This window comes from Cnephaeus nilssonii, assembly GCF_951640355.1.
Source record: "Cnephaeus nilssonii genome assembly, chromosome: 7".
Lineage (NCBI taxonomy): Eukaryota > Metazoa > Chordata > Mammalia > Chiroptera > Vespertilionidae > Cnephaeus > Cnephaeus nilssonii.
In genome coordinates this window covers 99,585,622-99,654,890 of record NC_137078.1, presented here as the reverse complement: position 1 = coordinate 99,654,890, position 69,269 = coordinate 99,585,622, and the positions used below count along the sequence as shown (strand labels likewise).

The window sequence follows — 69,269 nt, the reverse complement described above, 5'->3', positions numbered from 1 at the left end:
AGTGGCTATGGTCTGTAAAATGAAACAAAAACTTTATTTCACTATAAGAGTACTTTATTTTAAATGTTCTTTAGAAGAACATTTTGCTAAAGCATGACTAAACTGCAAAAAATAAAAAAAAGAGCTACTGTATTTAGACTTAGGAGAAAAGGCAGAGTAACATTACTTAAAAAAGGATATGTTTACATTTAATTTTGGCTATCAGGAGTTTATTTTATTTTATTTAAAAAAAAGAATTTGCCAATGGTGCCAAGTAATGTGAATGCTAATATTGCTTAAGAAAATTAAGTTCCTTTTGCTAAACAGATAATCGTAAGATGAATCCGTAAACAGCTTACTACCATCCACTCGCTCCAACAAAGAATACTTAGGACGACCAAACCCTGACAAAAGAAATAGTACGAAAGGTAGAAAAATGTCTCACGTTTTCATATCTCCTGCTGGAAATCAGAAAATGTAATAAAAAAAAGTGCACACAAAAGAAATAACTAAAACTATGAAAGATGCAGACTGGTCTTGTAGGGATGTCACGGCATTTGACTATTTTCACAGAATGAGGAGCCAAAGAAATCTGATGCTTTTAAACATTCAACTACTAACGTCAAATCGAGGAGAATCAAGTTCGCATCTGCTGATGCCAGTTTAAAAATTCCCAGGTTACGTTTCAGGACCAGTTGGTGTAAAGCTGAAATAATCGTGTGTTGTTGTTTTTTGTGTTTGTTTGTTTTTGTTTTTTTTTTCTTGGTTCTGGCTGCCAACTGTAAGTTAAAACTCAAGGCTCGTTGTGAAGCCTAAAAATATTCACAAATAAGCTTTTAAACTGGTGTCTTTTCGGAAGGAAGGTAGACACAACAGGATCGAGGTAAAAACTGGGGTCAGTGCTCTTGGTGCCTTTTCTATAATTGTACTTGTTTTTTAATTACTTCCTTTCACTGCCAACCTCAAATTACTGTACAGTATACGTCTTACTGCTTGTGATCAGCTTCGACCACGGTGACAGCCCCACAGCTAGTAGCCATCTGTACATTTGTAAACTGAGCTGACTCAGCCTTGTTATTTTAAATGTGTGGGTTATGTTACAGCTGTTGCAGTCCCCCCCACCCCACCCCACCCCACCCCTACGACCCCTTTTATTTTACACAGTTTAACCTACAGGAGGACACAGTCATTTACACACACACACACACGCACACCTGCATTCCTAAGTGGGAATAGAACGTGAAAGCCAGCTCTCTCAGAATATCCTACCTTAATGCCGACTTTAGATGTCTATTCCATTTATTCTGGTACAGATAACTGATCTTTTGACAAGAGTAATGACCTCAGTGGGTTTGCTTTAACCCTCACACTCATTTTATTTTGTTGATGTTCCACATGCTACATTACTCGCTGAGTGAGTCAGACAGTTCGGGAAGAGAAGGACGGGTGGAGCATGAGGAGGGTCCTCGTGGAGGGGACGGGAAGCCGCAGGACAACTGTGAATCCCAGGGGCGGTGCCACGGCACTCGCGCCGACACGAAGCACTTCGGACCCCTTTTCCTTGGTTACGAATCTTCATTTTGAATATAAGATGATAGATAAGCGCAGCTTTCTTGGATAATCTGAATTCCCAAGTGCCAGGAGTAGGATTTCACTATAAGAAATTAATAGCTAATCTTATTCTGTCTCCTGAAGATCTCATTGCTATTCTTGTTCCCCATTTGAAATCAGCTGTACTGTGTGAATGAAATAAAGACACTAACTCGAACCCCTTTCTGGCTGCACGGTCGCTTATGGCAGTTCCACACAGTAGTTGGCGCCCAACGGGGGGTCCCTGAGACTTGCATGTAAAACTAGTCTAGATGTCTTCTTTTTTGTAAGTTTTATTTTTGTAATTGTGCATGTAAAGCATCATTGAATCAATGGATCTGTTGAAGAACTCAGCTGCTGGAAACCATGCAAAATGTTTTGAATTGCCCTTAAAATATGGAAAATGTTTTCTGAATGCTTTATATTCTTTCTGCTGTAAATTAAAAATGAAGAAAATTTCCCCATATTATGTGTGTTGTGTTGCTTTAACTTGACCTGGTACTACCATCCAAGTTGGATGGGCCTGTTTCAAACCATACGAAATAACTGCAATTACTTCCTTAGATCCAGATGTGACGTTTTGACATGGAATGTTCTATGGTTTCAAATATGTCCACGATGGGAAAAATTTCTTAGTAAATTCACTGTTTCTAGAACACTTTCAGCCATCTTCTCAGGCACCTCTCCATGCATCATTTGCCTTATTTGAGTGATAAAGACACCAGTCTAAATTTACCTTTTCAGGCCTGACCTATGAACCAGGAGGTCAGGGTTCAATTCCCGGTCAGGGCACATGCCCGGGTTTCGGGCTCCAATCTCCAGTGTGGGGCAGGAGGCAGCTGACGAATGATTCCCATCGTTGATGTTTCCATCTCTCCCTCTCCCTCTCTGAAATCAATAAAAATATAAAGATAGGTAAATAAATTCACCTTTTCCGTTAAAACCCTCTGACGTGTGTTAAAAGGCACTGTCCAGCTGACTCCTGTCCCAGAGCCTCACCTCCCGGGTGGTCCCTCCCCATCTCATCCGTCTCAACGCCACTGCCAGACAGACTGCACGCTCTGCCTGAGGCCTCAATGGTTTCTGCAGCCCACTGCATTTAAAGGACATTTTCCGTGTCTGGCCAGTCTTCATTCCATCTTATTTTCACCTGTGCCCCAACCTGGTTGGTCTGTGCCATTTCCACTGTTTTCTTGGTTCGTGGCCTTTGTTCATCCTTTGCCTGGAAAGTCTCAAATCCCACCTCCTCTGTGACACCATCTTGTTTACTCTAATGTATACTGACATTTCACTTTTCAAATTGTTCCATTTACAGTTGGAAAAGACAGGTTAGTGTTTCTTTTCCGTGTCTCATCTAACTTGCCAGATGACCTATTAGTGTTCTGTCTGTTTTTAAGGAAGGAGTTGCCTCTGTTGGTAGGAATACTTTGATACAACTTGAAAACCCTGCAAAGTAACCCTGTGCATGCAGCGATGTGCCTCCGCCTCCACAGGATCAGCAGCTGGAGACCTACTCTGTGCTAGGGGCCCAGGAATGTGCAAGTGCAGAAACTACAGCCCCTTCTGTGCAATGACAAATACTTATTCGTGTCACGAATACGAAGACAGCGAACCCAAACCAATCAATGTCTGGTAAATGCCCCAAATGGAATGCATATCTCATTTTAACAGGTTTGTTGGGGAAATGTGGGGTCTGCGGGCTACTAGGTTCGTGTGGGGAGTTGAGCAGGAACACACAGATGTCTCCAGTGTAGTCACCGCCCGAGAAACGGCCCGCCTGGTTGACCTGCAGTCCCTCTCCGGTGCGGAATGCACCACGTCCCCAGGGTCCGCGCGGGCGGCGGGCGGCTGGGACAGGAGCGGTCGCTAACCGACCCGCCCTCTGTGGCCAGACGCCGGCCCGCAGCGCCAACCCAGCGCCTGGTGTGGCCCCGCCCCCGGCGCTCCGCCCCGACACGCCCACCGCGGCCTGCGCTCCCGTCCGCCCATCCGGCCCCGCCCCCGACACGCCCACCGCGGCCTGCGCGCCCATCCGGCCCCGCCCCCTCCGACACGCCCACCGCGGCCTGCGTGCCCCGCCCGCCCCTCCGGCCCCGCCCCCTCCGACACGCCCACCGCGGCCTGCGCTCCCGTCCGCCCATCCGGCCCCGCCCCCGACACGCCCACCGCGGCCTGCGCGCCCATCCGGCCCCGCCCCCTCCGACACGCCCACCGCGGCCTGCGCGCCCCGTCCGCCCATCCGGCCCCGCCCTGTGACGTCATCGGGCCCCGCGCCGCCACCGCTCCGCCCAGGTCCCGGCCTCCGGTCCAGCTCCGCCGCTCCGTCGACACTCGCCCGCCGCCACCGCCGCCAAAATGTGAGTGACGCCTTGCGAGCTGGACGGCTTCGGGCCCCGAGGGGCGGCGGCCCGCGACGGGGAGCCCCGCCCGGCCCGGTTCCCGGTGGCAGCCTTTCGGACTCGGGCCGAGGCCGTGCGAGCCTGTGCGGGGCTTCCGAGGCCTGGGTGGGGCGGCGGCCCGGGAGTGCGGGCTGCAGGCGGGCGGAACGACCCCGCGGCGCCGCCGACCGCCCCGGAGGGCCCAGCGGCTTTGGGGGTGGGGGGGACCCGGAAGGGACCAGGGCGGGGCCGGGGGCTCTCCGGATTAGGAGTGCCCACCCCGCCCCGCCTCCGTCCCCGCCCCCTCCCCGTGCCCCCCTCTCACGCCCCCCCCACACCCCCACTGCCGGGGTCCCCAAAGGGGCGGTGGTCTCTGCCGGGGCTGGGGCTGGGCTGGGCGCCGGAAGTCGCCGGGGAAAGGCTCGGTCCCTTCTCGAGGCGCCCGCGGCCGGAGTGCGCTCGGGAAGGCGGCTCTGGGACTTGCTCCTGTCGCGGTCCCTGCCCGGGGGGCTTTCCCGGGGCCACATTCAGCCGCTGTGGAGCGTCACCGAACCCCCGCCCCTCTGCAGCCTGCTCCCGGCTCCCCGAGAGAGGAGAGGGGAACGCGTTCTCTCCCGGGTTCCTTCTAGGAACTGGGGACCCCGCTCTGGAGTGTGGCTGCCGAGGCCGCGGGGCCAGCAGATCCCGTGGTTAAGATCTGGGTCCGTGGAATTCCACAGCACCAGGTCTAAACACCACAGCCAGCCGTGCTGACTGCCCACACCTCACCTTACTCGTCTATAAAATGGGTCAACAGTAGTGTTCCCCTCAACGAGTTATGAGGACTCAAGGAGAAAATGCACCAGTGCGTGCCCCTCCACAAATGCCTGTCAGACACTGACTCTGCGGAGGCAGCGTGGGGTCTGCTGCCGCTTTGACACCTGGGAGAGCACTGCCTGTGGGCTCAGTGCATCCGTGGCTGACATGTGCAGGACACCTGCTGGGTGCTGTCTTAGGAATAGGGAGGGCCTCTCCAGGCCCGGGCCTGTGATCTGTTAGGATCCATTTTTACATATATCCAATCTAATCAGGGGCTGCCAACAAAGTAATGGGAACAGTAAGGTCTTCCAGCCCAGAGTGGTCAAGCAAGATCGGCGCCTGGGGAGAAATAAGGCATTTGATGAAACGGTTAAGAGAGGGAGCATTGTTTTCCTGTTTCTGTAAAGGCCTGTATTTACCATCCTGGAAAAAAGGCATTCTGTAACTATCAGAGGGATACAGGGATACTGAGTGCTTTTAAGTAGATGTGAGGCTTGAAAAAAGTCGTTAGAAAATTGGAAAGTAGAGTTTATCTATCTTAGGATCAGGTTCTTCAGTGATACAAAGTAGATTCTATTAAACCTCTGCTTAGACCCTGGTCACTGTTAACGTGTGGATGAATGTTGGACATTCCAGAGGAGTTAGAAGAAATGTTGTTAGAACCGTTGTTCATTATTCATTTTCTGCTTTCGTTCCGAAATTACTGGAATGACTTGGTACTTACAAAAATGTATGTGGAATGCTCCGTGGCTGACGCACATGCCTTTCCGTGTTTCAGGTCTACAGGTGCGCCTGCAGGTCCCACTGCCTCTGGCAGTAACCGGAGACTTCAGCAGACACAGAACCAAGTGGACGAGGTACTGCTCTGAAATGCTGAAAAGATGAGTTTTAAATCAACATGGGAACACTCTGGAAATAATTTTAAATCAACATGGGGATCACACTTTAGGAAGAGTGTCATAGAAGTGTGAATGTAAAGTGAATTTTGACTGTATCATAAAAGTAACAAAATGTTGACCCCTACTATTCTGGAAGCCCTGGTCTAAGCAGAAGTCAGATTCTCCTGGTTCATGCTTGTTTTTCTGTGGCCAAGTCACATACATGAAACACAAATACCCCTCCCTGAGGGCATTCCTCTGAGAACTGCTTTATAATGTATATTTTGCCACAAAAAAATATTGGAAAAAAAGATAACTACTTTATAAAACAGGGTAATCGAATATTCAGAATTAGATCTATAGGTTGTTCAAGCCAAGACCAACCCTTCTGACCAGATTTTCGTCAAAATACTGTTCCAATAGCCTCACTTCCTATTACTCAGCCTGAGCAGGCCTCTAGAATTAACTCCAGTTGTTGCCCATTGACATACAGAAAGCAGATGCTGGCAAGTTGCTCTAGCCCAGTGGTCGGCAAACTCATTAATCAACAGAGCCAAATATCAACAGTACGACGATTGAAATTTCTTTTGAGAGCCAAATTTTTTAAACTTAAACTTCTTCTAATGCCACTTCTTCAAAATAGACTCACCCAGGCCGTGGTATTTGTGGAAGAGCCACACTCAAGGGGCCAAAGAGCCGCATGTGGCTCGCGAGCCACAGTTTGCCGACCACGGCTCTGCCCAACAAATCTGCATTAGTGGAATTCTTGAGTTAGAGGGTGCTCACAGCATCTTCGTTCTGCCCTGTTTGCAGACCCACAATGGAAGATTGGCAAATTCAAACTACTATTTCCATGTCCCTAAAAGCCATCATTGTCCAACAAGGGTATCTTGGTCTTTCTGCATGTAGCTGCCTTAGAAAGCAGTGTTCAACTTCTGTTAAACCAGGGTTACATACATGGTGATGGAAGATGTGGTGGGCATGCAGTGCAACATACAGATCATGTATCATAGAAATGTACACTTGAAACTTACATGATCTTATTAACCAATTCACCCCAATAAATGTAAGAAAAATATAAAAGTAAAACTTCTGTTAAACTAGGTTTAACAGTGGATTACTAAAGCATATGGTAATATTTTTATACTAGAGGCCCAATGCACGAAGCTTCATGCAAGAATGTTCCTTCCTTCCCCTGGCTGCCAGCAGCGCCTTCGCTCTGGCCAGAGTCGCCTTTCCACCTTCCCACGCTGCCCAGAGGTCCGGAGTGGCTGGGGCGGTGCCGAATGCATGGTCGTCGCCATGGTGGCGACCAAGCGTCCCGCCCGCCCCGGCTGCTCAGCACCTGTTTATGCAAATTAACCTGCCACCTTTGTTGGGTTAATTTGCATACTCCTGATTGGCTGGTGGGCATTGCGAAGGTACGGTCAATTAGCATATTACTCTTTTATTAGGTACATTATGGCTTTATGAACTTCTGAAAATTTTATATTTTCATGCTAAGAAACCCATTCTAATTGCATCTTGCATGAAACTTTTGTTTACTTACAAAATCAAATTGGGTCCTTTTTCTTAACCAAAGGAATTTTAAGGAGAGTTGTTTGTTTTTTTAATTCAGGTGAAATTCACACAACATAATTAACCATTTTAAAGCGTACAGCTCAGTGGTTCTTTGTTATAGTCCCAGTGTTATGCAACCATTACTTCTGTCTAGTTTCACAATTTTGTCATCACCACAGAACACCTTGTACACATTTAGTAATTACTCCCGTCCCCTCTTTCTACTGTTTTCTCCCACTCTAACTGGCTTTCTGTTTCTATGAATTTCTCCTTTTGTATATATCGTATAAAAGGAATCATACACTGTGTGGCCTCTTGTGTCTGGCTTCTTTCACTTAGTATGATATTTTTGGTGCTAATCCAAATTGTAAGAACTATCAGCACCTTGCTCCTTTTTGTGGCTGAGTAATACTCCATTGCATGTGTGTACCTTGTTTATCCATTCATTTAGTTGTTCACCTTTTGGCTTTACCAATAATGCTGCTATAGACATTTGCATACAAGTTTCTCTGTGTGCATATGTTTTCATTTCTCTTGGGTATGTACCTCAGAATGGAGTTGCTGGGTCATATGGTAGTTCTATGTTTAGCTTTGAGGAACCAGCAAACTTCCACAGTAGCGGCACCATTTCACATGCACACTAGCAATACCCAAGGGTCCCTGTTTCTCCACATCCTCACCAACACTTGTTATTTGCCTTTTTTTGTTGTTATAGACATCCTAGTGAGTATAAAATAGTATCTCCTTATGGCTTTGATTTGCATTTCCTTAATGACCAGTGATGTTGAACTTTTCATGTGTTTGTTGACAATCTGTATGTATTCTTTGTAGAAATGTCTATTTCAGTCCATTGCCTTTTTATTACATTTATTGGTTTTTAGAGAGAAAAGGTAAGGGAGGGAGAGAGAGTGAGAGAGAAATACATCAACTGGTCATTCTACTTGTCCATGCATTCATTGTTTCCTGTATGTACCTTGACCGGGGATCAAACCCACAACCTTGGTGTATCTGGATCATGCTCTAACCAACTGAGCTGCCTAGCCAGGGCCAAGACCATTGAAATTTTGATAGAGATTGTGATGACTCTGCACATAAGTACATCATTTTGGCAAGTACTGTCCTCCTAACAATATTAAGTCTTCCAGTCTGTGAACGTGGGCTGTCTTCCCACTTAATTAGGTCTTCAGCATTTTTCAGCAGTGTTTTGTAGTTTTCAGTCCAAGTTTTTGCCTGCTTGGCTCAGCTTATCCATGAGTATTTTATTCTTTTGGATGCTATTGTATACAGAATTGTTTTTACTAATTTCCTTTTGATTGTTAGTATATGGAAACACTGATTTATGGATGCTGATATTGTACCCTGAAACTTTACTGCATTTGTTTATTAATAACCCTATTGTGGATTCTTTGGGATTTTCTACATATGGGATCATCTGTAAATATGGATCATGTATTTCTTCCTTTTTAATTTGGAGGCCTTTGGTTTCTTTTTCTTGCCCAGTTGCTCTGGCCAGAACTCCCAGTACAGTGTTGAACAGCAGGAGAGAATGTGGGCCTCCTTGTCTTGTTCCCTGATCTTAGGGGGAAAGCTTTGTTTTTTGTTTGTTTGTTTGCTTTATCCTCACCCCAAGATACGTTTATTGACCTGAGAGAGAGAGGAAGGGAGACAGACAGAGAAACATCTATGTGAGAGGGAAACATTGACTGATGGCCTCCCGTACATGCCCGAACAGGATAGAACCAGGAGCCTTGTAGTGTGTGGGACAGGACGACACTCCAGTCCGCTGAGCCAGCCGCCAGGGCAGCTCTTGGTTTTTGCCATTGAGCATGGATGTTAGTCGTGGGGGTTTTCCCATGAATACCCTTTATCATGGTGAGGAAGTTCCCTTCTAGTCCTAGTTTACTAAGTGCTTATTTCATGGGATGGTGAGGCCTGGCCCCCTTTTCAATGAAAGTTTGGCTCAAAATAGCAAAGTGCTGACCTTTTGTTCTTCCATTTCTTTTGTGTGACTTGATGGGGTCACGTGCGTCCAGGTGGTGGACATCATGCGCGTGAACGTGGACAAGGTGCTGGAGCGAGACCAGAAGCTCTCCGAGTTAGACGACCGCGCAGACGCACTGCAGGCCGGAGCTTCCCAGTTTGAAACAAGTGCCGCGAAGCTGAAGAGGAAGTACTGGTGGAAGAACTGCAAGGTAACGCTCTCCAGCCCGTCCTCACGTTACGTCCCCCTGCATTCTCGGGCTGACAGAGCCCACAAACACTGGGCTTGCCTAAATCTTGGGGTGAGTTTGACTCCCCATGGAAATGTGGGTTGACTGAATCTAAAACACTGACTGTACACCCTTTTCCACGTTCTGTGGCTGACCTTAGGAAGCATGTAGACAATAAAAATAAAGTTTTAAAAAAAAAGCAGCAGCATGTAGGAATGCCCAAAATCCGTCACAGACATGAGCCCTTCCAGCCCCGCCCCCAGCGGAGCCCTGCTCACAGGCTGCCGGGAGGGGGCTGGCGGTGGTGGTGCGCCTGCGTGGGGTGCTGTGAGCGGCTCCAGGGCCACGGGAAAGAGCTTCTCCGGGGCCGCAGTGTGCTGGGCAGAAGAGCCGAGAGCAGCGCTCCCCAGGAGCAGTGCCCCTGCGGGTCTTACGTGACTATCAAAGACATGCGCGGCCACCAGATCCCTCTATGTCTGCCGCACCCCCCCCCCCCCCCCCCCGTCTTAGAAGTGACACTTTCCCATACGTTCTGTGCCCAGTAGCCCCTCCCGACATGGGCAACTCATATACACAGACAAGTGCTACTGAGGGTCCACAGACCATTTGAAGAGCTTACAAAAAGCAGATAAGTAGCCTGCAGATCTGATTGAGAGCATTACATTGAGGCTTTAAAAACTGCACTCTCTCAGATTGGGGTGCACCTGACCGGCCTTTCAGTGGCTGGGGTGGTAGATGACACTCTTCAGTCAGGTCCTCTTTCTTTCGGAATGTGACCTGGACATGTTTCGTTGCAGATGTGGGCCATAGGGATCGGCGTTGTGGTCATCGTCATCATCATCATCATCGGTGAGTTCTGTCCTCAGCTCAGCGGAACTGCTGGCTTCATGTACATGCTAGTTTAGTCCAGAGAGTCTCGTTCTCTTCAGTAAACGTTTTGAACACGAGTGTTGTATGATTCAAGTCTGAGGTTTTTTATGTAAACATCAATACTTTGAAACTCGAGAAAATGTATTTCTTTATTCCCACTGGCCTATCAGTTTTCTCTCTGAGTATATTTCCGTCAGGTTTCCTTCTGTGGGAAGCAGTGTAGTCCAGCAGTTAAAAGCACGGGCCGTCCTAGCTCCACCGCCATCCACCTGCGTGGCTTTGGCAAGTGTTTTCATCTCTCTGAGCTGGAGTTTCCTCATTTGTAAAATGGGGATAATAAGGGTACCTACCTTATATGTTTGTTATGAGGCCAAAACTGCTTAATATATAAAAAGTGCTTAGGGTGTTACCTGGCACATGATAATAATAATAGTTTCATAAATAAGTAAATACACTCTCCCATCATTACTGTTACCGCTAATGAGACCAGATACAGTTTGGAACACCCATGGCCATTTTAGCCCAGTACAAACACATCTTGGAGCCTTCCTTTGGACAGTCTGGTCTGGCCCTCCACAAAATGCAGCTCAGCCACTGGGGGGAGCAGGCAGGTGCCCTCCGCTCACCTGGGGACTGGAGTGCGAGGTTCGTTCTGGATGCGCGGGAAGCCTAACCGCGTCTCCTTGCTCTCTCCACCTCCCTGCTGCTCAGTGTGGAGTGTGTCTTCGTGAAGAACCAGGGAGCCTCCCGCCTGCTCTTCTGGAAGCCTCGTCGAGACGTGGACTTAGAGCCTGCTCTCCTATCAAGCTTACAAACTGTCATATGTACAATGATTATTCTCTGCTCGTTAATGTCAAGTTTGATTCTTAGGAAATGTGCCTTTTTTTTTTTTTAACGTGCACTCCAAACTAGAAGCGTGGTCAGCCCAGCCCGCATTTTGCACAGTGCCTTTACCACTTTACACTTTACACACGGGCTGATGAGAGACTTCTGGATTGCAGAGTGCATAACCTAGCAGTAGCGTTATCTGAGTAATCGCCTTTAATTCCAGTTAGGGAACTTTCTTCCAAGTTAGCTATCCTCGTCACGTGACCTTATCTTCAGAACCACATTTAAACCTTTGGGTAATCAGATCCCCGTCTGTGCCTTCCAGAGAGAACACTACGGTCTCACTCAAATCTGTGACCACGACAGGTTGTGCCTTATTTTGCTCCTGTTCTGGTTCCTTAGGAGAGAACCCTCTACTGTCTATAAGCACTACTGACGCTTTCGCTGTGTTTAAAATAAGATGCTGGTCAAAAATTTTTGTTCTTACATTAGAAACGAAGATGTTTACTTTCTTGTTATTGTTTTGTATCATATTTTAAAAATATTTTAATCAGAAATAACCTCTTTAAAACATTTTGATAGAACTATGGCTATGACCAAAGTTCCTATTTTGCCAAAAAGTTAAATCCCAGTAAAATGCCCTTGAGTCTGCTCCTGACAGATAAATTCCAACAGGTGACAGATGGAACTCCAGGTGCGCTTCAGAATTCAAGTTGTAACATTGCTTCTGAAGCTTCTACATCCTGACAGGCCTTTCTTGCCTTAAAACCCTGCAGGTGTTACAACGCCCCTTCCTAGTTAGCTTGTGTCCTGGGGTTAGAGAAGGTTCCAGCTAGACCCTGACCATTTCCCACCTAGAAACAGATTGCAGAATACAGCCGTGGGCTCCCGTGTGTTTCTGAGAATTATGTGAGCAACAATGTTGTCGCCTTCAAGGAAGACCATCTGTGAACTGGTCATTATTTGGCCCAGGCCTCACAGACTGTAGATTTTTGGAGTTTGTTTCTGTTTTTATTCGTATTCCACTTCCTAACTCGGTCTCCTGCATTCTGCTTTCAGTTAGCATTGGTCAGGGTGCTGACTTCTCCCAGATGGCTGACGGAGACAGTCTTTCTTCACTGTCATAGGCTTAGACTGTCTGCACAGGACGCTGCTCTGGAATAGCTGTTGTCATCTGAGAGGGTTTTGTTGAGACTCAGCATCAGGCTGTGTGGCTCAGGGCGGGAAGTCAGGGATGAATGAAGACAGGCAGGAGGCCCGGAGCGGGAAGCAGAGGTTTACACTCCGCCTCTGTCCTGGGAGCTCGCGTGCTAGCACGTGACTTACGGAGCAGCAGCAGTTGAGTCCACCAGGACACGGGTCCATTCCTGTGGCGTCTGTTCCCGACGGCACAGAAATGGTTGAACACACCCAGCCGTGAGAAGGAAGCAGCCCTCAGTGTAGGGACGTTAGCCCCCTCGGCTCCGGGTCTCTGGCCGCGTCTGACATTGAAACTTTGGTGCTCTCTCCTTGGCCTTATGCTCAGTCCCATGTAACCCACCGGCTCCTGCATTAATCCAGGAATACCTCGCTCGTATCTGCATTTAGCTGGGAACTTGCCCACTGTAATGACATCAATAAAGTGTTTATAAACATAATCTGGTCCCTGTGTTGCTTTTAGAGGAGTAGCTGTGCCTGGTCAAAGTCCTAAAAATGGCATTCCTTGCTGTGCCCCTGCCTCTCCCTATAAACCCCTACACACCAACCCTCCCTGAGTTCTCTAACTTCCTGCTACCCAGCAGATCCCCATCCACTAGTTAGCAGACGCAAACTACCTCTCTGTGCAAAGTGCTTTTCAATATAGGAGATGAGTGGGGAACTGGCTTTCTCATGAATACCAAATCCTTCAGCATTTGGCTTTTTGAATTTCTTAAGTAAATGGTCTCCCAAGGTGCTGTGCAGAGCTGGCCTTGCATGTGGCACAACAGATCGCTGCCTTCGTGGGACGGGGGGTATCATTTGGGTGGTGAGGGACATTTCTCATTCTGCTTATCTTTCCCCTGGAACATAGTCTCTTACTCAACAGCCCCAGGGAACAATGTAACATGGGTGGAAGTAGACTTAGGTTCACCATAAAAGGTCAGTTCCTATGAAATCCTATTGGGAGAGAAGAGGTTGACTTTTTCCATTGCCTTGGACAGGTAGGCACTACTTTCCTTGTCTGACATACTATTGTCCTGGAAAAGAATTGTGCCTTTTCTTCAGGTCCTTTTTATAATGAAATCTGTATGAACTTTTGGTGCCATTTTCAAGATTTTGAAGGAAAATCTACCATGTATGGGCTCCCCTTTCTCTGTCCCTCCCTTAAATGTCAGGGTTCCTTGGGGCAGGGTCCTCAGCCAACTTGTCTTTCCATTCTACTTACTCTCCAGTCATCTATTCCCATATTTCTACTCATTAATCTACTGATTCCTGGCCTGTTAGACATAGGCCTCCCAAACTCAATATGCACCAAACAGCATTAAGTATTTCCCCTGCCTCCTACTCCTCTTCTTTTATCTATCTATAAAAAGAGCCAGGGTCTGTAATGTCCAAAATGATTGCAGGCTCGACTGAACACCGAAAGTCAGTTCTGCAGTCAGTGCTGGGTCGCCATGGCAACCCAGCACTGACTGCCAAGGGGGTTGAGATCAGGCCTAGACAGAGGCCCTGAGAGAAAAGCAGGGTCTGATCGCAGCCCCCGGGGCAGTCAGTGCTGGGTCGGCGTGGCGGAAGTCAGTCCTGCAGTCAGTGAACATAGGGTCAGTTAATATCTTTGAGAGGAGTTGAGGATATAAAGTACAGTGTAGAGCAATTACTTATATTATTTCACATAAAACTCTTTTCAACTAAGGTATTTCCCTTTATTTAAAATGTATATTGTTGAAAGTATTACAGATGTCCCTTTGTTTTAGTTTTTTTCCCCCCATTGACCTCCTCCACCCTGCACCCGCCCCTTCCAGGGCTTCGCCAGACTATTGTCTGTGTCCATGGGCTATTCCTATCTAATACATAAAAATCTAGAAAGACTTAGAGAAAATAAAATAAAAGATATGCCAGGTAAATATTGAACAGAAGAGCTGAAGTTGCTGCATGAATACTGGATACAGGCTTGAAGCCAAAACACAACTCGTGAGATAAAGTTAGTCATTGTAACATAACAAAAGGTTCCTTTCACTAAAGAGATAAGATGGTTCCCAATACTTATACACATAATAGGACAGTGTGGGGGTTCAGAATGAGCCTCACCAGGATGTGTCTCAGTGGTACGCAGATTTTTGAGCTAAGGGCAATTTTAGCTTCAGGCTCAAGTGAAAATTCTGCCCCTCCCTTTAACTACCTAAAAAAAAAAATTGAATTAGAGGCCTTGCCCATAAGACATTATCCTATATAATAAAAGGCTAATATGCAAATCGATCAAACAGCAGAACAACAGGTCACTATGACATGCACTGACCACCAGGAGGCAGACGCTCAATGCAGGAGCTGTCCCCTGGTGGTCAGTGTGCTCCCACAGGGGGAGCGCCGCTCAGCCAGAAGCCGGGCTCATGGCTGGCTAGCGCAGCAGCGGTGGTGGGAGCCTCTCCCGCATCCACAGCAGTGCTAAGGATATCCGACTGATGGCTCCCGGACTGCGAGAGAGTGCAGTCCGGGCTGAGGGACCCCTCCCCTCCGAGTGCACGAATTTCGTGCACCGGGCCTCTAGTATATATATAAAAGCCAAGTGACCAGAACGCCAGAACAACCGGTTGCTTTGACGTGCACTGCGGCCCTGATCAGCCCCACCCCACCCTGATTGGGGCAGGGCCGGCCAGTTGACCTCCCGTGCTCCTCCTCCCCCCGCCAGCCCGGCCCTAATCGGAATGAGCCAGCCAGACCTCACCTGTGCACGAATTCGTGCACCAGGCCTCTAGTCAATAATAATGTCCATCCCAGAGAATGGCTGAGAAATCCAATGGCCTACCTCAGTGGTCAGCAAACTCATTAGTCAACAGAGCCAAATATCAACAGTACAACGATTGAAATTTCTTTTGAGAGCCAAATTTTTTAAACTTCTTCTAACGCCACTTCTTCAAAATAGACTCGCCCAGGCCGTGGTATTTTGCGGAAGAGTCACACTCAAGGGGCCAAAGAGCCGCATGTGGCTCGCGAGCCGCGGTTTGCCGACCACGGGCCTACCTGACAACTCTACTTGGAAGTGTAATGCACATCTCAAACATAACGTGAAAACGTAACTCTCAGTCTTCCCTCCATCAACAATTACCATCCAGGACTTGCCCCTCTAAGCCAGTGGTCGGCAAACCACGGCTCGCGAGCCACATGCGGCTCTTTGGCCCCTTGAGTGTGGCTCTTCCACAAAATACCCCGGCCTGGGCGAGTCTATTTTGAAGAAGTGGCGTTAGAAGAAGTTTAAGTTTAAAAAATTTGGCTCTCCAAAGAAATGTCAATCGTTGTACTGTTGATATTTGGCTCTGTTGACTAATGAGTTTGCCGACCACTGCTCTAAGCTGATGTCCCATCACACACGGCTCTGCTTAAACCAGACTCGGGAGTCACCTTGATGCTCTCTTCTCATTCCATCCGCAAGGCTCTGTGCCCCCAAATGTATCTTCTACCTTCTAATCAAGGCGTCCTAACTTTTAACTATTTCCTGTGCCGCAGTCTGAGACTAATCCCTATCTTGCTTAAAACCCGCCCCTTTCCACTACCATGAGAAAGAAATCCAAGTTTCCCCGATGATAAGGCCCACTGTAGTCTGGCCTTCCTAACCTCTGACCCCAACTGGCACCACCCTCCCCTCCCTGCTCTCCAGGCAAAGTATCCTGCCTTTGGTTTCTCACCAGCAAAGCTGCTCTATGGCAGGGCCCTCCCCACCCCCTTCACACACCCAGGTTTCAGTTTCACCTCCGAGAGGCCGCAGGGATCCCCTGGCTAATGTGCCTCTTGCCTCCTTCACCCCCAGGCCTGTCCTAGCGACACCTTATCCCATTAGCTTTTCATGTTCTGCACAGCACTTGCCACCTTCTGAACTTGATGGAGTTGTTCACATGCTTTATGTCAATAAAATGTGGGCTCCCTGAGTGGCCCCAGCTCTCTCCCCACCCAGGGGCCACACTCACCCCTACCCAGCTATGCATTCAACAAATATTTGAATGAATGCAGTTTGACGAAAGAGCTTCAGAGGCGCGGGAGATCTGCCATCGTTTGGGAAAAGAAGAGGGTTTATCCAGCCCATGACATGAACAGCTGGCACAGGTCCCTTCCTATGCAATGCCTTCCATTCACCCAACAAGCACGGAAGATTTCTGATGGCCAGGCCCTGGCAAGGGGTGCAGGTCTGCACGGTGCCCTCCATTTCGGAGGAGCTGGTGCTCACTCTAAAAAGAGCCTCCGGTGCTTTAAAGCGGGCTTCCCCACCGCCTTTGCTGGAAGAGAGCCCTTTACCTGCACTTGTCTCCCTCCGGGAGGGGGGGCCCTCCGCCCGCGGCTGACCCGCCAGCCCGTCGGGATTGGCCAGCCTTGCGCCCAACCGCGTTACGTAAGGCGCTCTGGGGCCTTCGCCCCCGCCCACTCGCCTCGGGTTACGTAACCCGGGCGCCCCAGTCCAGGCCCCGCCCCTGGACCAATGGGGGCCCGCAGAGCCCGCAGCGGCGGCCAATCGCGCAGTCAGGGGGCGGGGCTTCATCACGTGGCGCGCGGGGGGCGCGGCGCCTGGGGCTCACTGCACGCGGCGGGCCTCGGGACTGCACTGCCCCGCGCGCGGCCCCGCAGGCGGCGGCGGGTGAGTGCGGGGGTCCGGCCGCAGGTTGTCCCGATCCTGCCCTCAGGCTGGGACCGCGGTCGGGCAGCGCCGCCCGGGAACCTGGGGTCCCCGGAACTGTGTACTTCAAGTCGCCCGCCTCGCCGGGGTCCCCTTCCCGGTGCGCGCAGGGCTTCGCAGGGCTGCGGTGGGCGAGCGGGTGACCCCGAGCCAGGCTTTGCGGCCGCCGGGGCCGAGGGTCCCCTCCGGGGCTCCCAGCCGGCGAGCCACAGCCCGGTCTCCCGCGTCCAGTCGCCCGTTTCACGTAACATTTGTCACTTTTCTCCCCCCGCCCCCCAACACTCCCCCCCAGGCTGGACCCCCGGGAGCGGAGACGTCCACGACTGTACGGAACCCCCGGAGAGAACTGTGCCTCCCGGCGGCCGGGGAGCGTTTTCTCCAGTGCGGGCGCACGGACCGCAGTGAGCAGTGCATTTCTGTCGCTGGTTCCAAACCGGGAAAGAAGCGGGCCACGGGTTCGGGCCGCCGAGCGGAAGGTGGACGCTGGCGAAGACCCAAACATGTCCAGCCGTGAACCGCCGGGCTCCGGGGGGCCTGCACCTGAGCGCCTTGGGGGACCCCGGGCCAGCGGCCCCCAGGCCCTGGGGAGAGACTCGGGGGAGAGGTGGAGCCAGAAATCCCAGCTTCAGAGCAAATACCTGGAGAGCAGCCACAGGTGATCCTTGCACCCTGCTTGGTGGGTGTTTCCTGGCCGGCGTGTGGGAACAGGGACTGGAGGGTTTAAGTCCTTTTCCTTGGTTTGTAAGCAAGCCCTAGGAGCAAGGTCAGGGGGCAACTCAGGCATCCTCCAATGAAATGCTCTGGGAAGCAAGTGGAGGCTGGGGTGGGAAGGAGCTGGGGAATGTGCGGCGGGGGCTCCCAGGTTCTGTGGCTGGCATTGCCCCACCCGTAAAACAGAGACAAACCTGTGAGCTCGGACTGGATCCTTGCTAAGCGCTTAGAAGGATGCTTGGCGCGGAATAGGCTGTTCAATAAACGTTTGGCTGTTACCGAAATGGAAAGCGTTGAGTTTATTTTGATCTTAACAGTGAACAGCAAGACCCAAACAGAGTCTCTGAAGAACTGATCGTGGTTGTCCAAGAAATGAAAAAATACCTGCCGTCGGGGAGAGACAATAAACCGAGCACCCTGGATGCCCTCCGCTATGCCCTCCGCTGTGTGCACAGCGTTCAAGGTAAAGGAGCCGCAGAGGAAGGGCGGCCCAGGGACACACACACACACACACACACACACACACACACACACACCATCCCCCACCCCCGGAGGAGCTGTCAGTGCGGTGTCGTCACAGGAGCGTTTTGAGGTTTTCATGGTGTTCTAGGGGAGATGAGCGATTCCAGGAGGGTCTTCGTTTTTCATACTGGGAGACCCCGATTTGTGAATAGTTGGGTGCAGTATTGTGCTGGCCTCTCCCAGGAGTGGAGTTTGGCGTGAGCACATTGCGAAGGCTCACTTTGTGAAGGAGCATCGTCTCCCGCGGATATTAAGGGGAAATACATTTAGCTAAGGACAAGTTTTACTCTTTCCCTGCCTTACACATCCTTTTAAAATGCACTTCCGGTGTGCCAGGGATTTGCCAAACTACCAAGGAGCAATTATAAACGCTTTTTCCTTTCGATCCCTGACGTTCCTTCTCGAGGGATTTCGTAAAGTACACGATCTCTAGGCCAACCTCAGGGGCGTCATACATGACACGGGGCTTCACATGTGACTCGTGGCTCCGAGGGCCGGAGTAATGCTTCTCTCGTGGCAGCGCCCTGTGTGTGCATTTGGAATGTTGGGGTTCAGTCCCCTCTTTAGGACCGTCAGTGTTCTGTTCCTTGCGATCTAGAACATGCAGGATTCCTAACACTCAAGATCTTAAGTTTGCACAGCGATCAGTATTTCAGGTGAATTTCGAGGAAAACACGGAGGTGTCCTCTTGAGAAACAAGCCCGCTTTACTAGTCATAAGAGTGGTTTCCTGGAGATGCTGTTTTCACTGGACTACCTATTTATTTTCCTGTGTTTCTTAGCAAGCAGTGAGTTTTTCCAGATTCTCAGTCAAAATGGAGCACCTCAAGCAGATGTGACCATGTACAGTCTTGAGGAGCTGGCCTCCATGGCTTCAGAGCACACTTCCAAAAACACAGTAAGAATCCACGCATTTTGCCATCTCAGCCTGGGTGATTTTTCCTCACAACCTGGTCTAGGTACAATTTAAACAAAGAATAACCGAGTCTCAGTAACCACAGCTGGAGGTAAACAGGAGGAGAAAACTGCCCCAGCGGCCCCGTGTCGCTTCCCCGGCCCTCGCGGGGGGACGGGTCTGCGGGCAGGAGCAGCGCAGGCGCACGTAGCTTCGCTTCGGTCCTGAGGTGCCTCTGTCTCCTCAGCATCCCCGAGTCTCTCCAAGACATAGCACTGCAGAGGAGCGTCCTGCGTCGTGTTCTAATCTCCGAATTGTTCATTTCTATTTATATCATTCTTAGTTCCAATACCTACTCCTTCAAGTTGTAACAACTGGATTTCACAGGTGAGTCAAGAGGGTGCTGTCATTTTTTATAAAATGTTGGAAGAGACGTTTAGTATATCTTTTGAATCTCTGTCGACAGAATAATGTTACCTCGTGCTTTGTTGATATGATGGAGGCTACTTGCCTTTATGTTTAGATCTCAACACAGTTGTAACGAAAAGATTTTCTAATATCGGGGCCTGAGCTGTCCCTAATGTCACCGTAGCGCTTCTGTTACTGACTGGTGTGTTCATAGCACACAGTAGGTGCTGTTGAGATTTAAGAAAAGGGAGTGTAAGAACACATTTCCTCTTGCGGGTCTTTAAAATTAAGCGAGGGGGGAAACAGAGGCCGGGCCAGCAGCAGCGGGAGATTAAGCTAAGTTAGACGCCTGTCTGTCGTCACACATTCGAGAACAGTTCTTAGGTGAGGAGGCTGGTTAAAGGCGACATCTTGGAGGTGACTCTCGAGCCTGGTCTGGAAGCCTGGACTGCTTTGGTGAGGAGGAGACAGCCTCCAGGGGTAGGCACAGAGTGCAGAGGAGGAGGACTCGCAGTCGGTGTAGACACAGTGGAGGCGTGCTGCGTCCATGGAGAGGGAGCTGCCGTGTTTCCTGGCCCAGAGACCAGACCTTCAGAAGGCTTTGCGGTGACGGGTAAAACGTACATGTCGGAGCTCTGTCGCCTTGGCAGGAAGTGTGTGTCCTAAGCTCCTGATCCTGGTAGAAATCTAGGGGAGGAACCTTTTGGGGGCGCATTGCTAGTAAGCGTCTCAATGTTTGCCTTTACTGTCCCTGTTCCCACAGGACACCTTCGCGGCCGTGTTCTCGCTGGTGTCGGGGCGGGTGGTGCACGTCTCGGAGCAGGCGCCGTCTGTCCTGGGCTGTCGGAGGGAGTCCTTGGAGTCCTCTCACTTCGCCGAACTGCTCGCCCCGCAAGATGTGAGGATGTTCTACACACGCACTGCCCACGCTCAGCTTCCCGCCTGGAGCAGCTGGACCCAAGGAGGTAACGGGCCCGTATGTTCATAACCCCCCCATCACCCCCCCACCATCTCCTCAAGCTCACGTTCCTGCTCCCCGAGGCAATGCAGAAACCGCCGCATCATTCAGGACAGGCAGACGGAACGGCCTTTCTTATTTCTTTATTTTAAAAAGCAGCGTGTGATGAAAATAACACTTTAAATGCTTCTAAAAACATAAAGACTCAGTCGATTCGCTTTCACGTAGTCCAGTTGGTTTCGTAGCGTGTAAGTCATGACAGTTTGATTGGCACATGCTGCATAGCAGGTGACGTGCTGTAAAGGCTCTGTTTCTGCGAAGGGAATAGAATTGAATGTTCTTCCTCTGACGTTGGCTTCATTATGTGTGAGCTTTGCTCGGAGACAAGCTTCTGATGGTTAGCTTTCTCCCGTTTTCTTGTCCGTAAAAGTTCCTGGATCTCATTACTTTTCCTTCTGACCTGGGAGGCCTGTTTACCGTGTAATGTGAATCGGTCCTGTGTGGTCTGTAACCCATCGTTTCTGCTTTCCTCTCCCTTCCACTCGCGCTCTGTGAAGGGTCTCCTAGAGCTCAGTCTAGATCGTCCTTCTCTGTGATTCCAGCTTCTTGTTGTAGAAAAACACATGGACAGAGCTGCCCGCGTTACCCCTCGGCCACGGCGTGGTGCTCGGCACGCTCACGCTGCTGCGAGTGAAGCTCGTGTCCTTCCTGGTGTGAACCCAGAGCTCGGCCCAGGGCAGAAGCCGCCTGGCTTCTCTTTCCAGGCCCAGGCCGTCGCCCCGTCTTTTAGGCACAAACTGTATGAGCGCTAGAACGCACGCCTGTCGTCCTGGCTCCCTCTGCTGTTGCCGTCACACAACATCGATTTCCTTCCTCTTCCTCTGCCCTGCACGCACGTGTTCGCCTTTCGTTGTCCTAGGGCTTCTCTGCATTTATGAGTCTCCGTTCCTCCCGTAGACATCCGCCCGCCTCCCTGTGGGCCGGGCACCCCCAGGTGCTGCAGTAGAGGCGGGCGCAGAGCGGACGGGCAGTGTCTGCGCTCACGGTGCCCGTGTGTTCCTTCCTCTTCGCCCGTGAGTCTGTCTTCTCTCTCCAACCTTCTCGTCTTCGCTGAGCGTCTTGCCACGGGTTTCCCTTCTGTGACAGCAGACTGCGGCCTGAAATTGTCGTCTTGCAGCCCTAACCCTTTGCTTCCTCATGAGAGGCCCTCCGCCGAGTGTGCTCCCGCCCTGCACTTCTGCCCGCGAACCTCGAGCCCGGCCTCCCGAGCGCAGCCGTCGAGGCCCCCAGCTCGGGGTCTGTGCCCGCGCTCCTCCGCCCGTCCCTTCCTTGGAGCTCACAGGACATCCCGAGGCCGTGGGAAGCCACCCCCCGCTGCCGTCAGCTCGGCCTCTGTAGAGCCTGGTTCCGCTTCCCCCTGGTCCACCTCTGCCGAGGAGCCGGCCGCGGTTTCTGTAAGTGCACCCCAAAAGGAGAGGTGACACCCACGCCGAGGCGCACCGGTGCCTGCGGCCCATCCGTGTCACCACCCGGTCGGCGCTCTGTGTCACCACCCGGTCGGCGCTCTGTGTCACCACCCGGTCGGCGCTCTGTGTCACCAGACTCCAGGGAGTGGCTGTAAGCGGCGCAGGGAGTCCGCCTGCAGTCCAGGTGCGGGGTCTGCTCCGTGCGGAGAGTCTTAGCTGGGAACTGACGGCACTTTTTTTTTTTTTTTTAATATATTTTATTGATTTTTTACAGAGAGGAAGAGAGAGGGATAGAGAGTTAGAAACATCGACGAGAGAGAATCATCGATCAGCTGCCTCTTGCACACCCCCTACTGGGGATGTGCCCGCAACCAAGGTACATGCCCTTGACCGGAATCGAACCTGGGACCCTTCAGTCTGCAGGCTGACGCTCTATCCACTGAGCCAAACCGGTTTTGGCCTGACGGCGCTTTAAACTGAGTCTGTCCCGTGGTGAGCCCGGAGGCCACGGCTTCTCGGTGTACGGTGGTTTCTGACCAGCCCGGCCCAGGGTCGCTGTGAGGGTCCCAGCGAGGGGTCGGGAGAGCTGCGGCGCTTTGGAGCATCGCACAGCATCAGGGTCGTCTAACTGCTGCTCTGTGACGGGGACTGTTTGCCAGGGGCTCTGCTTAATGTTTTAGGGGATTTAATCTTGTGAGGCATGGACACCCTCAGCGTCCCCCGCTGACAGGTGAGGTCGCTGTTCGCTGGGGTCGGCCGAGAAGCAAATGCCAAGATGGGGTTAGCTGTGCAAGAGCCTTAGGGAGAGGGGCCCCCACCCCAGTGCAGGGCTGTCCCTGGGGAAGGAGACTGGGAGGAGCGGGCCCGGCCCCCAGCACAGCTCAGAGCAGCTGGCGTGGCCAGGCAGCCACAGGGAGGGCCAGGCCACAGGCACGCACAGAGGAGTCTGCCTCCCCGGGTGGCCGGCCCAGTCCCCGCTGTGCACGGGCGGTGGCTGGGAGCGGCCTGTGCCCTGCAGCCAGGAGCCGTGCCCTTGCTCAGCCCCCCAGTCACTGAGCACAGAGCAGGTGCCTCACCAAGGTCACGCTGCCAATACGTGCGGAGCCCGGCTTCACCGTGGCCTGTGAGCCCGGAGCCCAGCTCTTACCCACTGCCCCTGCCCACGGCTGCCGTGACTTACTTACCGGAGAGCCGTGAGCAAACAAGCATGCGTTTGACAGTGGCTCCAAGGCGGTGGGCTCCTGCCTGTAAAAATCATCTCGGAACTTGGAGGGTGTGGTTTTTTAAAATTTTATTTTATTGTTTAAAGTATTACAAATAGTAGTGCATATGTCTCCTTTTTGTCCCCATTGACCTTCCCTTGGCACCCCCCCCCCTCCCCCCAGTGTCTTGCGTCCATTGGTTTGCTTATATGCATGCATACAAGTCCTTTGGTTGATCTCTTACCTCCCCCCACCCCCAACCCTCCCCAGCCTTCCCGCTGTAGTTTGACAGTCTGTTCGATGCTTCTCTGCCTGTGTATCTATCTTTTTGTTCATCAGGTTATAATGAGTGAGATCATATGGTATTTTTCTTTCTCTGACTGGCTTATTTCACTTAGCATAATGCTCTCCAGTTCCATCCATGCTGTTGCAAATGGTAAGAATTCCTTTTTTATAGCAGCGTAGTATTCCATTGTGTAGATGTACCATAGTTTTCTAATCCACTCATCTGCTGATGGGCATTTAGGCTGTTTCCAAATCTTAGCTATGGTGAGTTGTGCTGCTATGAACATAGGGGTGCATATATCCTTTCTGATTCGTGTTTCTGGTTTCTCGGGATATAGTCCTAGAAGTGGTATTACTGGGTCAAATGGCATTTCCATTTTTAACTTTTTGAGGAAACTCCATACTGTTTACACAGTGGCTGCACCAGTCTGCATTCCCACCAGCAGTGCACGAGGGTTCCCTTTTCTCCACATCCTCGCCAGCACTTGTCGTTTGTTGATTTGTTGATGATAGTCATTCTGACAGGTGTGAGGTGGTACCTTGTTGTTTTGATTTGCATCTCTCGGATGATTAGTGACTTTGAGCATGTTTTCATATGTCTTTCAACCTTCTGTATGTCCTCTTTCGAAAAGTGTCTATTTAGGTCCAAGCCCATTTTTTAATTGGATTGTTTATCTTCCTTTTGTTAAGTTGTATGAGTTCCCTGTAAATGTTGGAGGTTAAACCCTTATCGGAGATAACATTGGCAAATATGTTCTCCCATGCAGTGGGCTTTCTTGTTGTTTTTTGACGGTTTCTTTAGCTGTGCAGAAGCTTTTTATTTTGATGTAGTCCCATTTGTTTAGTTTCTCCTTAGTTTCCATTGCTCTAGGAGCTGTATTGTTAAATATATTGCTACGACAAATGTCTGCTATTTTGCTGCCTATGGCTTCTTCTAAGATTTTTATGGTTTCCCATCTTACGTTTAAGTCCTTTATCCATTTTGAGTTTGTTTTTGTGTATGGTGTAAGTTGGTGATCTAGTTTCATTTTTTTGCAAGTATCTGTCCAGTTTTCCCAACACCATTTATTGAAGAGACTGTCTTGACTCCATTGTATGTTCTTGCCTCCTTTGTCAAATATTAATTGAGCATAATGGCTTGTGTTGATTTCTGGGTTCTCTGTTCTGTTCCACTGGCCTATATGTCTGTTCTTGTGTCAGTACCAGGCAGTTTTGAGGACAACGGCTTTGTAGTATAGCTTGATATATGGTATTGTGATTCGCCAACTTTGTTCTTCTTTCTCATGATTGCTGCGGCTATTTGGGGTCTTTTTTTATTCCAGATGAATTTTTGGAGACTTTGTTCTGGGTCTTTGAAGTATGCTGTTGGTATTTTAATGGGGATTGCATTGAATTTATAGATTGCTTTGGGTAGTATGGACATTTTAATGATGTTGATTCTGCCAATCCATGAACATGGTAAATTCTTCCATTTGTTCATGTCTTCCTCAATCTCTTTTTTTAGCGTCTTGAAATTTTCTGAGTACAGGTCCTTTATCTCCTTGGTTAAGTTTATTCCTAGGTATCTTAATTTTTTTTGTTGCAATGGTAAATGGGATTGCTTTTTTAATTTCTCTTTCTGTGAGTTCATTATTGGTGTATAGAAAAGCCATAGATTACTGGGTGTTAATTTTGTATCCTGCTACATTGCCGAATTCATTTATTAAGTCTAATAATTTTTTGATGGAGTCTTTAGGGTTTTCTATGTACAATATCATGTCATCTGCGAATAAGGACAGTTTTACTTCTTCTTTTCCAATTTGGATGCCTTTTATTTCTTCTTGTCTGATCACAATGGCTAGTACTTCCAGTACTATGTCGAACAGGAGTGGTGAGAGTGGGCATCCCTGTCTTGTTCCTGTTCTTAGGGGAAATGGTTTTAGTTTTTGTCCATTGAGTATGATGTTGGCTGTGGGTTTGTCATATAAGGCTTTTATTATATTGAGGTATAATCCTTCTGTTCCCACCTTGTTGAGAGTTTTTATCAGGAAAGGGTATTGGATTTTGTCAAATGCCTTTTCTGCATCAATTGATAAGATTATGTGATTTTTGTCTCAGTTTGTTTATGTGATGTATCATGTTTATTGATTTGCGGTTATTGTACCAGCCTTGCACCCCTGGAATACATCCCACTTGGTCATGGTGTATTATCTTTCTAATGAAATGCTGGATTCGATTTGCTAGAATTTTGTTGAGAATTTTGGTGTCTATGTTTTTTATATTGGCCTGTAATTCTCTTTCTTTGTATTGTCTGTATCTGGTTTTGGGATTAGGGTAATGCTGACTTCATAGAAAAAGCTTGGAAGTGCTCCTTCCTCTTGAATTTTTTGGAATAGTCTGAGGAAGATAGGTTTTAGTTCTTCCTTGAATGTTTGATAAAACTCCCCTGTGAAGCCATCCAGTCCAGGGCTTTTGTTTGCTGGAAGTTTTTTGATGACTGCTTCAATTTCCTCCATCGTTATCGGCCTATTCAGATTTTTTTATTCCTCCTGGTTGAGTTTTAGAAGGTCGTATTTTTCTAGGAATATGTCCATTTCTTCTAGGTTGACCAGTTTGTTGGAGTACAGTTGCTCATAGTATTTTTTTTTTTTTTTTACGATCTTCTTATTTCTGTGGGGTCTGTTCTTATTTCACCTCTTTCGTTTCTGATTTTGTTTATTTGGGTCCTCTCTCTTTGCTTCTTGGTGAGCCTGGCTAGAGGTTCATCAATCTTGTTTATCCTTTCAAAGAACCAGCTCTTGGTTTCATTGATCTTTTGTATTATTTTTTGTTCTCTATGTCATTTATTTCCGCTCTGATCTTTATTATCTCCTTCCTTCTGCTCACACTGGGCTTTTCTTGTTGCTCTCTAATTCTTCAAGTTGCAGAGTTAGATGGTTTATTACCATTTTTTCTTGTTTTGTGAGGTAGGCCTGTAATGCTATGAACTTCCCTCTCAGGACTGCTTTCACTGTGTCCCAAAGATTTTGGATTGTTGTGCTTTCATTGTCGTTTGTTTCTAGTATGTGTTTTATTTATTCTTTGATCTCTTTGGTAACCCAATCATTGTTTAATAACATGCTACTCAGCCTCCAAGTGTTTGAATTTTTGTGATTGTTTTACTGTAGTTGATTTCTAATGTAATGCCATTGTGATCTGAGAAGATGCTTGATATGATTTCAATCCTCTTGAATTTGGAGAGACTTTGCCTGTGTCTCAATATGTGGTCTATCTTTGAAAATGTCCCATGTGCACTTGAAAAGAATGTGTATTCTGTAGTTTTACGGTGGAATGTTCTGAAGATGTCGAATAACTCCATTTGATCTAGTGAGTCATTAAGGATTGAAGTTCCTTTGCTAATTTTTGCTAATAACTGTCTAAAGGATTTATCCAGTTATTTCAGTGGGTTATTCAAGTCCCCTACTATGATTGTGTTGCTGTCAATCTCTTCCCTGATATCTTCTAGAAGTTTTTTATGTATTTGGGTGCTCCTGCCTTGGGTGCATATATGTTTACCAGAGTTATAGCTCTTGTTGTATCGATCCCTTTAGTATTATGAAGTGGCCTTCCTTGTCTCTTGTTATGGTCTTCACTTGGAGGTCTATTTTGTCAGATATAAGTATTGCTACCCCCGCTTTTGTTTCATTTCCATTTGCCTGATAAATATTTTTCTATTTTTTCACTTTCAGTCTGTGTGAGTCCCTTGTTCTGAGGTGAGTCTCCTGTAGACAGCATATATATAGGTCCTATTTTCTTATCCATTCAGTCACTCGATGTCTTTTGATTGGAGCACTTAATCCATTTACATTGAATGTTATTATTGATAGGTACTTGTTTGTAGCCATTACTGTACTTTATGCCTTCCTCCCTTTCTATTTCTTCTTTTTACAGGATTCCCTTTAGTATTTCTTGCATTGCTGGTTTGGTGGTGATAAACTCCCTGAGCCTTTTTTTGTCTGCGAAGCTCCTGATTTCCCCTTCAATTTTGATTGATAGTCTTGCTGGATAGGGTATTCTTGGATTCAGACCTTTGCTTTGCATCACTTTGTTTACCTCATTCCATTCCCTTCTAGCTTGATGTGTTTCTGTTGAGAAATCATATAACAATCTAATGGGGGATCCTTTGTAAGTAACTCTTTGTCTCTCTGTTGCAGCCTTTAAGATTCTCTCTTTGTTGTGAACATTTGCCATTGTAATTATTACCTGTCTTGCTGTGGGTCTTTTGGAATTCATCTTGCTTGGGACTCTCTACTTGTGTAACTTTTTTCTTCCCTATACAGGGAAGTTTTCTGTCATTATTTCTTCAAATAGATTTTCTAATCCTTGCTGCTCTTCTTGTCCTTCTGGCACCCCTATTATATGTGTGTTACTTCGTTTCGAGTTGTCCCAAAGCTCCCTCAGGGTCTCCTCCTGATTTTTAATTTTTTTCTCCAGTTGCTGTTCAGATTGGGCTTGTTTCTCTACCTTATCTTCTAACTCACTAATTCGGTCCTCTGCTGTTTCTAGTCTACTGTTGAAACCTTTCATGGTGTTTTTTATTGTGGCTATATCACTTTTCATTTCTTCCTGATTTTTGCATAGGTTGTTGATTTTCTTGTCCATCCGGTTTATGAACTGTACGACCATTACTCTGAATTCTTTTTCTGTCATGTTGCATGCCTCAGTTTCACTTATTTCCTTTCTTGGCAATTTCTCTTTTTCTTTCCTCTGGGGATTGTTTTGTTGTCTCCCCATTCTAACTATCACCAGAAGGTCCAATCACCGAGTTGTGGTGGCCAGGGCCGTGTGCTATGGGAGCTTCACGCCTGAGTGTCACTGAAGAGCTCTGACACATAGACGTGTGGCTGCCATGGGTCTGTGGGAGCCCTGCTTGCCCAGGCTCAGAGTCACTGGCGCTCAGTGCAGCCTCATGCGTACACCTAGAATCAGGGACCCCGCCTCCGCCATGCTGAAAAAGAGACCCCGCTGGCGTGTGCTGAAAATCAGGGTCCCCTAGCATATGCCAGGAGTCAGTGTCTCCCTGTGCCCGTGCCAGGAATCGAGTATTTGAGTCTCTGTCACTTGGTGCGGCCTCACACTGAGAATCAGGTCCCTGTGTGCGCATGTGCCGAGTATTGGAGTCACTGGGTCTTAGTGTGCATGTACTCGGAATCAGGGATCCCGTGCACGGGCAATGAAAACAGAATCAAGTCACTGGCGCTCAGTGCTGCCTCTCGCGTGCAGAATGAGGGTCCTCGGTCTGCTTGGGGGATCGGGTTGCACAGCTGCCCTGCTCTGCGGGAGACAGACTTCGTGTGCCCTCACCCAGAATCAGAATCAGGCGGCACAGCTGCCCTGAGTGGGCCTGGGGGTCTGTTCCCAGGAGTGCGCACTGCAGGTAACAAACTCCCCGTGTCTGTGTGCCCAGGATCAAACCCAGCGCAGCCTCCCTGTGTGGGCAGGGCCTGCCCACGCGGAGAGGGTCCAGCAGTTCCTGTGCCGCTATAGCCGGCCGGCGGGAGGGGGATGGGCTCTGTGACTCACAGAAATCCGCGGCCGGGTGCCTGGGGTCTCGGTGTCCCTGGGTCTGCAGCTATGGTCACAGGTCTTTTACCCGAGTGGCTGCAGGGTCCCGGTTTGCGTCTGAGACCAGTTTGGGTGGTGGCAAGGATGGGATCCTAGTCTCAAACAGCTGTTTTTCAAGATGGTGTGGTCTCTGTGCCGGCGGTGTCCTCCCCGGATTGTTTGCGGTGGCAGCTGGGTTTTGCCATCCAGGCCTGCCTGGTTTGGCAGCCCCTGGAAGACCCACAGGATCTGACTGTCCCTATCTCTCTCTCTCTCTCTCTCTCTCTCTCTCTCTCTCTCTCTCTCACACACACACACACACACACACACACACGCACGCACCACACACGTCCACACACTCCTCTATCGCTCCCTCACTCTCTCACAACCCTCCCTACCTCCTTGCCGGTCGCCATCTTTTTTCCTGGAGGGTGTTTGGATCCTTACCCACCGTCCCCTCCGTGAGCTTGTCCACGCCTCAGCAGTTTCTGCGTTGAGCCGGCAGCACAGCCGCACGTTGCGGACTCGGCTGATGGTGGGGTTCTTTCACTGGGTCCCCAGCCGCCCTGTGAGAACCGTCCTCTGCCGTCGGGACTCGGCTCCGACTCCAGTTGCCTGCAGTTTGGCAGTGCGATCCCTGGCCCTGGACTCTTACACGGGAGTCTTTCTGCTCACGTACATCGTCCTGGTCGCTCAGAGCCCGTTTTCTGGCGCCTCCTGCGATCCTTTCCGTGGAAGTGTGAAGACCTGGACTGTAGTCAGGACTCGGTTCTTCAGAATTCCGTTGTTTGTGCTCCTTCGGTGCATATTTTTAACCTTCTCCTTGGTTCCTAAACTCAGGACTTTCCCTCCAGTGAACACATGCCCAAAAGACATATCAGGGAGTTCTGACCGGAGGAAACCAGTCAGCAAACACCTGGGAAAAGGCCGGCCCCCAGGCCACCCTGAGGAAGGCACATGTAAACATTTCCGAGTCACCACGTCACAGAGCAATAACGTCGGTGCAGAAATCAGCACAATGGATGCACACCATTGCCGTGAGGAGAGTGATAAATGTGGTTAGCGACATTGCCCGTGGGTCCCATCCAGGCGTCAGTTTGCCAACACCCGAGTCATAAAACGATCACGTCATCGAACCGAGGAACACAGCTTTGGGGACTGTGTCCAAGGAAAGAACGGGGAAGGGGGTTTGTGTATCATCTCTGTCCGGCGATGGCAGTGGAATCGAATGTTACCACCCAACAGTGGTGTCAGGATGACTGCACTGACATCGAGGGGATGCGTTCGGCAGTGATGGGAATACAGGGGGGCCTGTGGGAGGAGTCGGGGAGACTGAGCCGGACGCTCACGCCTTACCCGGGGCTCCTGTTGGAATAGGGACGCCCTTGGAAAACCCCGGGTGCGACTGCATCTCGGAGTGCAGGAGAGGCCCGTCTTCATCGTGTCTCCGTCTTAAAGATAGTTTCTCGTTTGTGTGTGACATGAGCACGGGCGGCTGCGGTCGCTCTGCGGGTGCGTGACGGTCTGTCTTTGTCTCCAGCAGCGTCGGAGTGCGACCTTGCTCCCGTGAAGTCCTTTTTCTGCAGGATCCGGTGAGTGAGGCCTGCGGGGCCACGCGCCTGGGCTCTGGTTGGACTTAGCTCTGCTCTGGTCCTTTCGTGTTCGCCGGGCCTGTTGTGGAAGCTAAAGTCAAGACTTGTGTTTGCCACAGGAGTTGGTCTTCTGATTGAGGGAAGAAGCAGCCTCATGAGGAAAGTGGATGATAATCAGCAGGAGGAGAGAGGAGAACGGTCATGGTGAGCCTGGGGGCGTAAGAGCCCCTGGTGGTTCCGGACACTTTTTTTTTCTTTTTTTCTTTTATTGATTTCAGAGAGGAAGGGAGAGGGAGAGAGAGATAGAAATATCAATGATGAGAGAGAGTCATTGATAGGCTGCCTCCTGCACGCCCCACACAGGGATCGAGCCCGCAACCTGGGCATGTGCCCTGACCGGGAATGGAACCGTGACCTCCTGGTTCATAGTTCGACGCTCAACCACTGAGCCACACTGGCTGGGCCAGTACACTTTCAAATGACCACTGTTTGGGCTCTTTTGTGTGCTTTTTGTTGTTTCATCACATTTAAAATTAACTTTTGACATTTTGAATAACTTGAAAGAAAGCAAGATGATAGGTATATTTATAACAAGGATTTATAAGGTCCAAAGATATTAAACTAGAGGAAAATAGACCAAAATTGTAGTCGTTGATTTCTCATAGGAATTTTAGTGAATTTATTTTTCTCTGAATTTACCGATATGTCAGTGTTCCATCATGTTACTGTTACTTTCACAATAAAATGCAATGATGTCGATGAGGCACTGGCTGGCACTCGGGGGAGGAACCCGGGCTGGAGACGGCTGTCGGGCCGTCCGCACGTAGCTGGCATGGAGAGCCCTCGCCCCACAGCGGTCGCAGGAAGTCCGGCTGGAGTTTAGGTGCGGAGGTCCGGGGGAGAGGCATGCAGTGCCTGGTGCCAGTGCCACACTCGCGGGATCCGAGCCAGCTCTCCACAGACCTCCTGCGTGTGCATAGCGTGTGGCTAGACTTGCCCTTGGGGAGTGACATCTTAAACGAACATTTTTCCTGTTTGGAAAATAAATGTATTTAAATGTGTTAGATTGGGCTGTGTCTCTCTCGGAAACGACAGGAGGCATTTCCCAGCCGTTGCACACGCTGAACCATTCCTGCTCTTGCAGCGGAGGCGGCGGGCGAGGGCAGCGTCACGCCCCGTTCCGGGTGATTCCCTATTTGATTCACGTGCGGCGCTCCGCGAGGCCGCAGTTGGAGCCGGAGCCGGAGCCGGAGCCGGAGCCCTGCTGCCTCATGCTGGCCGAGAAGATGCACTCTGGCTACGAAGGTGAGTCGGGGGAGGGGTGCTGTCGGGGGTCCTGGGCATGCCCGTTCACCTTCGGCTGGGCCTGCACTCTGCACTCTGCAGCCGGTTCACCGCCCTGGACATCTGGGCGGTGCTCCTCTCCCCGGACGGCACGGCCGAGGCCCACAGGGACTGGCCCTCTCCTCCTCGGCTGCTGGCAGTCCGGTGGCCCTTTGCTTCTGTCTTGGTGAAATAGGAGCATTGGCATTATTGCACAGTGCGGTCACAGGAATGGCTCTATGCTTTTAAAGTGTTTGAAACCCGTGATGTTTGCCGTGTGTAAATATAAGCTCTTTAGTGTAGCTTATATGTCCTCATGGCAGAGCTGCATTCTTACATTCCGTGTGAGTACAGTCAGCTCCGTTACAGTCAGTCCTGCTGAACCAGGGCACCTGCATGTCTACAAATGACCATCCTGTGCCAAAAACTCACACAGATTGAGACCCACAGGGCTTCTGGGAAAAATGAAGTTAGGGGCACAACACTCGAAAACTTAACCACACAGCCTATCTAATAAAGAGGGAATATGCTAATTGACCGTCACGCCTTCACAAAGATGTCGGCACCCACAGCCAATAAGGAGGAAATATGCTAATTGACTGTCCTGCCCTCAAAGCTGGCGGCACCCACAGCCAATAAGAAGGGAATATGCTAATTGCTGCCACGCCCTCAAAGATGGCGGCGCCCATGGCCACAAGATGGCAGCGCCCAGTCCCCTCAGCCCTGCTGGGGCAGCAGGCGCGCGGCACGGCTGGGCCCACCCCCAGGCGGGTCCGGCCACTCCGTGCACCTGCCTCCGGAGTCCTCCAGTCCCCTCAGCCCCCAACCGCCCAGGGCCTGCCCGAGGCGCAGGTAACCAGGGCCGGCCGAGGCTTGTGCTGCCGGCAGTGGCAGCAGCAGAGGTGTGATGGGGGCCTTCCCCTGATCGCCGGGTCCCCTCCTGCCCCTGAGGGCTCCCAGACTGTGAGAAGGGGCGGGCCAGGCTGAGGGACCACCCCTCCAGTGCATCAATTTTCATGCACTGGGCCTCTAGTTAAAAATAAGACAGATGCCTCTGAAAATGATAACAGTTTTATATAGTGATTAAGACACAAAATTGGTGCAGCCACTATGGAAAACAGTATGGAGGTTCCTCAAAAAATTGAAAATAGAACTGCCATATAACTGAGCAACTCCACTTCTGGGTATATATCTGAAGAAATTCAAAACGTTAATTTGAAAAGATAATATACATTCCCATGTTCATTGCAGTATTGTTTATAATAGGCAAGATATGGAAGCAACCTAAGTGCCCATGAACAAATGATTGTATAAAGAAGATGTGTACATATCTTCTATATACATAAAAGCCTAATATGCAAATTGTCCCCTCGGGAGTTCGATTGCTTGCTATGACGTGCGCTGACCACCAGGGGGTGGCGCGGAACGAAGGAAGGCTGCAGCCAGCAGTCAGGGAAGGAAGGCCCCGGCTGGCAGCCGGCAGGAAGGCCCAGTCGGCCCTGATCGCCGGCCAGGCCTAGGGACCCTATCCGTGCACAAATGTTTGCACCGGGCCTCTAGTAATGGAATATTACTCAGCCATTAAAAGGAATGAAATTTTACCATTTGCACAACATGGATGGACCTAGAGGGTATTATGCTGTGAGATAAAGACAGATACCATGTGATTTTACTGATATGTGAAATCTGAAGGACAGATGGACAAACGACTCACAGATACAGACTCACAGACACAGAGGACAAATAGAGGGTTACAGATGGGAAGGAAGGTGAGGCAACTGGATGGAAAGGTGAAGGGATTAAGAAGTACCGATGGGCGGTTACAAAATACAAAGTGTGTGAAGTAAAGCTTGGAAAATATAGTAAAACATGTACGAGAATTACTGGGGGAGTCACTTCATAAATTATAATTGTCTAATCACTATGCTGTATACCTGAAGCTGACATAAAGTAATAATGAATGTCAGCTGTAATTGAAAAATAAACATTTTAAATGTGAAAAAAGAGGAACGCACCAACAATACATACAGTGCGTCGGGCTCCTCGGCATGGGGAGCCCCACAGTTTGCTGGTGGCGGGGCCATGGGGATGATTGTGAGGGTGGAGGAAGGTGTCCGAAGTTCTGACGTCAGATGGACAGGTGTGTCCCATAACACTCGTGCGTGGAGGAAGCGGTGGGTGTGTGAGGTTGTGCATGTTGTGTGTGTCCTAAGTGACTGTTCAGTAAGACGTTTCCTGCATTCACCTGTTTTTTTGCAAATGAAATCGTGCATAAGCAAATGCAGGATTAGCATTATGCTCAAATGTTTCCCTAATGTGTTAACCACTACATTTTCAAAGCAAGCCATGGCTGACCTGACCGTACCAGCTTTATTACACAAATTTAAAACGCTCCTGTCCTGCTGGCCGTCGTCCTGTGTGCTGAGTTACGTATAACTAAAGGGCCCGAGCTGCCTGCTCCTACACCTGAAGGAGCTCCAGCTTGACGAGTAGATTATCTGCTGTGACAAGCTGGTCAGTGCACACAGACTTCTCTGTCTAAGTTAACTTTGGCCCTAGCCAGACTGGCTCAGTGGATAGAGCGTCGGCCTGCGGACTCAAGGGTCCCGGGTTTGATTCCAGTCAAGGGCATGTACCTTGGTTGCGGGCACATCCCCAGTGGGGGGTGTGCAGGAGGCAGCTGAATCGATGTTTCTCTCTCATCGATGTGTCTAACTCTCTATCCCTCTCCCTTCCTCTCTGTAAAAAATCAATAAAATATATTTAAAAAATAAAGTAAAGTTAACTTTGGTGGGCATGACATTTGACCTAATTAAAACATAGATGATGCCCTGGTTCAGTTGGTTGGAGCATTGTCCCGTGCACCGAAAGGTTGCAGGTTCGATTCCCAGTCAGAGCACATACCCAGGTTTCGGGTTTGTTCCACAGTCAGGGTGCATGTGGGAGGCAACTGATCAATGTTTCTCTCTCACATCGAAGTCTGTTTCTCCCTCTCCCCCTCCCCTCTCCCTTCTCCTCCACCCTCCCTCTCCCTCTCCCCTCCCTCTCTCCCTTCCTCTAAAATCAATTAAAAATTATTTTTAAAAGAGAAGAAGATGTAAGTAATAATGAAAAGCGTTGCCATCTAATGTAGCTCTGGCTGCTCAAAGGCCAGGCCCCTAAGTGAGATTTCACGTTAAGTGGATGACTAGATATTTGCCGTTAAATGAGTCCCTCTTTTTCCCAGCTCCTCGGATCCCGGTGGACAAAAGAATTTTCACCACAACACACACTCCAGGGTGTGTTTTTCTTGAAATAGATGAGCGGTAAGTACTTCTTTAAGCCTAAGAGAGATTTGCTTCTGGAAATAAATACAAATATGAAAAGGTTTAGGTATGCTCACATGTTCCTACATTGCATATATGATATCTATCCATTATCTGTTTGATTTTTGTTAGATTGAATTTTTTTTGTCTAAATGCCACGAGTGTGACCTGCTTGGTCTAAATGTTTAATACAGATACCTTGCCTGTTACACTTCTCACATTTACAAGTTATGTTTGTGTCCCCAGCTGCTTTAGGCGAGTCAGTTATCATTGTTCCGTTTACACGGGAGGACAGTGAGCCTAGGGGCCAGTGGCCAGGAGCTCGTGTGGGGTGTACTCAGAGGGCCCCCCCCCCCCCCCAGCCCCGCACTCCTCCAGGGCATTTCCACTGCACAGCCGCTCCCGAGCCGGCTCGTGGCTTTTTTTAAGGGGGTTGGGGAGAGAAAAGAACAGGTTTTGTGTGTATGAAACTAAGTTTATTTAAAGAATTGTTACTTCTTTTGAACTTAGGTCCTTCCTACTTTTTTAACTGTTAAGATAACCCTTTTTATCGAAAGAATAGTGATAATGAATAGTAGTTGCTTACTGCTGTTTTTTAAGATCTTTATTTGAAAAAATTATAAAACATTGTTACCCCTGATTAGTGCTTCCATTTCCCCCAGTTTATTTTAAGTTTTTTTCTTATTCATGAAATCTCAAAACCTGGATAGCAAGCCTCTTACCACATGGAGGTGTGAAGCAAAAGTGTCAAAAACTTGGCATGGTTATGATATGTTAATGTTGATTTTTAAAAATCTTACCACCTGCAAATGGGTTTATTTCATTACAGTTACCCTGAGATAAATAGTAATTGGTGAGATACTTTGTATGATGCAATCTGTGGAATGTAGGATAACAAGGATCTTTTGAAAATAGCTCACGTGTTATCACCTCAGACCGTGTGTGACCTTGTGCACATGGACAGTGCGTGGAGCCGGTCTTTCCACGTCACCTGCGTGTCGTGTCTCGCCGTTTTCGAGAGCCTTGGGACGCATCTGTTTGGATGCCCTTTGGCGGCGGCGTTTCTGTGTGATTGTCGTCATACTGTGCAGGTTCCCAGCGTGCTTCCCTCCTTCAGCATCCTGAGCGTTTTCCTGTGTTCTGATGCGATCTGTGTAAACTTTAGGGGCAATAAATGGAGGGCCTCGGGGACCTCTGAGGAACTTGTAGATATACAGATTCCGGTCTCGCCCCCCACTCTGCCCTGTTCCCCTGCGGCGAGCCAGTCTGTGTGAGCAGATCCCCTGCGTCGTTTCGATGTGGATGGCCGCCTCTCTTAGGTCATGTGACTGTTGCCCGTAGAGTTTATGTAGCTAAGTCCTCCTGTTTAAAACGAAGGGAAGGAGTGTTTGCTCAATGTAACTGCGTCTAACCGTGCCCGTGCCGGTCTGCGCAGGGCCGTGCCTTTGCTGGGGTACCTGCCGCAGGATCTGGTCGGCACGTCCATCCTCACGCACCTGCACCCAGAAGACCGCGCTCTGATGGTCGCCGTCCACCAGAAAGGTGAGGCTGCGGCTCAGGGCGGAGATTCTTCATCATGGACCTCCCTTTTCCCCCGTTTCTTATTAGAGCTGACCCTTCCTTTCACCTGGTAAGTGATGTGCTGACACTGCTAACACTCCTTTTTCCTCCCTGGACATCCTGCACATGGATGCGGAACTGCCCGGCGATGACGCTTGTCGCGTGTAAGTCCCTCTCCGTCCTCTTGGTTGCAGTGCTGCGGTTCGCGGGCCACGCCCCCTTCGAGCACCGCCCCGTCCGCTTCTGCACCCGCAACGGCGACTACGTCACCCTGCACTCCAGCTGGTCCGGCGTCGTGGACCCGTGGAGCCGGAAGGTGGCCTTCGTCATGGGCCGGCACACAGTGCGGACGTGAGTGCACCCGCTCCCACGTTTTCTAGAAACTCTTTCTTGCCGAGTCCTATGCCTTCCTCCACTTCCTCCTCTTGGGGTGTGTCGCAGTCACCTTGATTGCAGAGCTTAGGTTAGGAGGTGCTTCAAACATTAGTGTTTGGCAATCTCAGGGTCTTACAGTTCCTGCAGTAGGTTCCTCGGTTAATGTGGATCTGTGAGACCAGCAGTTGTGAATGCATTCCCGTGGCTGAGGAGGTTCCGTGTCCTGATGGAGGTTGGCCACTCTTCAGACAGCGCCCGCAGCCGAGAGGACTGCAGCTAGGGACGGGAGAGGCCTGGGCCCTCGTTCATCCATCAGTGCTTTCTCCCCTCCGTGAATAGGATTTAGCTTCATATTTTCTGTATTTGGGATCAAAGGGTTGCTTTGTAAAAGCATAGGTTTATTATTTGAACATTTAAAATCACTTTAGATTTCGTTGTAAATGAATTTTATTATTTTTATTTTTTAAAATATATTTTTATTGATTTCAGAGTGGAAAGGAGAGGGAGAGAGAGATAGAAACATCAATGGTGAGAGAGAATCATTGATTGGCTGCCTCCTGCACCCCCCACAGAGGGGATCGAACCGTGACCTCCTGTTTCATAGGTCGATGCTCAGCCACTGAGCCATGCCAGCCGGGCTGTAAATGAATTTTAAATTGCCTGACTCGGTCTTTCATGTGCTATTTTGTAGGAGTCCACTGAACGAGGATGTTTTTGCTGCCAGAATAAACAAGGTGGACAATAATGACAAAGACGTAACAGAATTACAGGAACAAATTCACAAACTTCTGTCACAGGTAAAATGGGGAGATTTAAAAAATGAACATAAAATTCCCATAACTGTGTTATTTTAATATTCTGTCGAGTAAAGTCACTTCCCAAAAATAAGCTCTGGAGAAAGATCCTTACCCTCTGCATTCCAGAAATGTTTCTTCCTCTTTTTTGTTTTTAAAGGAAACTTTATTATTTTCTATGTTAAGTACACAGAATATTTTTTAAAAACTCATTTTAAGCCAACAAAACTGAGTCACAGTGAGCGGTGAGACAGAGAAGTCATTTCTGAATGAGAGAATTATTTTTGTGTGCCAAGCTCCACAGCCTTGGGTTTGGGGTTTTTTAGGACAGTTCCCATTTCAAAGGTGGGGCGAGCCTGGCCTCTCAGTATCTGGTGGTTATGAGGCAAAAGTAGGAAAAACTGCTTGTTGATAAACGCTCCAGGTCCGTAAAGCGCCCGTCACGTCCGTGGGGGACTGTGGTGTGTATTTCATTTGTTCTGTCTGGTCTAAACTCAGCATAAAGAACAAGTTATTTTCGTATTTAGGAAAATTATACTATGGCTTTAAAAAATATTTTTCAGCCAAAACCGGTTTGGCTCAGTGGATAGAGCGTCGGCCTGCGGACTGAAGGGTCCCGGGTTCGATTCTGGTCAAGGGCATGTACTTTGGTTGCGGGCGCATCCCCAGTGGGGGGTGTGCAAGAGGCAGCTGATCGATGTTTCTCTCTCATCGATGTTTCTAACTCTCTATCCCTCTCCCCTCCTCTCTGTAAAAAATCAATAAAATATATTTAAAAAAATATATATATTTTTCGTTCCAGAAATACCCACTTAGATTAAAAACTAGACTTTGCCCTTGAAAATTACTGAAATGAGGGGGTTGTCTTTCATGTCAGACAGAGGGTTAAAAGCATCAACCCTCACAAACCGAATTGAGGGTTTCAGAAATATTAGTCTTAATTTTCTGGTGACTTTAGGTAAGCTCTGAGTGGGTCATGCTGCATTCCCCCCCCACCCCCTACCACAAGATAGTAACCCCCAATCGCACCCGTGTCCTTGCAGCCGGTCCACGGGAGTGCGTCCAGCGGCTACGGCAGCCTGGGCAGCAGCGGGTCGCAGGAGCAGCACGTCGGCGCGGCCTCCTCGGGCGAGTCCAGCGGGCCGGGGGCGGAGGACGCGCAGCAGGAGCCGGTGAGTGGGCGGCGCCTGCGATGCTCAGGGCCCCCGGACCTGCAGCCCCGCCTGCTGGCCGCCATTCTCACCCTCCCGGGCTGGGGAAACTAAGAAGAAACCATCCGCTTGGAAGGCGGTCGTGGCGTTAATAGTGTGCTTTCTGCACACCAGCCTCCTGTGAGCAGATGTGCGTTACGCTGCGCAGGTGACCCGGGGCGGGGACGGAGTACAGGCACTTCCTGTGCTTTTCATCTGCGCGTGTTCGGAGAACCAGAAGGCCAACGTGTTCTGTGCGTGAATCTCGGGATGTTCCTGTGACAACATCTGAGACGTGTGTCATTCTTTCCCCTCAGCTGACTTTGCAGCAGGTCTGTGCCAGTGTAAACAGAATTAAAACCCTGGGGCAGCAGCTGGACATCGAGTCCATGACCACATCACCCAGCGAGCCGGCGGTGGGGACGCCCGCAGGACGGCTCAGTGGTGAGTCCGCGGGGCCCGCCGCCCCCACATCTGGCCTCTGCGTGGACGGGGTGTGAGCACCGAGACGCGGCGCCTGCTGCTGCTCTCCGTAGCCACTGGTCCATCGTAACAGTGGTGGCAACGGCAGCAGCAGGTGCCGGGCTGAGAGCTGAGCGGGCCAGCAGTAGTGACGGTACACGCCACGACAGAGCCGATGTGTCTGCCGCACCAGCACATCATAGGTTCCCCCGTGAGCTCTGCCAGCCGGCGTCCATTTCAGAAGGCTTTTCAGAAACACTCATGCCTCCCTGTCATTGCAAACAAGTGGCGAATGCTCGAGACGTGAGTTGAATGAAAAACTTGGCGTTTTTCCTGACACGTGTACTTTCTCACATACAGGTGAGCAGTGCTCCACGGGAAGCGGCTTAGTTGTGATAATTGGATTATTTTGAAAATTTTACCCACTTCCATATGTGGAGAGGAAAGCCCAGTAATGTAGACATCAAGTTATACTGGCTTTTTAATTAGCTCACGTTCCCTTTGTCTTTCTCCCTGAATAGTAATAGAGTTTTGGGAGTCGTTACAGATGTTGGGCACCTAAATGTGATTAATGGTCTGTCACTGTCGGATGTGGCTGTTTTAGAGGAGAGGTGACATTGTCTCCAAGGTCCATGGGAATAGCTGGTGTATTTTAGGACTTGACACGAGCTACACATCGGAACGGCAGACCCCTGCGCCTGCAGCGATACCCCCGGCGCCCAGAGGCCGCCCTCGGCGTTCGCAAGCCCGTCCCTCAGTGTCTCCGTCCCCTGGCGGAGGCTCTCTCCTTCTCCTGTAGATGTCGGGGCGCCAGGAGAAGGAACAGCTTCCTGTCCCTTGAAACTGTCAGGTTTCCTCTCTACAGGGGAGTTCGCCTTAAACATCTTTCTTGATGCGGATCATGATGCCGTGTCTCGGCAGAGAGAGTCTCTGGGTCGGTGTGCAATCTAAATCTGTGACTGTTTTCTTGGTCATCTGGTCCAGTCGGTGCCCCTCGGGCTGCCCTGGCCTGGGGCCGCGTGCTCGTGCCACAGTTGGGTGTCCTGACCTCTGTGTTTTTTCTCCGAGTGGAAACCCTTCTCCCTCCTGCTTCGCTTTACTCAGCTGCTTCTCTCCCGCCGTCTGGTAGCATCGGGACTGGTGGTTGGAGGCCGAATATTTCAGCAGACCTCAGTCTGCCATCCTTCATCACTGGATAAATTTAAGCTGTACTAACTGGTGCCTATGCTGCTGTTTTAGACACTGAAACTTACCTACTCCTTATGTTTGTGCTACACTTGACTCTGACACACATAGGATGTGATTTTGTGGGGAAGGAAAATCTGTTGCCATTTGGTATGACTTGGGAGAACGCGTGTTACTTGAATGTCTTTTATATAAATATATATATATATATATTTTAAATTGATTTCAGAGAGGAAGGGAGAGGGAGAGAGATAGAAACATCAGTGATGAGAGAGAATATTGATTAGTTACCTCCTGCACGCCCCCTACTGTGGCTCAAGTACAGAACCCAGGCACGGGTGACCTGGTTCATAGGTTGATGCTCAACCATTGAGCCACACTGGCTGGCATCTTGATTTTATTAACATTTAAAACCTACAAGTTGAAAGAACCTAGTGAAAAAAATCTAGCGTTCTTTACTCAAGAGAAATAAGTATGCAACTTAAGAATAAAATGTTATATCTTAAATATTAGAAATTGAGTGGTGATACACACCAAGGAAACACTAAATGATTACTGTGTGCGTGCTTTATGTACAGGGTGCTAGAGCCAACAGGAACGTTGGGTTTTAAGTTTTTATTTTTACCTTTCTTACAAGGGGCAGGTTACACTTTTAAAGCACAATAAGAAGGGAAATTTTAGAACTTAATATGGAAGGGCAAGGAGCAACAAAGAGATATAAAGCCCCTTCATCAGCTACGTGGACTGAAGCCAGTGCCAGCGCAGTAATTGGGGAAATTAGGGACATTGAACGTCCCTCTTTGGGCGGATGTGATGCCTGAGTGAAAACAGGCGATGTGTAAATGGAAGTGATTGAGAGAGAGCGGCTTTGGCTCCGCTCAGGGAGAGCCGGGATGAGCATCATTCCAAATGCAGAGGAAGGAAGCCAGACGGACAGCAAGCTCATGGTCTGTCGTTCTTTTTTTGAAATGTTTTTATTGATTTTTAGAGAGGAAATGAGAGGGATAGAAAGGTGGAAACATCGGTGAGAGAGAAACATCATGATTGGCTGCCTCCTGCAACCCCCTCCAGCGATGGAGCCCACAACCTGGACATAATCCCTCTCCGGGAATCAAACTGGCTACCTCTTGGTTCATGGGTCGACGCTCAACCACTGAGCAACACCTGTCAGGCTCATGGTCTTTCTTGAACCTGTCAGTGCCGAGGTGACAGGACAGCCAGCAGGCCTGACCGAAGGAGACACCCACTCCTGCAGGGGGAGTGAGGTGCAGGCACTGGGGGCCGGCGCACTGGGTCACTGAGTCAGGTAGCTGGCAGAGACAGACGTCCTCTGGGGCGCGATGCAAAGGGAAGACCAAAAGCGGACTGTGGAGCAAACACCGGAAAGAAGGCTAACAGCTCCCCCTGGAGCACCGCGTGTCTTCAGAGGAATTTGAAACCTAGGACATCGAGCAAAACCATGGCAACAGCCCACCTTCCCCCTGGCCTAAACCTTAAGATGAACTCAAACAGGTCTAGCAGGCGAACGCGTGCCCAGTCTCTGCTGTCATTTTCCATCAAAAAAGAATAATGGTCCGCTTTCAACAAATGGTAACGCATATGGAAAAGCAAAAACTCCCAAGAGACAAGGCAATCATCAGATTAAGAGTCAGAGATGACACAGGTGCTGGGACACACGGACGGGGAACTTAAAATAACGATGAAGAACACATTAAAGGCTTTAGTGGACACAGTAGGCAGCATGCAGGACTCCCTGGGTAAGCACAGCATAGCACTGGAGCATCAGCGATCAAGTGGCAGTGCTAGGAGTGGTAGACAGAGAAGAGTGTCTGCCTGTGACGGGCACTCGGTTGAGAAAAGGAGCCGAAAACTGGAAGATGGATAAATAGAAACCACACAGACTGAAACGCAGCGAGAAATAAAATACAGACTAGAGCATCTTCAGAATTGTGGGACAATATCGAGTGTTCTATCAGATGAATAATTAGAATTTCACAAGAAATACTTGAAGAGCCCTAACTGATGTCTTTCCTAACTGGTTTGGCTCAGTGGATAGAGCGTCGGCCTGCGGACTGAGGGGTTTGGGTTCAATTCCGGTCAAGGGCATGTACCTTGGTTGCAGGCACATCCCCAGTAGGGAGTGTGCAGGAGGCAGCTGATGGATGTTTCTCTCTCATCGATGTTTCTAACTCTCTAACCCTCTTTCTTCTTCTCTGTAAAAAAAAAATCAATAAAATATATTTTTTTTAAAAAAGAAATACTTGAAGAAATAATGGCCAAGGTTTTCCACAAATCCAAAGAACATTAAGTAGTGGAAACACCAAAAAAAGAAAAAAACACCCAACACAAAATGAAAACACCACCCCCTGGAGCATTTCCTAGTCAAACTGCTGAAAAGGCTGTCTTGAGGGCAGCCAGAGGAAAACACAGATTATGTCCAGAGAACAAAGGTCAGAATCACAGCAGACACTTCAGAAACCGTGCACCCAGAAGACAATAGAGTCTTCAAAGAAAAAACGGTCAATGTAGAATTTTACACCTGCTGGAAACTCTCTTTCAGAAATGAGGGAGATATAAAGATTTTCTCAAACAAAAACTGGGAATTTATTGCCAGCAGATTTACTCTGTAAGGAATGCTAAAGGAATTTCTACAGGTAAAAGAAATACAATACAGACTTAGGACTCAAATCCATACAAAGTAATGAAAAGCACTGGAAATGGGATAAATGAAAGTAAAATCAGTTCTACTTTTCACTTATTTTTAGTTATTCTAAACGGCAGCTGACTGAAACAAACCGTGTTCTGCATTTGTGGTTCATGTGAAAACACTGAGGCACTGGGATATGCCATGGTCAAGTCCTTAAAGTGCCCCTGACGTAGTGTGTCATTTGGAGGTAGAAACTGAATCCTTAATGAGATATGTTGCGGACTTTAGGACAGTTATTACAAAAAGTTTTTAACGAAGTAGAAATAACGTCAGTAGAGGAGATAAAATGTGGCAAGCGGGCATGGCCAAGGCATACTCCGCCCCATGTTGGGCGCCTTATGTGCCGCGCCAGCTCAGCCAGGTTCGGTGAGCCTGAATGGGGGCGGTGAAGGATTGAGAAAAGACAGACAAGAGAAGAAAGCTGGGTCTGGGTGGGACGCTGTCCTCTCTGAGGGAGAGCCTCTCTGATGGAGAGCGAGCGACAGCGCCACGGACTACAAGCCGGGTCTTTATTTTATAGCCGATGCCAGGAGGCAAAGGAAGGGCGTGGTCAAGATGTTTACAACGTTCCTACTCAACTACATGCACCTGAACTCTGTCAAGCCCACGTCACTCAGGCCTGTGGGGCCACGTGTTCGGACCATAGGTTCAAGCTTACAACTACAGCTTTTGGCCATAATTGTTCTGGGAGGGCTTTGCCCTCCAAGCTGGGACTTGCACGTGGCCATGAGGACTGTGCCCTCTCATTAGTCCGAGGCATGAACCTGTCCAAACACTGTAGCCGCTCCCCACAATAAAATAGAACTTAAAACACCCAACATGAGGCATAAAAAGGAGGTTAAAAGAGACAGTGATAAACCCAGTTGGAACAAATGGAAAACAGCTAGCAAGATGGTTTCTATTAGTCCAGGTTTCTATTAGTCCAGCTATATCAGTAATCACACTAACCGTGACCTCAATATACCGGTTAAAAGATGGGAATGATCAAATTAGAGGAAAAAGGAAGATGCAGCTATATGTCGCCTATAAGAATCCATCCTTCAGAATAAAATCCGGTTAAAAACAAAAGGCTAGGGAAGGTGTGCTGTGCTAACGATAACCAGGAGAAAGCGGGGAGCTGCATCGAGGTCAGGCAGAATGGACGAGGAGGCAGGAGCAGGAGCAGGGCTCCAGGGGGAATTGCACAGCCCAGGGGTCGGTTCTCTGAACATGTAACAATGTAAGTACATCCGCACCGAACTTGAGAGCTTCAAGATGCAGGAAGCAAACACTGATAAAAGCTTCAAGAAGAAACAGATCCACAGTGATAGCTGGAACACACGACATACCTCTCTCTGGAATTAGTGAAACAAGCAGAAAATTAGCAAAGATTCGTGACAACTGTCAACAGGATTGGCCTCACTGACATTAGTGGAACACTTCAATCGAGCATATTTTTCTCAAGGGCATGTGGAATAGTCATCAAGATAAATTGGACTTTATCAAGATTAAAAACTTCTCTTTGAAAGACTTTGGTAAGACATCAGTAAGATGGTGAAAAGACAAAATATTTGCAAATTCTATATGAAATAGTTTTTATCCAGAATATATAAAGAACTCTCAAAAATTCAGCAATAAGACCCTAACCGGTTTGGCTCAGTGGATAGAGCATCGGCCTGGGGACTCAAGGGTCCCAGGTTTGATTCCAGTCAAGGGCATGTACCTTGGTTGCAGGCACATCCCCAGTAGGGGGTGTGCAGGAGGCAGCTGATTGATGTTTCTCTCTCATTGTTGTTTCTAACTCTCTATCCCTTTCCCTTCCTCTCTGTAAGAAATCAATAAAATATATATTTTTTAAAATTCAGCAATAAGAAGATAACACAATTTAAAATTATCAAGAGAGCCTAACCATTTTCCAGGTGTTACACAGATGTCAAATAATACATGAAAAGAAAATGCTCAATCTCAGTCATTAGGAAATTAAAACTGTTTGAAATACCATCACACACCTATTGGAAAGGCTAAAATTCAAAGAAAAAACTGACAATACCGAATTCTGGCAAGATTTCAAAGTAACTGAAACTCACATATTCCTGAAGGTAATGCAAAAAAGTGTACAGCCACTTTGGAAAAATTAGGCTGTTTCTTATAAAGTTAAACATACTCTTACCATATCATCCAGCAGTTCCTTCTTAGTCATTCACACAAGTGAAATGAAAACTCAAGGTCATGTTTATCACACTTTATTCACGCTTGCAGACACTAGGAAGCAACATAGATGTCATTTCACAGGTGAACGGGTGACCAGTGGCACACCCACATGATGGAATACCACTCCCAACACGCAGGAGTGGGCTTAGTTCACACACACAGGGTCTTCAGTGCATTTTGCTGAATGAAGGAAGCCAGAACCAAAGATGACATACTGTATGTTTCCATTCGGAAAACGTCAGTATTTGTTAACGTTGGGGAAGGAATTGACTATAAGAGAGCAGTGGGAGGGGGATGTTGGAGTGATGGAAACGTTCAGTTTGTTACTCTGGTGGTGGGTACACAGAGTGCTTTCGTTAAAAACCATAGATCTGTACACCTCATCCCACCCCAAAATGTAGAGGGAGCCCAAGATAGCATAGGCTGCGACAAATGAACCTAACAATGGCATACTGCTGTCCTTCATGCAATCCTATGTGGTACCTGTCTGTGTCAGTGCATTTAGACTGTGCTCATTGTTAACAGCTGCATAATATGCTGCTGAATATGTTTGTTCTAAATTACTGCGATTTAATTTCGCTGAGTAAGTATATGTCCTAAAAACATTGTCCTTTTAATTGTACTTACTCCCATTCTCTTTTAGGTGAGCAGAAGGCCTCTTCTTCCGTGCAGGCCTTGAGAAATAGCAGCGTGCACGCCGAGTCTTGTCAGGGTTTGAGGAAAGATCAGCGTAGCCAATCCTACCAGCAGATCAGCTGCATCGACAGTGTTATCAGGTATGAAGCACGCGTTTTGAGAACCATGTTTTTCCAAAAGCATGCATTGTCCCTGTGGAGCCCTTATGTAATGGTTAATAGCTGTCGTCTTGATTTTCCCTATAAATCAGTAGATGCCTATGGACTGCCTGTTACATGCAGTCCGTGATATGCTCAGCATTCCGGGGGATGCAGACAATTGGAAGGTGCATTCCTTGTTTTGAAGGAATGGTTGAGAAGACAAGACCTGCGCTTGTCAAAGGTAGAGGATGCAAGATCTGAAGATCAGTTCAAGACGGTGGGCAAGGGAGGTAGCCATCCGGTGATTGAGGCTGGATGGCCGGGGAGGACTCCATCAAAAAGCAAGTCCAAGGTCAGCAGCTTGGGAGCGTGAGTTGTTTTTTTCTCTCTCCTTCAATTTCCAACTAACCGGACGTCCATCACCGTAAAAAGTGCCGCGCACAGCAGACCGGGACACCGAGAGATCCACCCACCTGTGCACCTGGGAGGCGGCGTGGGCCGTGGGCGTGGCAGCGAGAGGGAGCGCCATGGGCAGGCGTGAGCTTTGTGGCAGAGGATTTGGAGGGTGAAGGTGGGGAGGGGGTCGGCCCAGCCGTGGGGCTGCAGCTGAAAGGACCTCTGCGCTGTGAGGAGAGACCACAGTGACCGGGGGGGGGGGGGGGGGGGGGGCAGGGAACGCCGTGGGGGGTAGGCAGGAGAGAGAACTGAAGGAAAGGGCTCAGGACTCTGGCAGGAGTTCTGCCCCGAGCCTCTGGGGCCCCAGCCCAGCTGGAGGATCTCCGTCGGGCCAGGAGCACTGAAGCCCCACGTGCTGAGCACACAGTTCTCCCCGCTCTGCTACCGTGCTTGCTTTTTCTCTTGGCAGCTTTTTAAAAATGCATGTACTCTCCACCTTAGCTCAGGTAAGACATACCGGAAACATCACCCTATCCCCACCTTGTGGACAATGAGAGGCAGCGTCTAATTACCAACCTGTTGAGCTGTGAACCACACCAGGCCTTGTCTCCATAGCAAGGTGTCGCCACTTCAGATGCAGCGGCGGATGCACTTTTTATCAGACACCATGGAAAGCACGCAGTGCAGGATCACAGAAAGGAAATAGCAATTTCCAGCGACCAACTCCACCCGAGAGACATCGAAATGGTGAGGAATTCAAAGTAGCTGTTAGGAAGAAATTCAGCAAGCCGCAAGAGAGCTCAGAAGGGCAATGCCGTGACCAGGAATGAAGTTAAAGATAGAAGGAAGACTTTACCAAAGAGGTTAAAATCCCAAAAAATAACCAAGCTAACTCTGGAACTGAAGAATTCAATAAATGAGAGAAAGCAGGCATTGGAAATGTAGCAGGTCAGATGGAAGAAATGGTTAATGAGGTGCAAGATGGGAATCTAGAAGTGATTAAGGTTGAAGGAAAGAGAGAACTCGGATTTTTTTTAAAGTGCAGAAACCCTCTGAGCGCCATCGGATACCATGCAGAAAGCCCACCTGAGGTGATGGGTACTCCAGGAAGAGGCAGTCAGCATTACTTGGATACCAAAAGAGATAAGGGTACCACAGGGAAAGAAAACTGTAGACCAATATCCTTGATGAATATCGATGCAAAAATTCTCAACCAAATATTAGCTAATTAAACAATACATTAAAACGATTATATCCTATGACCAAGTGGAATTTATCCCTGGATTGCAGAAAAAGCATTTGAAAAATACAATATCCTTTTATAATAAAAACCCTTAACAGATTGGGTATAGAAGGAACATACCTTAACATAGTAAAGGCCATATACAACAACGCACAGCTAACATTATACTCGGAGAAAAATTGAAAGTGTTTTCTCTTAGATCAGTAACAACAGTCCATATAACACTGGAAGTCCTAGCTAAAGCAATTAGGCAAGACGACAAAATAAAAGACATCCAAATGGGAAAAGAAGGGTGACATTGTTGCTGTTAGCTGTGATATGAACTTGTCTGTAGGAAATCCAGAGTTAGGAAGTGGTTGCATTACAGTGTCAGGAAAGTGGTGGATACAAAATCAGTTGCTTTCCTTTTTACTAATGACAAAGCACCTGAAAAGGAAATAATAACATCAAAACAATAAAATACTTAGGAATAAACTTAACCAAGGAAGTGGAAGATCTGTACAATGAGAACTACAAGACTTTGCTGAAAGAAATTGGAGGCACCAGCAAATGGGAGGACACCCCTAGTTCCTGGGTAGGAAAAATTAATACTGTTAACCGGCCATACTACCCACAGCTATCTGCAGATTCAGTGCAATCCCCACAGAGGCATTCTTTCCAGAAATTGAAGAAACAATCCTAAAATTTTTGTGGAGTCACAGAAGACACCTTATATCCAAAGCAATTCTGAGGGGAAAAAAGACATCCAGGGGTATCACATGTCCACATTTCAAACTATACTACAAACTTACCGTCGTAAAAACAGTGTGACGCGGGCACACAAATAGGCACGTCGACCAATGGGACAGAATAAAGAGCCTGGAGTTAAATCCTGGTGTGTATGTGTGTTCAGTTAATATCTGACAGGGAGCCGAGAATACCCGACAGAAAAAGCAAAGTTCCTTCAACAAACTGCCGGGGAAATTGGAGAAACACATGCAGAGCAATGAGAGGGGACCCTGTCTCATACCGCTCAGAAAAATTAACTCCAAATGGGCCAAACACGTAAATATAAGACCTCATGCCATTAAACTGGGAGAAAACGGAAGAAGCTCAGTGATACCAAGTCGGAAAAGAAGTACTCAATACACGAATAAATAAAAGAAAGTACAATGTTTCCCACTATGCTTGGCAGTGATTGTTTTTTTACTGTGACGCCAAAAGCGTGGACAGCAGCAAATACCAACAAGGGGAACGACATCCAACACCAGAGCTCCTGCACAGGCACGTCAGAGAAACAGCCAAACGGAAAGCTGGCCTACGGAACGGGAGGGCTGCTGTAAACCTGTGCCACTAAGAGGTGAGGGTCAGAAAAGTATAAAGAACTCGGCAACAACAAAAACAACCTGAGTTTAAAACGGGCAGAACTAAATAGACATTTCTCCACAGAGGATACGTGAATGGCCAACAAGCACATGAAGTGATGCTCAGCATCACTAATCCTCGTGGAAATGCAAATCAGAGCCACAATAATGAGATGGCACCTCACACCGTTAGATCCAGGAGACGAGACGCAGGACGTGGGAAGGAAACGTCCACATTGCTGGTGGGAACGTAGGTCAGTCCAACCACGGTGGGGAGCAGTATGGAAGCTCATCAGAAGTTAACACCTGTCACAGGATTCAGCACTCGCCTCCCGGCTCTGCACCCAGAGGAGAGGGAACGGTTCGGCCCGATGTTTGCGCTCCCGGGTGGATCGCAGCGTTGTCATGACAGCCAAATACGGAAACAACCCGCATGCCCGTCAGCAGGTGAATTAAAACGTGGTCTGTGCACAGGGTGTTACTCAGCCACGAGGAAGGAAGGTGTCCCCCCTCCCGCAGCAACATGGGGGCCTTCAGCCCGGGATGCACCAAGAGAAGCCATAGGAAGCCTCGTGCTGTGTGAGAGCTCTTACGTGCGGAGCTTGAATCGATAAGTGAGGGTTACCCGGGGTGGGTGGGGGTGATTGGTGGTGTTTGAGGGCACAGACTTATGAGTGTAAGTAAGCCGTAGAGAGGTGACGAACAGTGTGGTGGACACACACAGTAACATCGCACCCTGTTGTGGGAGGTGATAAATAGCTCTACGCAGGCAATAACGTGACCTTTTGTAAATACTGTACCTTCCGGCTTATAAGACGACTGGGTGTATAAGATTTTCCTGGGTTAAAAAGTCTTATATGCCAGAAAATATGGTAGTCCAATATATCTCATCCATTATACCTAATCCCATCAATATAGTCCAATATACCGTATTTTCTGGCGTATAAAACGACTTTTTAACCCAGGAAAATCTTATACGCTCAGTCGTCTTATACGCCGGAAAGTACGGTAGGTCACAATACACACTGGACACCTTAAATGTATGCAGTGTTGCACGTCAGATGTACTCAGTACACAAATAAATAAATAAAAGTATGATGTTTCCCAAACAGAAGTGGTGCAAGAAAAGCAGAGGGAGGCCCTGATCGGTGTGGCTCAGTGGATAGAGCATTGGCCTGCGGACTGAAGGGTCCCAGGTTCGATTCCGTTCAAGGGCATGTACCTCGGTTGTGGGCACATCCCCAGTAGGGAGTGTGCAGGAGGCAGCTGATGGATGTTTCTATCTCTCTATCTCTCTCCCTTCGTCTCTGTAAAAAAAAAAATCAATAAAATATATTTTAAAAAAAAGAAAAGCAGAGGGAGGCCATCAGGGGTCAGGAGGGATCTCGCCCTCAATGTGTCCCTCGTTCCGTCCTTGCAGGTACCTGCAGAGCTGCAGCATTCCAGCTTTGAAGAGGAAGTGTATCTCCTGCACAAATACGACTTCATCCTCAGAAGAAGACCGACAGACCCACCAGGCCGATGATGCCCACGCCTTGCCAGGTAGCAGGAACGCCCTTCGTAGTTGGATAAAAAGTTACGGCAAAGCCACCCTTACTCTCTGTTTCTCTTTAATTTCCCAACTTCCATTATTTCATCGCAATCACAAATGACCCGAGTTTCTGGTCCTCTTTATGGCCCGGAGGTTATTTACGTTATAAATGTCTGGAAGCCATTTGGTCTTTAACATGCATTTCCTGTCGGGAGTTTTTCTTTTCACTGTCGGTCTCTCTCACCTCCCCAGCCGCGTCTCGGATTCCATCCATCCCTGCACCAGAAGTGCCCGCTAACCGACCGTCCACCGGTGCCAAGGGCGGAGCTGCGCGGACCGTGGCCAGGGCGCCGAGCCTGGGCTCCGGCATCAGCCAGTGCAGCTACAGCAGCACCATGGTCCACGCCCCGCCCCCGGAGCCAGGTACCACATCACCTTTGACCTCAGATACACGCCACACAGATAGGCTACTGTGAGAAAGTCGTTCGTACTGTTTATTTAGTAGCAGCTTCTCAACTTCTGGAGGCATCGTGTTCATGTTGGTTATCTGTGTACATATATTTTAGACTGTATTTCTTACGTCCCTCAACTAGAATTACTAATGCAGCTTAGGCCATGTTGTTTGACCTGGAAAGAAGGTTTCACACATGGACTGTAGTTGGCCTAAATGGGTCATATGTATGTGCAGGAAGTTCCGTGTGGGTCTGATCACGCTCCTTATTTAACAGTATAATGACTTGGTAAGTGACTTGGATGATGTCTTCTTATTCCTTTTTACGGCCTCCTATTCTTTTGACTTTTTTATTACTCATAACAATTTGGTGGGTGAAGAAATGGTGACATGTTAAATCAGGTTTTCGGATGAGCTCTAATTCATCTTTGCTAGTTGCGTGGTGTGTCATTCAGCACATGCTGAGCTTACCGTGTACACTGCCTGTCCTTAGTCCGCTGCAGAGAGTTAGCTCCTTGGAGCTCACGCCCCTTGGAGGTGGAGAGCGCAGTCCTGGCAGGCAGGCTGTGGTTGGTGGGAAAGACCGGAGACGGAACTGCTGTGGGATTAGGTGGCGTTGCTAATGAGCTAAAGATAGCCTGTTCATTTTTAAACCATATGAATACATTGCAGATTAAAAACTAAAGGGTAAAAAAGAAACATTTTGAAGAGTTCAGGGAAATAAAAAGATATTTACAATAAAAGCAAGATTTTAATCCTATATAATAAAACCCTAATATGCAAATTGACTGAACAGTGGAATGACCAGCAGAACGACCAGTCACTATGACGCGCACTGACCACCAGGGGGCAGACCAATGCAGGAGCTGCCCCCTGGTGGTCAGTGTGCTCCCACAGGGGGAGCGCTGCTCAGCCAGAAGCCGGGCTCATGGCTGGCGAGGGCAGTGGCGGTGGAGGGAGCCTCTCCCACCTCCACTGCAGGCGGGCGGTAAGGAGCGAGGGGTTCTGGACTGTGAGAGCCCCGGACTGCGAGAGGGCTCAGGCCGGGTTGAGGGGACACACACACACACCCCAGGGCACGACGTTTGTGCACCGGGCCTCTAGTTAATCTATAAGACTACACATGGAGTATTACAGTGATGTAAAGCACTTACACAGGCGTACAGAGTGTAAAGACAGGCAGAAAAAATAACAGTACGTGCTAGTTGATGATGTTTTTTATATTCCAGCTATTGTAACGTTTGTAAAACTTACCAAAAGGTCATTAAATTGGTGAAAATAAATGAATGCAATTACCATTAACCTCTCTTCTCCCACCTCAGCAGAACCGACTCCCGCCACCGAGGACGCCGCCCCCGCCTGCGAGCCCTGGGCGCCCGGCACCCAGCCGGCCCCGCTTGCCCCGCTGGCCGCAGAGGCGTTCCAGCGCGTGGGGCTCACCAAGGCCATGCTGTCGGCGCACACGCACAGGGCGGAGCAGGACTACGTGGACAGGTTCCGGGAGAAGATGCTGGCCTCACCCTACAGCTCCTACCTGCAGCACGGAGGCGGAGGCAGCGCCGCGCGCTCAGGTGGTCAAGGTAGCCAGCCTTTAAAACACACTCCATTGACCCACGGGCCCTCCGTTTACAGCCGTGTCCGTGTGGGGAGGACCGAGCAGGCGCTGGGGCAGTTCGTTCTGGAGCAGCGCTTCCGGCTGAGGGGCCTGTGCGGCAGCTTCTCTCCGGGGGTTCCTCACGGCACCCCTCTGTCCGCAGGCGCATCCTCTCCTGGGCGGGCCAGGTCTCCTGGGGGCAAGAAGGGGAAGCACAGGCGGAAGGAGCTGCGGGAGCCCCCGGGTGGCCAGTGTGCGGAGGACGCCTGCTGCCCCCCCTTCAGAGCGGACGCCCAGGACGCACGGCCCTGGGGCCTGTCCCCTGCCTCCCCTCTCCACGCCCCCGGCCTGGCGTTCCCAGCGGCGGCGGTGGCTCCCAGCCAGGCCCCTTACCTCGTGCCAGCGTTTCCCCTGCCCACCGTGGCCGCGTGGGGGCACGGTCCGCCTTTCCCAGGTGTGCCTTCACCTTACACGGAGACTCTCCTAACCATTGTGCTGCCTGACCCCTCTGTGTGCCCTCTGTTGGCACCATCGTTCTCCCCATACCTGCATTTGGGAGCAACAGGCCCTTCTGAAATGCCACCCTCAGTACCAGGAGCAGCTCCAGACGTGGAACCACCGCCTCCAGTCACCACCCAGCGGGGAGCTGGGCAGAGCTGGGAGACGCAGAGCGAAGGGCGCCCGGGCCCCAGCTCCAGGGGCAGCTCGCCGCTGCAGCTGGCCTTGCTGCAGGAAGACAGGCCCCCGTCCTGCGAGTCTGCAGAGCAGGTGAGGGGGTGGCCCGGAGGGAGCCTGTGCGTGACCCGGCTCCGGCACGCCGCTGCAGAGGGCCGGGCCAGAGGGTCTCACGCTGGGCGCAGCACAGGTGGCTGAGTGGGTGACCGCGTCACCTGTGGCGCAGGCTGAGCACTGGGCTCCAGAAACTTGCACTTTGTTTAAAGCGGAATGAGAAGCCGCTGCGTCCTGGTTTCTTAGAGGTGGTGTGGGGTTTCCCAAAGTGCTTTCAGATTTCCTATAGCAACTAAGTTTTTTCCCCTTTAAAATTTGACATCCCAGCGTCTAAAATGTGTGTGCTTACCTACAGCTGAGGTCTGGTCTGGTAAGACAGGAGTAAGCCACACTGACAAGACATGAGTCGAGCAATGCTATTTTTCGAGCACAGTTACAGGCTAACCGCCGTGTACAGAGCGGGTAGGAGGCTGTCAACATCCTCAGTGCAGCAGGCAGGTCCTGGTTTCACGTGTGTACATGGCGTTTTCAAAAATGAGGACTTTGGGGTCAGTTTCCTTTAACTTGTCCTCCCTTTCCCTAACGGGTTCTCGGATCACCAGGTGACGGTGAGGCAGGAGCCAGGACGAGCGTGAGCTTGCGCAGTTTTCTCACGCTTCCCTCCAAGGCCCAGCCCCCATCTTTACACATCAGATCAGGACAGCGAGCTCCGTGTAAAGCCTGGCGTCGGTGCGCTTGCCGGAACGCCAAGGCCAGGCGGGGCCCCGGCGAGCACAGCCTGGGCCACCGGACAAGCCAGGGCCACATCCCAGCCTGTCACCTGTCGGCTGGGTTCGCGTGGGCTCGTTATTTAACCTGTCTGCCTTTGCTGCTTATTTGGAAAACGGGAGGGTTAATGCTTCCCAGCTCACTCTGAGGATGAAATGAGTCGTACGGACAGAGTCCTCCCCGTGAGATCAAGATGCTGGGCCTCTGCTTTGTCCGCGTGACAGTCCTAGGGTTTGGGCACTGCCCAGAACACACAAAGTTCAACACGTCTTTTCTGAGTGACAGAAAGTCTTGGAGCACACACCCAGGTTCTGTGGCATGGGTTGGTGCTCAGAAATCAGGAGTGTCTCCAAAATTATATACAGAGGACCTTGGACCCCTCCTCAGGGCCAGCTGAACTGCTCAGCGTCTGTTACCCCTGGCATTTTATTCTGTTTAACGTGACGCTAAAGACCTCCCAGGTGTTGTGTAAAATGATGCTTGAGACGCTAACATGTTTTCTGTGTTCTGCCTCCCCAGCAGTGTGCTTCAGGCAGCAGCGGGAAGAACAGCCGTTTCTCTGCCAGGGACCCGTCCCCACCTGGACCTGGCTCTGCGGCCTCAGGTAGCGTCCAGGGGACACGGTCCTCGGGCTCCGCCATCCGGAGCTCACCGCTGAGGACGGGCTGTTGGGTGTCCGCACTGGAGTGGAAGTCCCGTGCGTGTCCTGTTTCCTTGGGAAAGCTTTATAGGGTGTATTTATTCACATGCAACAGAAGGCACCGCATTAGGGTAGCACGCGAGAATCCTGAGACACGTATTCTCAGCCCCCGGGAGAGTCCTGCGGCCTTGGGTCAGCCCTGCCCGGCCCACCTGCCCCCCGGGAGCGCTGTCCTCCCACGAGGCCGTGCAGATCGAGGCGCCCGCACACTCTCCGTCGGCGGCCTTCCCCGAGCACGCCCTGCGAGGCTCGCTCCGCCGGCCCCGTGGGTGGTTTGTTCCTTTCATGGCTGAGGAGCGTGACGCTGTGTGGATGCCCGCTCGCCGTGGTGGTGGCTGGGTTCCGGTTTGGGACTGAGTGCTGAGGTGAGCCTGTTAGTCTGCGTCCTGCGCGGACTTGCTTCCTTTGCTCGGGGGTAGGCGTCTAGAAAGGGGATTGCTAGCGAGGTCACGTGCACGGTGACCACAGGAAACTGCCCACTTTCCCAAAGTGGCTGCGCCGCTCTGCACGCCTGTCCCCACATGTGAGAGCGCCAGGCAGCACGCCTGGCCACTTGGGCCTTGTCCATCCCAAGTTCCCGCCGTCCCGTGGGTATGCAGTGACACCGCATGGTGGTTCTAATTTGCATTTGCCTGTTGGTTAATGGGGTTGAGTGTCTTTTAATGTGCCTTCTGTCATCATATGTGTTCTAGCCTCTTGCCCATTTGGGGGGAGGGGCAGTGTTACTTTCCTATTGAGCAGTAAGAATTCTGTTTATATTCTGGATACAAGTCCTCTATCAAATACTTGTTTTGCCAAGATTTCTCCCTGTGTGTGGCTTGCCTTTTCATTTTATTATCTTTTACTTTTAGCTTTATTTTGAAGAGCAAAATACTTCTTTAATTTTAATTAATTTCAGTTGATCAGGTTTTCTTCTTTTTTACTAATCCTCACTTAATGATATTTTTCCATTGATTCTTTTTAGAGAGTCACTAAGATAGTCTCTGTCTTGGAAGTTTTGTGGGGTGGCTTTTATAGTTAAGCTTGTGGTCCATTTTCAGCTACTTGTTATCTGTGCTGTGAGGTTAGGTCAATGCACCTGCCTTGCGTATGGCTGTCCAGTTGTTGCTGCCCCATTTGATGAAAAGACGAACCTTTCCCCCACGGAGTTACCAGGCACCTTTGTTGAAAATAGACTGGTTGGATGTTTGGGTCTGTTTCTGGCCCCTGCTCTGTTGGTCTTTACACCTCGCTTTGGGGTCATCCCTCATTCCTTTGATGCAGCTTTCAAGTAAGTCTTCAACGCTGGTGGGTTACGTCCTCCGACTTTATTCTTCTCTTCAAAATAATTCTGGGTATTGTAGGTCCTTTGTCCACATAAATTACAGAATCAGGTTCTTAGTTTCTACAAACAGCAAAAAACAAAGCCCCTCTGGGTTTTGATTAACACTGCCGGGTCGATAGGCTGGTGTTGGGCGGATTGTCACCTGCCAGGATTGAGTCCTCTGACCCAGGAGCATGGTGCCTTTCTTTTTTACGTAGGTCTTTAGTTTTTCTCAGCAATGTTTTTTATTTTCCATGTACAGATCTTACACATACATGTTTTGCTAAAATTACCCCTAAGGATTTCATATATTTGATGCTGTAGTGAATGACTTTTCTTTTTAAATATATTTTTATTGATTTCAGAGAGGAAGGGAGAGGGAGAGAGAGATAGAAACATCAATGATGAGAGAGATTCATTGATTGGATGCCTCCTGCACGCCCCGTACTGGGGATCGAACCCACAACCCAGGCATGTGCCCTTGACCGGAATCGAACCTGGGACCCTTCAGTCCGTAGGCCGACGCTCTATCCACTGAGCCAAGCCGGCCAGGGCCATTCTTTACACTTTTTAACATTTACTGAGACTTGTCGATGGTCCAGCACGTGGCCCAGCCTGGTCGGTGTTCCCGGTGCCCGCCGCTCTGAGTGGACTCCGGGCGGTGCGGGCTGGGGGCTGTAGGGGGCGGGCAGCCGCGGAATCCCACGGAATGAGGGCCCGTGGGGAGGAGGCCCTGGCAGGCGTGTTCTCACCTGTGCCGTGTCGGTTCTGGCTAGGAAGCAGTGACAGCAGCGCGCGTGTCTCTGGGGGTGAGGATGCTTCCGAAGTCGCCCCCGCTGGGCAGCAGCCTGGGGACGTGCGGGAGAGGGCCGCCTGCCCCCGCGCAGCCGAGGAGTCCGTGTGGAGCAGGATCGCGCAGACCCCGGAGCGCGTCCTCATGACCTACCAGGTGCCGGCGAGGTGAGCGGGCCGGCCGCTTCCTGAGGCTCCTGAGCGGCTCTCCGTGCGGTCAGTGCCGAGGCTGTGAGGTGTTTTAGACAGACCCTTGGGGCTGCGTTTGTAAATTCGTTCGTTTGAAGTCAAATGACGAACCATTTCTTGACCCAGTGGTCACGGCGGAGGCAGGAGGGTGGGGGGGGAGGGGGGACCACCAGGAGGGCGGGGGGGCGGGGGGAGGCAGGAGGACTGGGGGGAGTAGGCAGGAGGGCGGGGGGAGAAGGCAGGAGGGCGGGGGGGGGGTAGGAGGGCGGTGGGGCGTAGGAGGGCGGGGGGGGGGGGGTAGCAGGAGAGCCCGGGGAGGCAGGGGGAGGCAGTGCTCCGCAGGCGGCGTGGGGTCAGGGCTGTTCTTTTCCGAGGGGCTGTCTCCCCACATCCCCTGTGGAGGGCTGAGGGCGTCTCTCCTGGCGCCCCATCACACTGGGCAGCTGTCCCCCGAGCGGAGGTCTGGCCGCGGCCCGAGCGGAGGAGCGGGCGGGTGCTGAGCGCCTGTCACTCACAGCAATGGTGCCCAGCGCAGCAGGCAGAGCCGCTCTCGGGTGGCCAGCACCGGCCCCCTCGGGACCACGCTGGTGTGCCTCTGTCCCAGGGTTCCGGAAGTCGTCCTGCGGGAAGACCTGGAGAAGCTGGCCGGCATGCGGCAGCGGCAGCCGCGGTTTTCCCCCGGGCAGCGGGCGGAGCTGGCCAGGGCGCGGGCCTGGCCGCCGGGGCAGAGCCTCCCTGCGGGAGCGGACAGCACGTGAGCACGGGGCGGCCGGCTCCTGGGCAGGAGGGGGGGCACTGAGTGTGCGAGGCAGGACCCTCACCCGGCGTCAGGGCAGCCCTGAGGCCGCAGCCGCCGAGCAGCGGGTGGACGGGCCGCTGTCGGACGGCGAGGTGTCTCTGACGCAGGCGTCCTCCCGGGTGGCAGGTTGGGGGGCGCAGGGCCCTGCTCTGGGCTGGGCTGGACGGGGCCGCGCTGTCAGATCTGCACTCGTGTGCGTGCATCTTTGAAAAGAGTTCACACACAAGTGAGAACGTGAGCGGCCCAAACAGGACGCCTGGTTACCGGTGCCGAGAGGCCGGCTCTAGTGGTGGTGTGACAGTCGTGGGGGGTGATGTGTGAGGTCAGAACTTAGAACAAGGGAGTGACGGGAGGTGTCCAAAGTGTGCACTAAGGCTTAGGGATGGAACCAGTCACTGGAGTCCCCCCTTTCTAAGGAAGGGGTGCGAGCCTGCCTGTGCGGAGGGCCAGGTGCAGTCTCACCAGATGGCAGGGCGGGCTGGTCGCTGCCAGGGCCTTGTTCTCTTCAGTCCTGTCTCCCTGGTGCTGAGGAGAAGGGTCTGTGAGGAATGAGCCCCACAGCAGGTAAACAGGCTTTAAAGTTGCTGTCATTTACCTTCTGGTAAGAAGGAGCGAGCCATGTGGATGCTCGTGGACACGAGTGGGTGTGGGAACTAGACGCGGGCGCTGGGCCAGCATTTCGCTGCCTTAGACGCCAGCGGCGTTCCATCAATAACCTGCCCGCTGTTCTTCCTGGAGGGCTGTGCCTCCTGCAGGGACAGAGCCTCGGGCCGAGATGTGGGAGGAGCCTGCGGCCAGGACCCCGGAGGGCGGCAGCTGAGTGGCCGTGAGGTGCCGAGCACAGCCGCCCGGGACATCTCGGAACCCCTGACCTTAAATGACCGCGACCTTGTCCTTGAACGCTAGGGTTTTCCCTCCTGGCCTTTAATAGACATCACTTCTCCGGAGAGACTTTGTGTACAGCACCTTCTGCTCCCTGTTCCCGGAGTGTGAAAACGCAAAGGGGCTCTTTCTCTGGCTTAGCTGTCTCGGGCGGACAAGGAACGGCTTCGAAAAAGCTCTGTGTCCAGCAGTCAGGGACAGTGAGCACAGAGCTGCAGAGCCCCCCACCCGCAGCCTCGTCGCCTTGGCTCTGCTGTCACGTCAGTCGTTCCCGCCAGAAGATGCGGGAAGTCCCGCCCATGGCCGGGCCCCTCCTCGTGGCCCCTAAACTGTGTCCAGTCAACACAGGTGACGCTTCCCCGTAATCAGCACCAGACGCCCAGGGGGCTCCCAGCACACGCCCGTCCTGTTTGCCGATAGCACGTGCTGCCGCCGGTGCCCGGGTGCCCAGGTGCCCGGTTCCGAGGGGCATCTGAACCTTCATCCTCACACAGGCTCCCTCTCGGGGCTCCACCTGCCGCGGAACCCCGAGTCTCATCTGCAGAACCGACCCGCTGGCAGCGAGCTCCTTCCTGCGCCATTGAAGTCAGCTTTCGCACGTGTCGTTTTAGAACCAAAAGCTTCTGACTCAGTGGTATTTCCTCTTTAATGTCTATTTTTAAAATGATAGTAAAAAGTTTTGTAAAAATTAACATTGGTTTTATATGCGTCTGTTTAAATGCGTTTAAACCAAAACTACCAGTTCACGCTTGCTTTCCAGCTAATTTACACCAAAGGTCCGGCCTGCCCGAGGCCTGGCGCACTGCGTCTTGTTTGCCCCTAAACGGGTCAGTGGGGAGGGGGCTGCGCAGGGAGAACGGTCGTGGGGGCTCCTGTCGGGGGCTCCTGTCGGGCGGGCGCAGCGCCTGCGGGACCCGGGCTCCCTGCAGCCAAGCCGAGCCGGGTCTGCTCCCAGCGGCTGTGTCCCCGGCTCAGCCAGCTCCCTGCTCCTGAGGGAAGTGGCGGGTCCTGCTCAGACGGGGATGGCGCACGGCTCCCTCCATGCAGATCAGGAGGAGGCAGGAGACGGCGGAGTCACGCGCTTGCTTTCCTTGGGGTTGTTGTGTTTGTGTGTTTGTATCTCTTATTTCATTTTAGGAAAACACTTCCTCCTCCTCCCGAGTTTTATAGTTTTTATAAAATGCGTCCTGGTGATATTAGGAGAATCCACCTGCTGGGCCTCGGTCTCAATCCCCGAGGCTTAGCCTCTGCAAAGTCGCGTTTCCTGGAAGGTGATTCTGTCCTTTACGGTGTCAGAACCCTTTCCAGATGCTTCCTGTGACATTCTTGGAATTTTTTAATGTGAAGCAGTTCCATGCAAATATGCCTGCTTTGTGAACGGAGAACCCTGATGTTCTACTCCATCTTGATTGCTAAGTGATTTCTGAAGCCCTTGCTGCATTGGGCAAGGTGAGTGGTATTTTTGATTTTTGCCCTTGGTGAGAAATACCAAATTTTTTAAATTAATCACCCCGGATATTGTGCACCAATAGAGTCCTGTGCCTTCCGGTCAGAGCGGACACGCAGCCGTCAGGGCCGCGCTGCACTGCGTGTGCGTGTCTTAAACCTGCGTCCCATGGCGCGAGCCCGTTCCACTCCTTCGGACGTGGGCTGTGCCTGAGCCCGCTGCCTCCCTGCCTTACTGCGTGCACGTCTCCCGGAGGGCACGCCCCGGAGCTTGACCTGAAACTGGGCTCGTTGTGGGCAGATTCCTCTGCATCTGGACCGGTTTGGACCCGTGGGTCAGCCGGTGCCCGTGGAGGCTGGCGGTGAGCGTGGGGGCGTGAGGAGGGCGGCGTGACCACTCCCCACGGCCGCCCCCGCCCCTTGGTCCTGCGGGTTTAGGACTTCTGTGTTGGTGACTCGAGAAATTGCTGATGAAAATGTGTGTCGTAGGCTTCGATGTTTACATAAACGTTGCCCAGGAGGCTGTGTTTCCTTGGAGGAGGTCGGGGTTTATGAAAAACGGAAGTGCTGTGTGAATGGAACCGCTTTGCCATTAAGTGACATTTCACTGTGATTCACCAGGTCAGCGTAATCCGAGTGAACTTCTGCTTCGGCTGAATTTACAATTAGCTGTGTGAATAGCTTGTGTTTCATAGTTGTCAATATTTTAATCGGGGGTCTTTTTTAAGTGGGAACAGTAAATAAACTACATGTAAAGCTTGAAGAGCGGCAGGCCTTCACCCTGAGTCTGTGTCGGTGGGGACGTGGCCCAGACGAGCTGGTTTCTCAGCAGGGTTTGCGTTGTGGGGGCGTGAACGTATGGGGGTGTGAGCTGTGGGGCGTGAGGGTATGGGGGTGTGAGCTGTGGGGGTGTGAGCTGTGGGTGTGGGGGTATGAGCTGTGAGGGGGTGGGGGTGTGAGCTGTGGGGTGTGAGCTGTGAGGGGCTGGGGGTGTGGGCTGTGGGGGTGTGAGCTGTGGGGTGTGAGCTGTGGGGGTGTGAGCTATGGGGGTGTGAGCTGTGGGGGTGTGAGGTGTGGGGGTGTGAGCTATAGGGGTGTGGGGGTGTGGGCTGTGGGGGTGTGAGCTGTGGGGGTGTGGGGGTGTGAGCTGTGAGCTGTGGGGGTGTGAGCTGTGGGGTGTGAGCTGTGGGGGTGTGAGCTATGGGGGTGTGAGCTGTGGGGGTGTGAGCTATGGGGGTGTGAGCTGTGGGGGTGTGAGCTATGGGGGTGTGGGGGTGTGAGCTGTGGGGGTGTGAGCTGGGGTGTGAGCTGTGGGGGTGTGAGCTGTGGGGGTGTGAGCTGTGGGGGTGTGAGCTGTGGGGGTGTGAGCTGTGGGCTGTGGGGGTGTGAGCTGTGGGGGGGTGAGCTGTGGGGGTGTGAGCACATGTGCACGATCGGCGTTTCCCAGTCCTTACACAGGAGGCGTCGGTCGGTCTGAATCTGTGCCCACGTGGTTAATACTAATATCAGTGCCGAGTTTATAAAGTCGGTTACCAAGTGACTCCAGTGAACCCGTATCTCACCAAGTCTGTGTCACTGGTGGCAGCAAAATCTCAGAATTAAAACAGGAACCGAGCCTGAAACCAACAGGACTCCCCAGCCGTGCGCCTTCGTCACCAGCAGCAGGACGCGCAGAGGAAGGGTCCCGGAGAAGGGCGCTGGGGTGCGCGGGCCGCCCCCGGGGAAGGCTCCCGCCAGGTGCCCAGGTGCCCCTGTGGTGGGGACAGGCTCGGACGCGGACCCTGTCCGCAGAGCCCGTCTGTCCGGACAGCGGCCCGTGTGGCCACAGGGAGGGTGGAGAGCTGTGTGCAGTGAACGCCCTTCTCTCCGGGATCAGAACTATGGAGGCGGCTCGTGGCTCCAAGCTCTGTTCAGTGAGTGAGTCTGGGTGCCGCTTCAGCGCCAGCCCCATGTTCCCACAGCGGCCGAGCGTGTAGATCTGTCCTCAGTGAGGCCGGGAGGCTGGCGGGCTATGCTCAGTGCTCTGTGCTCTCGCTGTGTTTGCGGGATTGGGGGCGGTTCGGGCTGCCCCTCCCAGTGGTGGGGGGTGAGTGCAGGGCTCGGGGCGCTGAGGCTGTCAGCTCCTTCTGGAAGGCACCTCGGGCTCCCCGTGCTCGCACGCCTGGCTGCGGTTCCGTTTCCGGAGGTGAGTCGGAGAAGACAGGGTCCTGCACGCCAGGCTGTTTCTTCCCCCGCGCCCCCCCAGGTTTTCCCAGTTCAGCACGTGGTCAGCGAAGGGCAGGGTAGAGCACGTGACCCTCCCCCCACCCTCACCCCCAGCCTCAGGGCACTCAGACGGTCTGAGCCCGTGGCCTGCCTCCCTCCCGGGATTTTCCAAGTAGAGATGTGGGTCTTGTAAGTACCGTATTTTCTGGCGTATAAGACGACTGGGCGTATAAGACGACCCTCAACTTTTCAGTTAAAATATAGAGTTTGGGATATACCCGCCCTATAAGATGACACCTGGCGCATAAGACGACCCCCGACTTTTGAGAAGATTTTCCTGGGTTAAAAAGTCATCTTATACGCCGGAAAATATGGTAATAACTTATTTATGTTGTTTTTAAGGGCTGAGAGGACCTGGTAGCTAAGATGATGTAGTTTATTTAAATGATTTGCAGTTTAACTATTTTAACTACCTTCCTTTTAGGACTTTTTCTTAGCATTTGCTTCCATTCATTTATTAGCTTTACTTTTACATTTTCAGGCAATTTTTTAAGAAGTCGAGGGAAAGGAGAGCTAGAGGTTTTAGAATGTTTATAGACCAATAACCACCGATGATATTTGCAAAACATAGAGGATTTATTTTCCGAACGACAGCGGACAGGGTCCCGTCAGCCTGGCGTTGCCTCTGCCGCTTCCAGACCAGGCGTCTGGTGGTGATCTTCGGAGCCGGTTGGCTCCGAGTGGACCTGCCGGCGTCCTCGCTTCAGACGCAGTATTTCCAGAAGCACTCGGAGGGGTGCCCGCGCTTCCCACGCTGCTCCCTGATTCGGGCCAAAAGGCGATTCAGTGAAACGCCGGGGCCTTGTCCCGAGGAAGCCTGAAGCCAAAACCAGACAGACAAACAGACGGGTCATCAGTGAGTGAGAAGGAACGGGGTCCAGACGGGAGGCCTTTCCTCTTGCTCTCGGGGACGTAACTGCAGTCGGAGCCGGGCGCGTGGGCTCTAACCCGGGGCCCGTCCAGTGTGCGCGGCCCTAGGGCTGCCGCGCGTCTCCCTGCACCCTCGTCCACCTGTTTCTGTTTAAATAACCCGTCAGTAACACGTTCCGGACATGCGGGGTCTTCTGTGTAAAGCAGATCTTATTTGGCTGGAAATTAACTTCTTGGACCCTGGTTTCGGGGGGTATTTTATTCTAAATTTTCACCAATTAGAGTCTTTAACCAGAATCCTTCTGTTGGGAAGAATATAAACATATGGATGATGACTTCTAATTAGTCACAGGTAGAAGCCACCCCATCCCCTTCAGAGTCACCCCAGGAGGGACCCCAGGGTCTACCCCGGGGGGGCTCAGGTGGCGTGCCGTCCCTGGGACCAAGTGCCCCTGAGTAAGTTTGTACAAGGATGTTAACGGGACTGCACGGAACAAGCTGCTTCTGGTCAGAGTGTCTGGGAAAGGCCTGGGTAACGTGAAGCGAGCTTCTCGGGAATCCCGGGCCTTCCGTGTGCCCTCGTGCAGGGATCGGCCAGCACAGGAGCGGAGCTGGGACGGTGCTCGGCACCGCGGACCGGCTCAGGGGACTGGGGTCCCCAGAAAGCCTGTTAGGGAACACTGATTCAGAGTTGGGGTGGGAGATGATCAGATTCAGATTTCTCTCTGAGCATTCAAGCCCTCCATTCATTGTCCTCATTTCTAACCACTCGGTGTCATCCATCTTCCCCGTCACACAGTCTCCCTGCCGCCCCCACGGACCTCCCCGCTCTACGCGCACGTCCACCTCCGTCTGCGCGTCCTTCCTCTTAGACGTTACACTCAGCGCTTTTCGGAGCTCCGTCTGCGGCAGTGTCTCCCCCTGCCCCCGCCCCCGGGGACCCTGGGAGCTGCAGGCTGGGACTCCTCGGTGCTGGGGGTGGGGTCGGGTGTCAACATCTCTCACCTCTTTAGACCTCACTCACAGCCACTCACCGTTCCCGTGTTTCCTCTCGGGTTATACACGTTGGTGCCGGGATCTGGAAAACAATATTGTGAAACGTTCATCCTCAGATCTGTTGCTTCCGTTTCACGCTGGTCTTAAGTAAAACACAGGCTAGAACATTCCTAGCGCATGTCTCGGTTCTGGCCTTCCTTTCCCCACCGCAGGGGTACGCACCTGACGGCAGGTAAGCCCACACCCTGTTCTCTCACAGGCACTGCATTGTCCTCAACAACTTAGAGGTCAGTAGTTCATCACAAATATTTGATAACAGACTCCTTCCTGTTAAACAATGCCTATTGAAAGTCCCCGTTCTTTCCAGAAGGTTCTGGGCACTGGAGCAATGCCTGGAGAGGTCACGGGGAAGCACAGGACCTTGGTTATTGTCCTTCTCGTCCTGGCGCGTCAAGGACCTGCCTCGGTTACCGCTGGGAGGCCCGGCGCCCGGCGCTGAACAGTCCCTCGGTCAAGTTTCTTCTTCCAGCAGCACTTGCTGACCCCAGGTCTCCGTCACACTCGGTCATTCTCCCGCTCTTTCAGAGTTTCTCGTTCTTGCTGTTTGTCATTGGTGATCTCTGATCACCGATCTCGGGTGTTACCATTGTCACTAGGGTGCCGCACACCACACACACGTAAATGGTGACTCAGATGTGTGTGATGGCTGCTCCACCCACCAGCCGTCCCGTCTTCCCCTCCTCCTCAGGCCTCCCTGTTCCCTGAGACACAGCGACACTGAAGTTAGGCCAGTGGGTAACCCACGGCGGCCTCGAGGGTTCAAGTGAGCGGAAGAGGAGCCATCGCTCCCTTTAAACCGAAAGCTGCGCTGAGTGAGGAAGGCATGATGGAAGCTGAGGCAGGCCGGAAACTAGGCTGATGGAGCCGTTTAGCCAGGTCGTGAACGCAAAGGGGAAGTTTTGTTTGTTTTTTTGTGAATCCTCACCTAAGGGTGTTTTTTCCATTGATTTTCAGAGAGAGTGGAAGGGAGGGAGGGAGGGAGGGAGGGAGGGAGGGAGAGAGAGAGAGAGAGAGAGAGAGAGAGAGAGAGAGAGAGAGAGAGAGAGAGAGCGCGCGATAGAGATGTGAGACACATTGACCAGTTGCCTCCTGCATGCACCCTGGCCAGGACTGGGATCGAACCTGCAACCCAGGTGCGTGCCCTTGACCGGGAATCAAACCCACAGCTTTTCAGCGGGCAGGCTGATGCTCTTCCACTGAGCCACACCAGCCAGGGCACAGAGGGACTTAAAAGCACGACTCCAGCGAACACTCGAGTGGTAGGACATTGAAACAGCCTTGTTGCTGGTGTGGGGAAAGCTTCAGAGGTCCGGACAGGCGACCACAGCAGCCACAACATCCCCGAAGCCCAGGTCCAATCCAGAGCAGGCTCCTCACTCTCTCCAGCCCTCGGGAGGCTGTCAGGGGAGGGAGCTGCAGGAGGAGGTGGCCGCTGGCCGAGGCTGGCTCATGGGGTTTAAGGAGAGAAGCCGTCTCGTCACATCTGAGTGTGGGGAACGGCCTTGTATTGGAAGCAGTCGCCACCCAGGCCTTCCCTGGCTCAGAGGAGCAGTCGGTGCTGGCTCAGGACAGCTGGCTCCCTTGTTAGGGGCTCATGCTGCTGGCGGAAGCCAGTGCTCATTCACCACCTGGAAATCCTCGGGCCTTGGGGACAGACTCAAGCTCCTTGCCTGCGCCCCGTGAATGGCCAACAATGCTGTTTACAACACGGGCTGCTGGGTGGCTGGAGCCCCTGCGGAGACTCCTGCCCAGGAAATGAGGGCTCCTTTCCACATAGGACTGCTCCCCGCAGTGCCCGGCCCCCCACGCGCTCTGACGGACACGGGCCGTGGGGGTCGTGTTGCTTTCATGCCGACACAGCCGTGCAAGTCTCATTGCTTAGGAGCTGCGTGTTGTGAGGCGGGAGCTGCCGGAGATGGGGTTCCTGCCGGATCCGGGCAAAGTCCATTGGAACCTTCGCGGGGGGAGGACTCTCGGCTCTAGACTCACCACGAACGCCCGTGCCTCGGGAGGAGGGCAGGAGGTCGGCCTGCAAAGGGGGTGGGGGAAGTTGGCTCCGGCCTCGTGGGAGCTTCGAGGGCTAAGCCGTCCGTGGAGGAAGGAATGGCCAGAAGCAGACCCGGAAGCGGAGCTGGAAGACGGACCGCGGGGCCGCGGCTCCTGTAAAGCTGCGGGTGAGAGGGCGCTCCCCGCGGGGAGCCAGCAAAGTGGCCTCGAGGCGGCCTCTCCTCCGGGCGCAGGTTGTCCACGTGACCACCAGGGGCTCCAGGTGCGACAGGCACCGAGGGGACGGGCAGCGTTCGGAGGTCGGTGGGTCAGATGGCACCAAACAGCCCCACGGGCCGCGGAGGAATTGTGAAAGGAGAGTCGAAGGAGCACGTCCATCGTCTTTTCTAAGAAATCACCACGGCCACTGCCCTCCAGCCCCACCACCCGCCCCACCACCCGGCAGCCAGCAGCCTCATGGAGGCCAACGCCCACCAGCAGCGAGCCTAGCCGTCAGCCGGTGGCCCAGGGCGGGTTCTTGGGTAAGGGCGCGGCGTGTTGTTTGGACGTGATGCTGCTGCACACTTAACAGAAGCAGTTTGTGTGAACATGCACATGCACTGGGAAGGCAAACACTGCGCTATTGCGTGACCCGCTTTATTGCGTGACCCGCTTTATTGCGGTCGCCGCTGCATTGCGGGCTCTGCACCCCCCTCACCTCCCCCCCCCACCCCCGGTGGCTCAGAGGCGAGTGGCAGCCTGCGCTGGCACGTGGTGTCACCGTGTGTGTGTGTGTGTGTGTGTGTGTGTGTGTGTGTGTGGCTGTGCTGACCATTCGGCTGCGTTTCCTCACGGGCTCCTCCCATAACCCTGTGAGGCGGGGTGTCTGTCGTTCCTGCTTCCTGATGAAGACACCGGGGTGCAGAAAGACGGTCATCTGCTTCAGATGTAGTGACTGGAAAGCCAGCGTTTCAACTGCACTTACAGAAACCGCATAATGCCCCCTCCCCCCAAATAAAAGTCTGTGCAGAAGAAGATGCCCGAGTGCCAGGAGAGCCGGCGTGCCAGGAGCTGCGGAGGAGAGAGAGGAGGTGGCAGGGGGCTTCGTGCCAGGAAGGGACAGCGGTGACCCGTTTGCTTATTTCATAAAGCGCATCTCTGTGTTCCGGAGGAGGGCTCTGCCTCCTAGGAGATGAGGCTGGAGAGTGGATCAGAAGCCGTAACATCAGACAAGCTGCAGCCGCCAGAACCGCTTACCTGCTCTCCTGAGCCCCTCGGCTGCCTCCGCCCCGGGCGTCCCCAGCAGCCCAAGCAGAAGGGACAGGGACGCGCTGTCCAGTTTGCCCCGCGCTGACCCGCCTCCATCAGCTGCTGCACAGAGAACGGTGGGTGTTAGCAACGCAGTTCGCCCTCCAGTCAGTTCCTTTCACCAGCTCCTCTGTTCCCCGTCGTCTTTGGGGCGGGGGGACCCAGGACAGGGAGCTCATACTAGAGAAACTACCAAGGCTGAGCCGGGCGATCGTGGGGTTTTAATGAGAGAAGTGCTGCAGCCCAGTTTGCCAGCCGCAGGACAGCGGACCGAGAGGAAGGGTCTCATTCTGACTCTACGCCTGTGACCAGCCGCACCGCCAACTGCCGTGAGTCAGGGCAGAGCTGAGCCCCGGGGTCGGCCGAACGTGTTTCCACTAGCAGGTGGCTCTTCTCCTTCCCGGCAACCTGCTGCCGCCTCTGGCTCTCGGAGCCCCGGGTGGAGAGAGGGGAGGGGAGGAAGGGATGGCTTTCTAAGAGCAGGATTACGTTCTGCATTAAGCAGCGATGGCGTCGCCGCCTCCTTCAGGCCTTCACGCGTTCCATGCGGTTGTTACTAGACAAGAGTCAGCTTTCAAACACCCTTTAGGACTGGACAGTACTGTTTCCAACGTCAAGTCCGGTCAACGTGAGGGGTGTGTACATTGGGGATAGAGCGTAGATGGGGATGGGAAGAGCAGGGAAGGCAGGGAAGGCGTGTGTACATTGGGGATAGAGCGTAGATGGGGATGGGAAGAGCAGGGAAGGCAGGGAAGGCGTGTGTACATTGGGGATAGAGCGTAGATGGGGATGGGAAGAGCAGGGAAGGCAGGGAAGGCGTGTGGGAAGTGCCTGTAGGGGCGGAGACGTGGCCCGGGTAGCCCTCGGCCAGGGGGCGCTCTGCTGAGATTGGAGACTCTAGGGGTCATGCAGTGCACACAGCACAAGGCTGACAAGTCCTCCGCTGCGGCCTTCATTAAAAGACAATGAGCCAGCCGCGATAAAGGCACCTGAGCCAGTCACAGCGCCTCTGAGGAACGTGAATGAGAGCCTGTGAAGTTCGGCCACGTGTGCGTGTTTATGTCATGAAGGATCGTTTAGGGAGACACAAATGAGAAAAAATATTCAGGCAACAACGCTCACATAAGATGCCACCTGTTTGGAATGTGAGTGAGATACCATCCTCGTTTCATTGAAGTTTTTTTAAGTAATTTTTTATTTCATCTATGTTTTTAAAAATCA

At 51.2% G+C, this 69,269-nt stretch overlaps 3 protein-coding genes across 25 annotated transcripts in view; all 3 read left to right on the top strand.

Moving 5' to 3' along the window:
- Positions 1 to 2,025, top strand: part of CAMTA1 (calmodulin binding transcription activator 1) — a 675,317-nt gene extending 673,292 nt beyond the window's left edge. For all 7 annotated transcript variants that reach the window (XM_079777254.1, XM_079777251.1, XM_079777253.1 and 4 more), the window contains one exon: positions 1 to 2,025. This exon is cut by the window's left edge and continues 1,265 nt beyond it. The gene's annotated coding sequence lies outside the window, so the exon portion shown is untranslated.
- Positions 2,026 to 3,814: 1,789 nt separating this feature from the next.
- Positions 3,815 to 12,728, top strand: VAMP3 (vesicle associated membrane protein 3). Of its 2 annotated transcripts, XM_079777308.1 has the most exons (5): positions 3,815 to 3,926; positions 5,524 to 5,602; positions 9,217 to 9,375; positions 10,191 to 10,242; positions 10,975 to 12,728. In XM_079777308.1, coding segments are annotated over exons 1-5 (312 nt in total). In that variant the 5' UTR covers positions 3,815 to 3,924; the 3' UTR covers positions 10,995 to 12,728. The 2 variants fall into 2 exon arrangements, with proteins under 2 accessions (XP_079633434.1, XP_079633433.1); XM_079777307.1 differs by lacking the exon at positions 3,815 to 3,926 and having other exon boundaries at positions 5,459 to 5,602.
- Positions 12,729 to 16,854: 4,126 nt separating this feature from the next.
- On the top strand, positions 16,855 to 64,666 carry PER3 (period circadian regulator 3). 16 transcript variants are annotated; one of them, XM_079777265.1, is made up of 22 exons: positions 16,855 to 16,891; positions 17,223 to 17,585; positions 17,959 to 18,104; positions 18,945 to 19,060; positions 20,229 to 20,430; positions 30,479 to 30,530; positions 31,675 to 31,835; positions 35,080 to 35,158; positions 36,594 to 36,700; positions 36,913 to 37,069; positions 37,785 to 37,890; positions 38,931 to 39,059; positions 39,395 to 39,521; positions 46,265 to 46,397; positions 50,800 to 50,921; positions 51,163 to 51,333; positions 52,684 to 52,941; positions 53,119 to 53,723; positions 54,972 to 55,056; positions 57,232 to 57,415; positions 58,041 to 58,190; positions 58,974 to 59,932. In XM_079777265.1, exons 2-22 carry the CDS (start codon positions 17,431 to 17,433, stop codon positions 59,053 to 59,055), a joined length of 3,327 nt encoding a protein of 1,108 aa, XP_079633391.1. In that variant the 5' UTR covers positions 16,855 to 16,891; positions 17,223 to 17,430; the 3' UTR covers positions 59,056 to 59,932. The 16 variants fall into 16 exon arrangements, 15 of the variants coding, with proteins under 15 accessions (XP_079633391.1, XP_079633383.1, XP_079633392.1 ...); XM_079777257.1 differs by having other exon boundaries at positions 16,874 to 17,030; XM_079777266.1 differs by having other exon boundaries at positions 16,874 to 17,585; positions 30,482 to 30,530.
- Positions 64,667 to 69,269: the final 4,603 nt, after the last annotated feature.

What these genes read in the sequence shown, in the direction of transcription:
- VAMP3 (XM_079777307.1), top strand. Translation starts at nt 5,474, where the DNA reads ATGTATGTGGAATGCTCCGTGGCTGACGCACATGCCTTTCCGTGTTTC. An exon ending in ACTGGTGGAAGAACTGCAAG is followed by an intron (nt 9,376 to 10,190) that starts GTAACGCTCTCC and finishes GTTTCGTTGCAG; the next exon opens with ATGTGGGCCATAGGGATCGG. An exon ending in CGTCATCATCATCATCATCG is followed by an intron (nt 10,243 to 10,974) that starts GTGAGTTCTGTC and finishes CCTGCTGCTCAG; the next exon opens with TGTGGAGTGTGTCTTCGTGA.
- PER3 (XM_079777265.1), top strand. Translation starts at nt 17,431, where the DNA reads ATGTCCAGCCGTGAACCGCCGGGCTCCGGGGGGCCTGCACCTGAGCGC. An exon ending in TTTCTTGAAATAGATGAGCG is followed by an intron (nt 35,159 to 36,593) that starts GTAAGTACTTCT and finishes CGGTCTGCGCAG; the next exon opens with GGCCGTGCCTTTGCTGGGGT. An exon ending in TGATGCCCACGCCTTGCCAG is followed by an intron (nt 50,922 to 51,162) that starts GTAGCAGGAACG and finishes TCACCTCCCCAG; the next exon opens with CCGCGTCTCGGATTCCATCC.